This window comes from Theobroma cacao, chromosome 5, assembly GCF_053813885.1.
Source record: "Theobroma cacao isolate CCN51 chromosome 5, ASM5381388v1, whole genome shotgun sequence".
NCBI lineage: Eukaryota > Viridiplantae > Streptophyta > Magnoliopsida > Malvales > Malvaceae > Theobroma > Theobroma cacao.
In genome coordinates this window covers 43,485,287-43,550,995 of record NC_142643.1, presented here as the reverse complement: position 1 = coordinate 43,550,995, position 65,709 = coordinate 43,485,287, and the positions used below count along the sequence as shown (strand labels likewise).

The 65,709-nt window shown below is 34.7% G+C and overlaps 8 protein-coding genes, 1 non-coding gene and 1 pseudogene across 14 annotated transcripts; 8 read left to right on the top strand and 2 right to left on the bottom strand.

Moving 5' to 3' along the window:
• Positions 1-2,431: 2,431 nt before the first annotated feature.
• On the top strand, positions 2,432-5,445 carry EULS3 (hydroxyproline-rich glycoprotein family protein). 2 transcript variants are annotated; one of them, XM_007030166.3, is made up of 4 exons: positions 2,432-3,155; positions 3,464-3,586; positions 4,853-5,081; positions 5,190-5,445. In XM_007030166.3, coding segments are annotated over exons 1-4 (972 nt in total). In that variant the 5' UTR covers positions 2,432-2,537; the 3' UTR covers positions 5,192-5,445. The 2 variants fall into 2 exon arrangements, with proteins under 2 accessions (XP_007030228.3, XP_007030226.3); XM_007030164.3 differs by having other exon boundaries at positions 5,172-5,445.
• Positions 5,446-11,451: 6,006 nt separating this feature from the next.
• LOC18599955 (NAC domain-containing protein 87-like) lies at positions 11,452-13,555 on the bottom strand. The gene is made up of 3 exons (XM_007030162.3): positions 13,170-13,555; positions 12,714-12,994; positions 11,452-12,426 (listed from the first exon to the last, which is right to left on the bottom strand). Exons 1-3 carry the CDS (start codon positions 13,354-13,356, stop codon positions 11,731-11,733), a joined length of 1,164 nt encoding a protein of 387 aa, XP_007030224.1. The 5' UTR covers positions 13,357-13,555; the 3' UTR covers positions 11,452-11,730.
• Positions 13,556-19,277: 5,722 nt separating this feature from the next.
• LOC18599954 (RNA-binding (RRM/RBD/RNP motifs) family protein) lies at positions 19,278-23,838 on the top strand. 4 transcript variants are annotated; one of them, XR_001928274.2, is made up of 13 exons: positions 19,278-19,363; positions 19,743-19,987; positions 20,104-20,175; positions 20,388-20,624; positions 20,861-20,942; positions 21,075-21,263; positions 21,418-21,588; positions 21,671-21,847; positions 22,100-22,187; positions 22,396-22,454; positions 22,683-22,748; positions 23,012-23,341; positions 23,449-23,838. XR_001928274.2 is itself a non-coding variant. In XM_007030158.3 (12 exons), exons 2-12 carry the CDS (start codon positions 19,773-19,775, stop codon positions 23,093-23,095), a joined length of 1,440 nt encoding a protein of 479 aa, XP_007030220.3. In that variant the 5' UTR covers positions 19,278-19,363; positions 19,743-19,772; the 3' UTR covers positions 23,096-23,838. The 4 variants fall into 4 exon arrangements, 2 of the variants coding, with proteins under 2 accessions (XP_007030220.3, XP_017977954.2); XR_001928273.2 differs by having other exon boundaries at positions 23,012-23,356; XM_007030158.3 differs by having other exon boundaries at positions 23,012-23,838.
• A 200-nt stretch (positions 23,839-24,038) lies between these two features.
• Positions 24,039-25,767, top strand: LOC18599953 (pentatricopeptide repeat-containing protein At1g09220, mitochondrial-like). The gene has a single exon (XM_007030155.3). The coding sequence runs from the start codon at positions 24,137-24,139 to the stop codon at positions 25,625-25,627; it is 1,491 nt and encodes a 496-aa protein (XP_007030217.1). The 5' UTR covers positions 24,039-24,136; the 3' UTR covers positions 25,628-25,767.
• A 293-nt stretch (positions 25,768-26,060) lies between these two features.
• On the bottom strand, positions 26,061-28,632 carry LOC18599952 (Tryptophan/tyrosine permease). Its single transcript, XM_018120626.2, has 3 exons — positions 26,901-28,632; positions 26,658-26,796; positions 26,061-26,456 (listed from the first exon to the last, which is right to left on the bottom strand). Exons 1-2 carry the CDS (start codon positions 28,484-28,486, stop codon positions 26,718-26,720), a joined length of 1,665 nt encoding a protein of 554 aa, XP_017976115.2. The 5' UTR covers positions 28,487-28,632; the 3' UTR covers positions 26,061-26,456; positions 26,658-26,717.
• Positions 28,633-31,020: 2,388 nt separating this feature from the next.
• On the top strand, positions 31,021-33,499 carry ACHT4 (atypical CYS HIS rich thioredoxin 4). Its single transcript, XM_007030153.3, has 4 exons — positions 31,021-31,443; positions 31,939-32,118; positions 32,236-32,400; positions 32,876-33,499. Exons 1-4 carry the CDS (start codon positions 31,195-31,197, stop codon positions 33,164-33,166), a joined length of 885 nt encoding a protein of 294 aa, XP_007030215.1. The 5' UTR covers positions 31,021-31,194; the 3' UTR covers positions 33,167-33,499.
• An 8,431-nt stretch (positions 33,500-41,930) lies between these two features.
• LOC18599949 (uncharacterized) lies at positions 41,931-46,990 on the top strand. Its single transcript, XM_007030151.3, has 4 exons — positions 41,931-42,261; positions 43,357-44,008; positions 45,642-45,682; positions 45,776-46,990. The coding sequence occupies exons 2-4, from the start codon at positions 43,690-43,692 to the stop codon at positions 46,769-46,771; spliced, it is 1,356 nt and encodes a 451-aa protein (XP_007030213.2). The 5' UTR covers positions 41,931-42,261; positions 43,357-43,689; the 3' UTR covers positions 46,772-46,990.
• A 3,273-nt stretch (positions 46,991-50,263) lies between these two features.
• LOC18599948 (expansin-A15-like) lies at positions 50,264-52,519 on the top strand. Its single transcript, XM_018121483.2, has 4 exons — positions 50,264-50,390; positions 50,513-50,642; positions 50,728-51,040; positions 51,252-52,519. Exons 2-4 carry the CDS (start codon positions 50,516-50,518, stop codon positions 51,553-51,555), a joined length of 744 nt encoding a protein of 247 aa, XP_017976972.1. The 5' UTR covers positions 50,264-50,390; positions 50,513-50,515; the 3' UTR covers positions 51,556-52,519.
• LOC148762967 (U2 spliceosomal RNA) lies at positions 52,324-52,519 on the top strand. Its single transcript, XR_016026759.1, has one exon. It is a non-coding gene; the product is annotated as a U2 spliceosomal RNA (small nuclear RNA).
• An 84-nt stretch (positions 52,520-52,603) lies between these two features.
• Positions 52,604-54,268, top strand: LOC18599947 (germin-like protein subfamily 1 member 7; annotated as a pseudogene). The gene is made up of 2 exons (XR_016026320.1): positions 52,604-53,355; positions 53,532-54,268. The product of XR_016026320.1 is annotated as a germin-like protein subfamily 1 member 7 (transcript).
• The last annotated feature ends 11,441 nt before the right edge of the window (positions 54,269-65,709 follow it).

The following is a 65,709-nucleotide window of genomic DNA, read 5'->3' as shown; positions in this document are numbered from 1 at the left end:
AGCCAAGGCATGGTTGAAATTTAACAAAAACCATAATGACAATAGACCCTTTTTTGGCTTCTTGGGTTGCAGTGTTATGAGAATTGCTGCAAAAATAGTTCCATCTGAGAAGTTGCTTGAACCTTATCAAGCTGCAGCCTGCAAGGGTCCTTACTTAACAGAGTCATAGTTATCTAGTTAGAGTTAGGCACTTATTGCAGGCAGCAGCTTGTTTTAGTAAAATTTTATCTGATGCACATTCTGAACTTATCTTTAAAGGAAGAGTAGGGTTTTTTTTTGGTGCAGGACGCTTTAAAGTAGTTTAGACTAGTGGCCGCAATGGTGGTATAGGGAAACCTGTTTAATATGAGAGGTTAAAAGATAAAACAAGCAGGAAAAATGTTTTCCATACCATGGACAAGGAGCCAGCCAGGCGGCTTTTCCATATTCACTTTCTTTTTATAAAGGTTTAGCTTGGTCAATTCCTCTATTTTTTATTTTTTTGTACTTTTTGTTATTTATTTTTTACAAAAATAAAAAAAAAAATCAATTAAATAAACCTTAATTAATCAATTCAGGTTTAGATTGAGGGTCGACCTAATACCTAAATAAAATTTTGAATTATTTAAAAAAAATTTTAAAATTATTTTTTATTATATTTAATCAAATTTTTATATTTTTATTTTTAATCAAATAGATACATAATTAATAGTTAACTGACTATTATTAGTTAAAATACTACTTATCATTTTATTTCACATGACGTTAATGTAATATGCTGATATGTTTAAACGGACTATGATGCATCATGCTAATATGGCCACATGATATTTTCATACTTCATTCAACGCCACGTGATATGAAAAATAACAAGTGATATATTAACTAACAACAATTAATAAACCGTTAACTATAAAAATTTATATACATTTCAAAAATATTATAAAAAATTATTTTATTTAAAATAAAAATACAGTTGCATTTTTTAAAATAATTCAAAGGTTTTTCAAAAATTATACCAAAAAAATTAAATAAAAAAATAAAGTAAGATTTTTGAAGACGTGGCCTGGCCTAAAAATTGTTATGTTACTATAGGGCTTGTCTAGGGATGATAGTTATCAAAAGTGTGTTGTCTCCACAGTCCAAATCAAAAATGAAAAACCATGGGAGTCCAATATCCATGTGCCTAGAAATAAGTACATTAGCATTTGGGCACAGGTAAGCCTCCCACACCCATGTCTGAAGAACTTTGAAGAGCATGACAACTAGGTAGATAGTTGTAATAACAAATGCATTTTTGTCCTAAGGAAATAAAACAAAAGCCACATCAGAGCTGGTTTTGTTTGAATCTAACTAGTAGAAATTAATACCACCAAATCAACATTTAAGATTTAGCAACTACCAACAATGACAATGTTTTAGTTGATGGAAACTTTAATGGGAAATCAGAAATTCATTTTACTTTGTGCTTACAAAATGCTACTGCTAATCAAATAAATTAGATATAATATTTTATAATTTCCAAAATTCAAGTTATTTTTGGAATGACCACAATGGAAGCCTTCATAAATGGAAAAATAAAAGCAAATTAAAATGTATAAATATCTTGCCTTGTACTGTATATGGTTATAGTACCAATCTATAGGGAAGATAAAAAAGAAAGTGGTAGTGGCTTCTTGTTGCTTAGATCACATTCAAAAGTCTAAATTTGAAGAAAGATCACAACCATGTAAATGGAATTGTTGAAAATTATATTTGAAAATTATCCAATTTTTTGTGTTTAATATATTCATAAACTTAGTCAGTCATTCTTGAACTAAGTTAATCATACATGAATTTAGTAAGTAATAATTCATGAAGCTAATTAATAATAGATAATATTTGTTAGTTTTAAGAGTATTTTAATTTGTATTCATGAATCTGATGTTCACACGACTCTAAATTATAAAACGATTTTTGTGAAATAAAACCTAATAGGTCAAATACCTTGTGAGATTGGTTACATGAAATATATTATGTGATTGCAATTAATGTATGATTAAATTTAGTTAATAGTTTTCACCAATCTATTCTTGGACCATTCCTCATAGCTCCACTCGATGAACAAAAGATGAAAAGTCAGTCTTCAGCCCCGGGAGGGAAGGCCAGCTTCAATTGATGACAGCCAGATTTCAGCAAGCATATGAATTGGCCTTGGCAATGGCTTAGCGATAGGTCAGTTGGTGAAACGACGGCAACGCGGGAGGCATAATAGGGGACGGTTTTGCTGGGTTCCTTCTCTAGTAAGGATTTGACTTTGTACTGTTGAGTTAGCCGCTTTAATTGGGATTTACGTGGCTACTACTAATTAGATATAATATTTCTAATTTCCGGAATTAAAGATATTTTTGGGTTTGGCCTGACCTCAATGGAAGCCTTCATAAAGGGAAAAATAAATGCAAATTAATATGTATTAAATTACCAAGCTATAGAGAAGATAAAAGAAAAGTAGAAGTGGCTTCTAGTTGTTTAGATCACATTCAAAAGTCTAAACTTGAGGAAAGCTCACAACCCAACAGATGGAATACCCTTTTGGTCACAACCACCGTCACACTCACCACAATAGAAATGATGATCGGGAAAACGAAGAAAGGCAACCACCATGTCATCACCACAACGAATTTGTTCCACCATCACAACCACCGCATCATCAACACAATGAATTTGCTCCACCACCACACTACCAACCAACTAGCTTTGATGGGCCATCACCACCACCACCATCCCCATACTTCCAGCAACCTGGCTTTGCAGCACCCCCACCTGCCCAGCCACCATCTTACCACCAACAAACTGTATATCCACCACCGCCAAGCCATGTTACCCATCTGCACCATAGTGGTGGTACCCAGCAGCCTGACTATAGTTCATCCAACTACTCACCACCATCAGCACATGTGACACATGTTGCACATGAAAGTAGCCATCAAAGGGTTGATCATCAAATTGAAGGTCATCATTCTTTCAGGCCCCACTTACCATCTATCCCTCACGATCACTCTCATTCTGCTTCTCTTTCTGAGCTCTCCAAGAAACCTACTGTTAAAGTCTACTGCAAAGCTAATCCTGGCTTTCATCTTACCATAAGAGATGGCAAGGTCATTCTTGCCCCATCCGATCCCTCTGATGAGTTCCAGGTGTGTATTTATTAACTATATTAGCAGAATTACATTATGCTTAAATCGAATTTTTGGCTATTAGTATTAAATTGTCCACTTGGTTATTTTATACGATTTGGTTTGATCTGTAATCTGCTTTGCTTTCGTCAGAAATAATTTTCATATTCTATGTAATTATACCCATTTTGCCCTCCTGATATTGTTCTAAGCCTTTTTTTTTACTTCACTTAACACACTAATTGACAACCCAAAAACCCTTTTCACTGATAAACGACAGAGATCTTATGTTGATTTAGAGGCTACTTTTGCTGTTGTTGTTGTTGTAGCACTGGTACAAAGATGAGAAGTACAGCACCAGAGCGAAAGATGAGGTGGGTTTCCCCAGCTTTGCTCTGGTTAATAAGGTCACTGGTCAAGCCATTAAGCATTCCGTTGGAGCTACTCATCCTGTAAGAATTCACTGTGCCTTTGAAATTTCTTTATTTCTGTTCATTTCACATGCTGCCTACCCAGTTGTACTTTCCGTTGATACTCTTTTGTTTAAGAGATAGGGATTGTGCAATTTGAATGGCATCCTTTTACCAACTGAATATTTGTTCTATCTTTTATTTTCTTTATGCAATTTTATTAGAAGAATTGATAGTTCATAACTGATGATCACCCTGTACATTTCTCTAATCTTCTGGCTTCAGCCTGACCCCTAGGAAGGCTCTTCGTTTATTTGCAGAACATTCTTTCAATTTTGTTTTCAGGAGCATTTGCTATACAACATTTGCCAATGATGAACAAAGAATTTATACCTTTAGGTCTGCTGTTCTTGTTGAATTTTTATGTCTCACTTTAGTTTCAATTTATGTGGAAGCAGTCGTTTCTCCTTCGAATTTTATGCAAAACACTAGTTTTTTCTTATGTCAGGATTGATAACACTGTTTTATGCCACTTAAGAAATTCTCATAGTCTCTTGTCTTTGGGATATGATTGGGTTTGAAGTTGCTTAACAGTTGACAGACATTCAATTATTGCATAAGATTGATATGACCTTTTAGTTTTGGTATGACCCAGGCTTTTTAATTCTATATAGAGAAGCTTCTGATTCTCTTTGTTTGATGGTGGTTGTTGATTGGTGAGAAGAAAGAGACATTATTCTCATTATAGACAAGAATTTGATATTTCATGGACTCTTTTGCTTTATGTTGCTCATGTTGTCCATGCTATTAGAACAAGTCGAAGAAATTATTGCATTCCTATTCCTCTTTTCATGTGATACATTGGGCAGTATCTGAGTCACAACTGTAGGTTGTTGTCATCTGTTATTCGGCCAAATTGGCTGGCATATGGTTGTTGTAACATAATACAATTGTTACGATATTAGGGTAGCTGACGTGCTGTTCAATTTATTGAAGCGGTCTATCATGGTCAAGAACACATTTCTATCATTTCCTGGGTAATTTAGCTATTCTCACTGCTAAAATGCTCTCCCTCTTTTCTTGTAAAATGAGAAGCATGGTTTTCTCCCCTTCCCATGTGCTGAGATTAGGCATCTTGGAAGCTAGCCTAGCTGTGGCACTCATGACTTCACCAACCTCTTCTCTCTTGATTCCTACAGTAGCAAAAAATTGTGTGTGCATCATAATTTGTTCTTTTCAGACAGTAAAAAAGAGATACTTTGCAATTATCAACATTAAATCTCTCCTGAAAAAGGTTTTTGTCTGCAGGTGCAACTGACACCTTACAAGTCAGATCAGCTTGATGAGTCCATACTATGGAGTGAGAGCACGGACTTGGGTGATGGTTATAGAGCTGTAAGAATGATTAATAACATTCGCCTGAATGTGGATGCTTTCAATGGTGATAAGAAATCTGGTGGAGTCCATGATGGTACTACTATTGTTCTGTGGCAATGGAACAAGGGAGATAACCAGCGATGGAAGATTGTACCATATTGTAAGTTTCTCAGAAAACTAATAAGCAAGACTAATTGAAATCCTACAAACCAACACTTGATTAACTTTATTCTTCTTGTTTCTCCTAAAGAACTGGTGATAAATGCAGGATGCTTGTGATATGGTGCTGCCAGTTCTAGAAGCTGTACCACGCCTGCTGATGTATAGCTTGGAAGGATCCCTATGCGTTCTCTTCTTGAGAGTTTGTCTGTTTTCATTCCATGTGTGTGAAAATCTTGATACTACTTAAACTATGGCTGCTACTTTATATTTTCAGACTTGATATGTATACATATCGTCATCTGTGATCACATACTAGTGTGTGGAAAAGCAATAACAAACATCTGCTGCGTAGTTTGTGTGAATGCCTGCAGAATTTGCCTATACATATTTCAGATTGCAGTTTCTCCAACATTATTCACAGTTCTAAGCTACTACTGTTCCACCTTTCCATGTTCTTTAGTTTTTCTCGAATGGAGTCAACCATCTTGTGAAGCAATCATTATACTCAAAAACCTTCTGTCTTGAATCAAGACAAGCTCAGAAACTGATGTAATCAAGGATATGATCTGGAACAAATAATAATCACATAATCTGATCCATATAACCAGGCCCATTTAGTGCAGGGGAAAGGGCTCGGCCTTTATCTATACAAAATCTTATCCATTAGCAATGTGAATAACAACCCAAAACATAGCAAGCTTTTAGACCCAGTTGCTCTGTGTTATGAAGACTCAAACCTCACCATTGCTACAGTGAGCCATCACCTGTCTGATTCTGCTAACCATTTGTGGAAAAGGTTAAACGATCAGATTATTAATTTAACTATCTTAAACTAATACCATGATCTCTTTAACAATTCAAAAAAAATCAACACAAAAGCTATTACTGTGGCCTGCCTAAGTTCATCAAAAGGTAAACAAAGTAAACACTAAAAGCAATGGGCCCAAAGACGTAAACTTTTTGCCATAAAATAAAAAAAAATGGGTGAGCTGAAAATATTTTTAGATATTTAGATTCTCCTTCACTGTGTGAACATGGCTAACAATCAATTCAACGCGGATAATCTCTTTAATTAACAGTACATTGATAGGAAAACTTTTGAGTTTTTCCATCTGTAATATTCCATAATGATTAAGAGGGTGTTCACATCATTCATATTTGTGATTTAACATTTTATATCTACATATATATCATTACCAATTTGGGTCCAATATGTAATAAATTCCAAGTATATCTCATTATTACATTCACTATTTCCTTCGATTAAATCATGCTCACACTCGAGTGTGTTCCCTTCATCAGCACATTATTAATTGTATCATAAATCATAATTTGTTTAAAATTAGTTTTTATGATAAAAAAAATATAATTTACTTACGGATAATAGCATTTGAACAAAATGGGTAACTTGAGCTTCTCTTAATACTATCTACTGAAGAAAATAATCTCCAACACATATGCCTTAATCTAAAGCTTTTGCAAAGCACAAGAGGAGGAAGAAGAAGAAGAAAATTTCAATATTGTCACATAGAGTAGGGAACACTTTTGAAACCCATAAAGCCAGGCGTTTTGTTGGCGAAATTAAAGGGTGATGGGGATAAACCCCAGGGAATGCCTCAAATTATTTTGATAGTGACACTGAATGAGCAAATGAGACTATACCTTCAGCAAAAGCTTTAATTAGGCCACCAATCTTTTTCAATAAAACACTATATTTGTTGTTACCCCCCTCAAAACAAAATCACCATCTTAATCTTTTAAAATGTTTTTCTTTTTTTTTTCCTTTTGAATGTTAGGTTTTTCTAATTATTAAATGCAGTTTTCAAAAGTCCCAATAAGAGGTCATACATGCTTCCCTTAACATTATCATAATCATTGTTAGTCCCCACACGTCTTTGATTTTTATTTATGTTTTTTAATTTATATTTTGAAAAAAATTAAAATTAGAATCTGTTAGATGTCAAAATCTATTTGATTTGATGACTTCATTTTGTTTAAATTAATTATAATAAAAATTGTTAAGGGGTAGTAGAATTAAATTTATTTTATTTTATTTTATATTTTTCGTATGATTTATATTTGGCATAATATACAAAAAAAATTTCTAAACTATTCAAGAAAATTTAAATAAATCTTTATACTCTTTTTACGTTCAAGTAAGTACTTATACTTTTATTTTAAGCCAAATAAATCATTGTACCTTTTATTTTGAATCAAATAAATTTTTATTATTAATAATTAATTTAATCAAAACATTATTTGTTATTTTATATCTCATAACGTTAACGTTAAAATATTATAATTGATTATGATGTCACATATTATCATATTATAATTAATGATGACATATTATGCTAATTTGATATAATAATTTAATCATTTGACATTTTTTGTCATTCACATTAATACCATGTCAATGTCATATAAATATAAAATAATATTTGATATTTTTATTATTAAAAATTAATGGATCACTAGTCATAAAGATTTATTTAATTCAAAATGAAAATATAAAAATTTGATTAAATATAATAAAAAAATAAAAATTTATTTAAATATTTTAAAATAATTTAAAGATTTATTTGAGTATGTGTCTATATATTTTGTTAATTTTAACCGTCAGATTAATAACTGGACTTTGTACTTTCAAAATGAAAAGTCCAACAGAAAGAGAACGCAAATAAAGCGTCGGGCCCACCGAGTCATAGTCCCTACTGTAATGAGCTGGTGACGACGTGGCACCACAAATAAAAATACGTACAGATCAAGACGAGAATAATGATGACATCATCTGATGAGAAAAAGGGCTTTCCGAGCACAATTCCGTTTTCACCGTTGGAGCCAAAGTCCAAGTAGCCGGAAACTTCGTAGTTCGTGCCGTGTTCGAATCCTGAGGTGCCAAGATTCATGGCCCTACCAATGGGGGCCAGCACTTTCCAGTAACCATATATGTAAATTTACTCTGAATGTTGATAAATATATTTTTCCCGTTTTACAAAGGAGAAAAAAAATTAAGAAAATTTTAAATTTCATATCATAATTTTTAATATTTATCCAAAGATTTGAATCTCGATTGCATTTGTTTTTATTAAATTTAGTATGAGAGTGAGAGCTTGGGATGTCCTTTAATATGGTATAAATGAATATAAATGTAATAAGTTGAAGTTATTTCAATATCGGGTCGGGGCAAATTCAAATAAGAAAGAAGTGACACGTCTGTAGGATCTTTATTGAGGTTTATGTCTAGTCTTTAAATAAACTTCCGGCTATCACTTTCCTCCATCAATTGGACCCCTCTCCCTCTCCCTCTCCTTTTTTTTGCTATTGCATTCGGGTGGATTTTTCTTGGAAATAAATGGGTGCTTTTAAATATTCTCTATAATTATTCTTTTTTATGTCTAGAGACTTGTTGAATTTTGAGTCATATTATAAAAATAAAAAATATTTTTTTTCACATTTCACAAAATTTTATTGTTGTTCATATCCCGAACTCAAACAAACCTCTTAAGCAAAATATATCAAGATTTAACTATTAAATCAATAATAATTTAAAATTTATTGATCGTGGGGTGTTTTTTTTAATCTCTGCATAGATCAAAACTCAAAAAAACCTCCGAATAAAAATGGCTTGAATTAAAGTATTTCATTGCATTGCACTTCGAACATAATCAACTTTTTAATAAAATATTTGAAAAGAAAGCACCAATAAAATGAAGACAATGATCAAGAAAGAAGAATCTTTCTCAAGGTTGTGGGGTATATATATGTAAAGAGAGTCCTTGGTCTCCAAGCCAGAAATTGCTTCTCTTATAGGCTATTAGGTGCTTTCTTCAATAAGCCATTGAATTGTCTGTCTAACAAGTCAAATTACTTTAGATAAACAGTTGTCATGTTGGAAATTACTTTGAGTTAAGCTTCATAGACAAGATCAATTAATACGTACTAATCACAACAGTTAATAAGATTAGATATATACACATACAGCACAATCTTTTTGTAATATAGTCTATCATCATTAAATTGAAAAACCCATAGCATCCGAACATTGAATTTAATGATAATTAAGTCCTAATATACTATATTTTTGATAAACAAAATCAACGTGAATATTGATGAGAAAATCAAAGCAAGGGATGTAGGAAGGGTCTAAATCAAGTTAAATATTACAAAGAAAGCTATTCAAATGTTCTAGAAAATTAAGATTTGTGTAGATTAATGAGGCAGAAGATGTTCGCTTGATCATTTCGTGAGAAACATCAAAGAAATTTCCCATCCTAACTACGAAAATCCAACCCATTCTAGAAATACTGGTATTTTCCAGCAGTTGGAATAAATGCTTACAGCATCTAGAATACATAAACAGTGGAAAATTCCATGCTTTCCAGTGGCGTTATGTGAAAATCATCTATATCTACTCCACCTAAGCAGTTGGCAACTTTCATGCCGTTAGATATCTTTGTCAAATGACTAGTAACAGATGGGTTGAAGTCAAGGTTTATGTGAAATTTCCCAGTCTTTTACTTGGACAACTCATTCTTTTCCATGATAATTTATCCAAATACTTGTTTACACCATCATTATTGATTCATATATAGTATACACACTCGATCATGCATATGCAACTGATGGTAATCGAAGCATGAAGTGTTCTCAATTAAAAGTGGGATTATACTCATTAAACAAATCAACTCAATGGTGATTAATATCAATCCAAGAATTCTAGAAGGAAAACCGAGAAGAAAGATGAAGTCGGTGTGAGCAGTAGGCAGGGTGGTGAAAAGAGAGAAGAAAAGAAAACGCGGATATATATAAGATCATCATTGACAACGAGATTCAAATTTAGCTAAGCTAAAGGGGAAAAGCACGTTCACTTTCAAAGCTGACAAAGATGTAAAGAAAGCGGTGGAGGCTGGCAATTGGTTGGTATCCCCATGTTTTCATGCAACAAATCAGGGTTTTTTTTTTCCGTCCTTTTGTCATTTTTTATATTGAGAGAATATTCTCTATTTTTAACACTCTCCTCTTGTCCTTGCTTCGTATAAAATTCTTTCTTATTTTAATTCCCTTCCCCCATGAAAACAAGACAAAAGTTACCAAGAAAAAAAAAAAAAGAAAGAAAGGAAAAAACCCAAAAGGCCGGTTAACTTTCCTGCAAGCATGAATCTCCTAAGGGTGGGAAGCTTTGGTTTGAAAAGAAAGTAAGTTAATATGGGGGGTTCTATGCACATCCACACAATCACATGAACCTTTCTTCTCTTTCAATAACCGATTCCCAATCAATCATCACCTGTTAATTTTCTTTCTTTTTTTCCCCCCTTCAACTTTCTCTCATCATGTTTTTTTCCTGGCTATATCTGTTACATATATCCATCTGGCCTATGTATTTTTCATAACAACTTAATGGACAAAGTAAAAAAGATGTCATCAGATCACCACATTGCTTGAAGAGATTTAAAACACGTTATACACATTATACTTGCAACATACATGGTTTCGATCAGCCTCGTAACACAAATAGTTGACAGATATGACACGTTAACTTGAACTCAATCCATATCTATAATTTATATACACAGTTTTATTACAATAATTCAAAATTAATATAAAGTAAATTGCTCGTTAAAAAATTAAAAAAAAAAAACAGCTATATTGAAAGGTATATATAGATTCAAGGTTGAGAGGAGGCACATGTAACTAAAAAAATTAATTTATGATACTTAAGACAGAAGATTAAGGTTAAGCCTTGTGCCTTAAGAAATACATTGTGGGATTGTTCTTGTCAGGGACAGGCACATTGGGTGCAGAGGTTGAGGGAATAATTCACGTGATTCATGATCTGGTTCGGTTCAGTTAATCTCAAGGAGGTGGTTACTCATTTCAGTAAACACCCCACTTGGCTTATTATTATGGCTTTCTTGAATCCAATGTTGGTCCTTTTTACAATTATTGTAAGTTTTAACAAAGAGAATATAAACAATTAAGTTCAAGACAACTAAAATACTGGATATCCACTGGCAAATTATCAACTAAACAAAAAAGGTTCCTAATATCAAATTAATTAATTGGTAAATTATTGCCAAAATTAAGACCCAGATAATCAAGTATACTAAAATTTATAATATGGGTCGAATTAATTAGTGCCATGTGAATTTTTTGAATAAGTAAATTTTTCATAATTTAATAATTGAAACATTAATTACATCAGATGAAAGGAAGAAGATGCAGACGTGTAGTTCTTTTCATTTAACTGGCAGTCGAAAACAACTCAAATAAAATAAACAGCCTTAAATGTATGTTTGGGTTTAAGTAGGAATATGATTGGAACATATGAACATGGAATCAATGCGAGTTTAATGCTTAGAGGAAGATTGGAAAAAAAATAAGAATAAATTCACTACCATAAGAAAGAATTCATGTACATGGAATCTTTCCCAGTTATCTGTTAATGAAAATGTAATAATCTGAAAAAGATTTGGACAACCATGAATCTACCTATACAAGTATACTTTTCTTTTCTTCATCAGAATCCAAGAAACTTTCCAACCTAATAATTAAATTACCTAGTGGAGAAACACTGTTTCAAATCATATATTCCTAGGAAATTAACAAGCCAACTTGCTGCATCAACAGTATATATTCCTTCAACTTTAGTAGTCCCATAAACACCCCAAATCTTCTATATCTTCATAAGATTTGCTGCTCCCAAGTTCCATCCTCTTGGAAAGCACAGATGAAATCTCAGTGTTGTTGATTTCAGTGCTGAGGCCGGTATCTTGTGAGAGACTGACCATGGACTGATTTGATGAAAACTGCTCCACCTTGCACTGCCTGTCAGCTTTACGTGTGTCAGCACTGTTATTGGCAGCCAATGCTCTTAGAATCGCCTGATCATTGCCTCCGAAGCCGGTGCTGTAATTGCTTGAAGCTGATCCGCTTGTCCTCCCTTGGTGCGAGTAGGCAGAATTTGGGGTGCCTTGATGGAAGAGAATAGGATTTTGGATTGGAATTTGAGGGTTGAACATAGAGCTTCCTGTCTGATGATAATGGTTATTGGGAGCCTGAAGAAAGTTTTGATTATTATTCATTGTGGGGAAGTTGGAGCTGCCGGGATAGTTTCCTTCTGAGGATCTTGGCATTGGGGTCGTGTCGATGGCCTTGAATTCATTTTGACCATCGGTAAAGCTCGAGCCGGCTTTGTTGGAGTAAGTAGGATCCATGAGAGGTGGCAGTGACGCATAGTCCATAAGATCATCTCCGAAAGAATTCATTCTTAACAGCTGATCAGGAATTGGTTTCTTGATCCCTATATTCTTGTGGAAAACCCTACAAACAACCCATTCATCCTGCAACCACAACAAAAATGGAAACATATTCAAAGACCTTCATATCAGTCTAGATTCTTCATTTACACAAAAGCAAAGAAAGAGACCCCATGAAAAGAAACCCTCAACCAACAAAACAGTAAAAAGACGATAAAATTAAAAGGCTACAACTCTTTTTAATTTAATTAATTTTTTTTTTTGGATCAGTGAAATTGAAAAAGCCATAGTTTCTTAAACAGAAAAAGAAAAAGAAACCTCAAAAAAAGGAGATGGAAAAAAGCTTTTGAAGTGTAGCTTTAGTTACATACCTTTGCACCCTTGGGGAGATTATAGTAAGAGAATTTGCCTTCAAGCCTATATTCATGCATGACCCAATTGCTTTTCTCTCCTTTGGGAGCTCTCCCTTTGTAGAATACAAGGGTCTTCTTCATCCCAACAAGGCAACCTTTTCCTTTGTAAATCTCTTTATCCTTGCCAGTTGCCTTCCAATATCCCGCTTCAGTTGCTCGATTTGTTCTCATCCCGGTCGGATACTTCCTATCTCTCTGGCAAAAGAAGTACCATTCTTTCTCTCCCATCTTAGCTTTCTCTGCAAAATTAAGCAAAAAAAAATCCAAAGATTAGATACAAATACAAGGCAAATAACAGCAGCAAACTACTTACAACAAAACTAAACATCCAAGCGAAGAAAAGAAAAAAGTCATATAATTGAGGCTAGCCTAGCTTGAAAGGAGCGTCAAAAACAAAATCAAGAGAAAGCTTACTAGGCAAATCCCAAGGTTCACACTTGTTCAAATCAACTTCACCAATAGCACTTGCACTGAAGTTGCTGTTCATTACCTTCTCTGTAAGATAATGAGTTATGATCTCCTCATCCGTAGGGTGAAACCGGAAACCAGGCGGCAAATCGATGAGGTCTTCTCCTTTGTTAACAACGATAGCTTCTTCCATTGAAACTCCTCTAAATACTAAAACCCTTTATAGAACTATACAAACGCAAACAAACCCAGAGAAAGAAATACAAAGCAACTGCTATGGAAAGCAAAGAGAGGCAAGAAGAGATAGATATAGGGAAAGAGAGGGAGAAATATATCAGGCTTTTGCAGAAGAAAAATGAAGGGAAGGCCGTTAAGAAAGTAGAACAAAGGGCAAAAAGGGAGCTTAAATAGAGGAGCTTGTAGAAGAGCTAAATGTTAATTGAAAGAGATCCGTAGGCTGCAAGGCACTTGCCAAGGAAGCCTGATTGGGTAATTCATTGAAATTTGTTTTCTTATCTATTTTATTTGTTTTTGTAATTCATGTACCTTTCTTTGCCACATCTACCTGTTTGAAAACAAATATGAATTTTTAAAAAAATATAAAAAAAAAAAAAAACAAATGGTAAAAAGGAGGTTTCTAAGCTAGTGGGGGACCCATGTTTCCAGCACTCTTTCACATTAAAATATATGACCTTTATCTGTTTAAAACCTAACCCCAGCTAAAAATTCTATTGCCTCTTCGCAGAATTCTTATTCCCCAGAAAACCTCTTTCTTTTCTTTTATATAACAGCTCTTACTTCAAAGCTTTTGAAAACAAAGTTGATTTTTCCAGTACCAAAATGCCAATGCCGCTGCCGCTGCTGCTGCCTTTTCATGGTTTTATCCGAATTTGTCAACCTTTGCAGCAGCAGATTTAGGTGGCTTTGGCTATATATGTAGGCTACTTCACATCTACCTTCACAAGTTGAACATGCAATGTATTCTTTGTGTATTCTTGTATGACTCGGTATACACAAAAATAACTTTAAGATGGGGGGCCTTGGAACAATTAAAAGTGATCATTCTTTGCTAATTCAAAGGAAACCACTCCATTTGGAGGGAATCTAGGGTGCTATAGACACTGAAAAAGTCAAAAGATAAAGAAAGAGGGCAATGAAATTTCATGGAAATCCACACGATACATCTAGCTGCCCTTCTAACATTATTAATTACTCTCAGTCTTAGCTTCAAATTTTCTTACCAATTTAAAGATATTTTGTTGCAATCTTTTGGATAGATGTTTTTCCTTTTGTGAATTTACTCAGCCGTTTCTTTTTGGGGGGTCACCTACGCGTAGAAACAAAAAATCTGGTTCTATTATTGTACAACTATTCGTTTCTTTTTATGACATATTAAATATAAATATGAATTTATGCTTTCATATTAATACATTCACACGTTGAAGTACATGAATACAATATTTATTTAAACATAAGACACGTGAGTATTGGATTTAATATAAAATGCTTGAATAACAAGGGGGGAGGGACCTTTAATTTTGGCTAATATTTGGAAAATATCATTGGACAAAAAATGCACATTTTTTAATATTTATATATTCCATTCCAAAGTTTTATATATGATATATATATATATATATATAATCAAATTATGTAGTCATTGTCCAATAATGACAACGTTATACTGCTATTTTAACTGGTTGCACATGATCCATTCTTGAGTCTCGTTTGGCTTTTTTAAAGATATTTCCATATGAAAATCCCATCTGTAATGAATCAAATCTAGAAAAATGCTTGGCCACAAAAAAAAAATTAAAAATTTCCAAACAAACCTTGTTGATAAAGTCATTATTATTTTTGTCTTATCTCAACCTTCAACTGCCAAAATTCTTAAGAAAAAAAATTAATAGTAACAATTAAAATATTAACATGTATTAATTATCTAACTTTTATTTAAAAAATAAAAATATAACATGTATTTCACGTATAAATGTATATAATTAATATCCATATACAAAATGGACATTTTTTACCAAAAAAATAAATTAAAAAAAAGTATATATATATATATCAGGAAACAAATTCCAATTCGATTTCTCTCGAACATGCTACGATTTCATAAACATGTTTCATTTTTTTGACTACCCAAATGTTTCGTATGCGCGACTTGAGTGAAGCCACGCGTATGCTTCCTAATTTATGACATAAACCAACGCGTAGAATTGGATTGAAAAAGTTAAACTTTCCCGGCGCCGACAAATGGAAAAAAACAAGCTCTAAACTATGGAACAAAACAAAATATTTATTTCCTATTGGCATTTCGCATAGAATTTGTACACAACTTCTTTGCGCAAAATCTCAACCACTAAGCTACGAGTAAGCTTATCGACCTCAGAAAAAAAAAATTAAAAAAAAAGGGTTGCGATAAAGTGATAAAATTTAAGTTGAAGATCAAATTTGTATTAGTTTCGATTACGTGACTTTTTCAATCTGTATAACTCGTAAATAATTAATATATATTTGTTATTTATATGTTTAAATCTTTACATACACGTGTTATTTACGTATCGATAATTTTAAAATAAAATAATTTAAGAGAAAAACATGATTAACTTTTAGTGATGATGCGAAACAAAATAATAGTATTACTTTGTTATTAGTATAATTAGTACACAATTACCGGTGGGATTACATCAAATCAAAGAGTTGTATTAGTAGTTTGGAAGATTAGGTGGGGGCCAACCAAGTCCATGCCACATTCTTGACATTCTGAAGCGGGGGATGCTGAGCTGTAGCCTTACTTAATTGCTTTCCATATTAGATTTAGCAAGGTGTTCACATTTTCTTGGTTTATATTGTCACTTCATCATTAATTGTTATATTAATCAAAGATGATAAACTATAATAGCAAAACTCAGACTGTGGAACGCAGGATACGGAATGAAATCCGCAAAAATAAAATAAAATAAACAGAATTTTTTATCTTTTGTGATTAAAAAAATGGACAAATTTTATTCAAAGAATAACGTGTGGACCCCACAAAAGAAGGCTTGAGAAAGTGTTAGCCTAACCCTCGTAACTTAAATCTGTTGACTTTTGGGGGCCGAAACGAAACTGCAAAGCAAAGAAGCCCCACCAATCGCTGACGATTGGTGACGCGCTACACCTCATCAGCTTTTTTGCTCACATGGGAACAGGCTGTTGGTCCAAGTGTTGCACTACCATGTGGATGCCATGTAGGAGAACACCCCCTCGAACTTAGCAGGACATCAGTTCCTCCCCATTTTGAATGCTGGGGCCTTGGGTAGCCAGGACGAGCATGATTAAATTGTTATTTATTGATTTATCCAATGTTAAATTTCTAGGTATTTATTAGTATGAATTTGGCAGTTCATACTAAAAAAAAAGTAATTAATGACTTCATAATCATTCAATATAACATGATTATTTGTCTTTAATTCAAAATTAAATAACCGATACAACATATGATTATAGATACAAAAATAATAATATGTTTATTCATTAATCAAAAGAAACATTACTCCACATTTATACATTAGATATTATATTAATTTGAAGTTTTTCGAACACAAAATAATCAACGATAACTTCGTAATTACTCATTAGAACATGATTGTTCCTCACTTATTCGATGATGTAAAGTGTACCTAGTGGCAGCTATTTCTGTCTCATCGAGCCACAAGATATGAATACCATGATGTCATCCAACTTGCTATCTAGCCATGGGGTAGTAGCAATAATAAAATCATCCAACTTGAAAAAGGATAACATCATTGGGAACCCACAACCACAAAATATATTTTATTTTTCATTTTTTGGAAATGAATCTTGGTCTTGTAGTGGAAATCTTGAACCTTTATTAATCTCCTTAATTTGTTTAAAAATGAGGAAGACTTAAGAATCAAGTGGGTTAAAAGCTACTGTATGGTATGAAGAAAACTATTGTAAAGTTGGAATTTAGAAGCTCTAGGCCCCCTATGGAGAAACTCTCCCTCCTCACTGTTTCATGGTTTGAGACAGTTGGCTGCCATTAAGACAGATGGGAATACAATTATATAGTACAAAGGAGAAAAGGAATAGGGCGAAGGCCAATTCATTTATTCACGCACATGTAAGGATAAGATTAATGAATCCCACATTTAATTAGAATGACTAATTAAATAGGGAGTTTGGGCTGCATAAAAAGTCAAGATAATTGACTTTTTCTCATGTGTTTGGTGGAGAGAGTTTACAGTGGACTTTTCTTGGCTAACCTCTCCACTAACCAAACTGTCCTAACCATCAAATTAACTAACAGACCAAACTGTAGAGGAAAGTAACATATAAATAAGCTATGTGACAGATGTGTCTTTGTCTTTGATTACTACCCGAAAGACCTGAAAAAGGAAAATTGATTTCTTGTAGGCATCACAATTACTAAACTCATTAAGATCTTATGCAAGATATAATTAATTAGGACAGTTTCAAGGAAATCACCTTTGACACTCTTTGGATGACCAGGAAAAAACCCTTAAAGCAGACTGGATAAAACCTCAACTAATTCTTGGCTTATGTAATTAAGCCATTCTGCTTGACATCTTGGCAAGTTGGGTTTCTTCTCTTTTTTTTTTTTTTTAAAAAAAAGGATTGATCGAAAGAGTGAGATATGATTTCGTATGTTTACTATGACTGAATTTTGATTCAATTTAATGCTGTGATTCGTGTTGATCCCTCGAAATAATTGAACATATTTGACAACAAAGGTTTTGAGCAAAATAATTGCAGTAGGATATGATTGCTGGTGTTTTAAGCTCACCATACACACCACACCCAGCGGTTGCTTTAGTTGAGTAATTGGGGCAAATGATTCTTTAATGATGCAGAGAGTTAAGATAATGACAATGACAGTCATCAATCCCAATGCCTCCAAAGATCAACCTAAGAATCAGTGGCTTATTGTATTTCGAGCTGGGTCTCTCCTTATCTTCTCCTTTTAGAAAGGAAAAAAGAGAAGTGGGGTATTGCTTCTTGGTTCCTGTCAAGTTGTACTATGAAAATACTCTGAAAGGGAATATTCCCAAATCTTCCCAAGCAAATTCATAGCAATTTATGTGATGTATTGAATCTAGACCTACTTGTTTCAATTGTGCATCTCCCTTCTTTCACCTAATGAAGTATGGGTTTAAACTATGGTCATGAGAGAACAAAATCTAAAAAACATAAGAGACAATGATGCAACTCCATATTATGTTTTCTTCTTGATCTAATGTCCAAATGTTATCATATTTTCCTCGAAAAAAAATTGTAAGAGAATGGGGTTGGGGGGGGGGGGGGGGGGTATAAATGGTCAATCTTATGCTCATCAGGGAAATGACTACAAATAAATTTGCATACGCAAAGGAGATGTGGGCATTATGTCAAGTTCATTACACAGTTAAATCCAATCCCAAACCCAATTATGATAGTAAAGAGATTTTTTAAAGTTAAACAAAGTATTAAGGATACACTTTTGAGACCTAAATTTTCTACATGTTCAATGATGTCCGCCTTACAATCAATAATATGTTTTCGTAATATGATTTATGATTTTGTTCTTTTTCATTATAAGTGTTTTGAATAATTTAAGAAATCGGATAAAATGACATTATCTTTATATGTTTTATCTAATTGACATGACATGTGATAGACATAATACCTATAATTTACAAATTCTAAAAAGTTGACTCATATTTTCCAAAATAAAAAAAATACTCATAATTTAGAAAAATAATGTGTTTTTTACTTTTGAAACTCACCCTCTCATCTTACTGTAAATATGGAATTTCAAAATTTTTAAAATGAGATTACATAATAAATTATGAAAATAAAAATCTTTTTAATATATTAAATCACTTTGATTAATGTATATTATATATATATATATATATATATATATATATATACATATGGTGGACTTAATATGGAAAATGAAAGTTCACTAAACAAGCCTTAGTATCTGGGACGTAACTAAACAGCCCAAGAACATGAAGCCCAACTGTTATGAAACAAGCCCAAGGTATTGGGTCTTATAAGCCCACCCATGAACCCGAATCTTTTAAACCCGCCCTTTATTACTTCATCGAGAACAAAATTTCTTCAGGGAAAGAATTGGCTAGCAGCAGCAGGAAGAAGCAGAGCAAATCAATACCCAAAACTCAAAGGTACGTTTTCACTTTCACATGTAACGAAAAATTGTATAAAAACATGAAATTGCATATGGGTTTCTGAAAAGTTGTCTTTTTTTTTTTTTCAAGAAAAGAATTTGAATGTAAGAAGATTAAATTCTTATTAGTTTTATATAGTTTAATGTTGCCATGTTGATGATGTTTTCGTTTTCAATTTTTTTGAAAATATTATAAAACTGGTAATTTTTTTATCATATCAAGAATTTTGATAATACCCACATCAAAATAATAACAAACAAATGAAAATTCAATTCTACAAGATATGTATGTTACCATTCCTTCTAGTCATCTACATTGCGAAGATTTTTTCTTTTTTTCTTAAAGTGTAACCTTTGGATTATTTTTATTTTTATAGGAAAGGAAATAAATTGCTGTGAATGCTTTAATGGCTGCTGTTCCATCCTCACAGCCTTTTAGCAATCCCCAAATGCAGCATTTTGGTTACCAAGGTGTAGAAGGAACAACATCAAACCCTCATGAATTGGAATCTGTAACAACCCTCTTGATTCGGCATCTTCCTGAGGCTATTCCTCATGACACCCTTTTGCGGCTTTTCTCTCACTATGGTGCATCCTCTGTTCGTCCTTGCTCTAGTGGAAAGTAAATAAAGTTGAAATTAGCTTGTTAATTTCATTCAGTTTCCAATTAGCTTTCTAAGGTCTTGCAGGTCTTTGTTTTTATCATACACATCAGATTTTCCTTCTTTTGTTATATAGGTTGAGAAACTGTGCATTTGTGGATTTCAAAAATGAAGCATTGGCTTCTCAAGCTCAGCGTCAGTTAAATGGGTAAATTTCGAGCTTATGCCCATTCATAATTCTCCCTTGTTAGGCACATGGTTTGATCAAATATATGAGATATTTTTCTCACTGGCATTAGATAGTAACCCTGTATTATTTGTTACATTTTGTGTTCTGCCCATTAGATATGTTTTAATTCATTAATGTTGATACAATGTCAGAAATAGTTATCTAACTATCCTATTTCTGTGGTTGCTTAGCCTGAGGTTTCTTGGTAAAGTCTTATCAGTGGAGAGAGCTAGTAAGACAACTGAGGATAATAAACCTCAGCAAACCGGAGTTCAGCCTGGAAAGGATTTTCCACAATCTGCATCAATGGTGAAAGATGCTAGCTTGGCTAGAGACCTGAATCAAGGTTCAAGATTAAGATCAGTACCTACTAGTGAACCAATTGCTCCTAGACTTGGAGTAGACTATCCATTTCCTCCTCACCTTGAGTGAGTCTTTCCTTATCTTTTTCAAGTTTCCTTTTTCTTTTTTTTCTCAGCCCTTTAAATTTGAAGTTGCTAATATAGTGTCGGGCATTATGCACATATGGTATAAAGTTTGCTTTCTCTGACCAATGCACAATGTTTTATACAGTAATGATTTTATAGTGTCAGTCAGGGTGCCCTGCTTTCTTTCTAAATATAATCACATCAGATATGAACAAAAGCTTATACATGTTTTGCAGATATGCATACCCTCCACCAGATGGAAATATTTTGACCAATATCGTTAATGCTCTTATTGCTGTTCCTCGCTTCTATACACAGGTTTTCTTTAAAGCTACTTCAATGCTTATTAATGTTTCTTCTTAGGTTCTTCTAATTATGATTTTTCTTGATTTTATTTAATTAACTGTTGTTGGGGATATATCCTTTACAATAATAGTCTTTCAATTTCAGGTGTTGCACCTAATGAATAAAATGAATATTCCAGCTCCATTTCGTATGGCTTTGCCCACACCGCCTCTGCCACCTTCAGTACCTGCGCCACAGCCACCGCCCCCACCCCCACTTCCTGCTTCCACACCTACAGAGCCTCATTTTGCAGATGCATCTTCTAGTGAATCAGAAATGGAGTCTTCGGATGAGGTAGGATACTGCTTCTAATGTGCTGAAAATCATTAACCCCATTTCAGATTAAATTAACTAAAATTATGTACCTTGAAAGAAGCACTCTGGTCAAATTTAACCCTATATATGATTCTAGTAGTTGTTGATTGTTCCTTGACCAACATGTTTGTAGGAGGTCAATGACAAGGGTACGGCAAAATCTGCACGTAAGCGTGCCAGGCGAGAAGCTATTGTAGGCCCTGCAATTGATAAAAGTGTGGCTCATGAGGCTGTTGGAGTGAAACCTGCCACCTTGATCCCAAAAGAAATCCCATTCATAAAAAAGAAGAACCCTATATTACAGGTCATATTATGATTTAAGGAACATGTTTTAGGATGAGCTTTACTCTGTCTAAATTTTGACACTCTTCTTGTTGTTTTCACAGATCAAAATTGCTCCTAAACACATTCCTAATGAACAGAAAGATGATGATGATGACTACAAACGGATTTCGGAGGAACCTAATGAGGAGGATTCAGATGCTAAATGCTTTGCTACTGCAGATGAGTTGGAAAAGGGAAAGTTGCCTCCAGAAGAAATATTATCACTTCCAATGTTTAAGGTATCGGAACTTATCTCGGTAGATGCTTTCGGATAGTATATTAATACAATTGCAATTGACCTAGTTTCCATTTACTCATCTATGCAGGTATGAAAGCTTTCTTTTTCCTGGCTGTTTAAGAACCACTATAATTTAATCCTTTACTTGCTTTTAGGATCATGGCTAGCTTGTACCAATTAATTATGACAATTAGCATGAATCAGATGCATCTGACAAAGCATAAACTGAATTGTAACTCTTTGGGTTGTGCAGAACTATGCAGCTGGGAATCCTGCTTCTGTGTTGTATATAAAGAACTTGGCAAAGGATGTTGTTCCTGAAGATTTCTACTTCATCTTCGGTGAGACTAAATGCCTTTATTCTTGCTTTACATGAATAGTAGCCAGATAGCATCTCAATGCCCATAATAAAATGGCAAAAGAAGATAAGAGATAACATCATAAATATGCAGGAAAAAACTGCTCTTTTTTAGGTCCTTGGAACCTTACTTTGTTCCTTATTCCTATGAGCGAAAACATTTTGACTGATTAAGTCTTGCTGCGATGTAGGATCATTATTTGGAAGCATTGATGCAGCTAAATCCGGTCTTAATGTGAAGCTAATGCAGGTTACTTTACTTCTAGATTGAGCTCTCTGTAGCTTTATTCTTGGCTTATTTAAGTTTTATCTCAAACTTTATTGCTTGAATTTTTGTTGGAAATTACTGACACTGGAAGAATATGTTTTTGTAATAATGGAAAAAATGAGTCTTGTTGTTCAGAATATGTAACATACCTGCAGGTCATAGTGCTGCAGTTACCTAATTGTGAAACTGAAAATAATATTTTGAATTCAGGAGGGAAGGATGAGGGGCCAAGCTTTTGTGACATTTCCAGCAGTTGAACTTGCCCACCATGCTTTGGTATGTTTTTCTCAGGTTTCTTGTTTTCCTGGCACAAGTGAGTTTATGCGGTTCGTATATCTTGTAAACATTGCCTCATGGCCTGCACTAGTCTCTAAAGATTATTAAAGTCAACCAAGGGATGCATTCTAGGAGTAATTTGAAAGCATTGAGTATCAGTTGTCCTAGCTAGCCAAACCAGCTTGAAACTACTTGTTTACTTTGTACTAACAATAACAAACGGATAAGCTAATTTGCTGTTCAATTGTATTCCTTCCTGGCAGAACCTTGTTAATGGGTATGTGTTCAAAGGCAAACCAATAATCATCCAGTTTGGTCGAAATCCTGCCACTGCGAAAACAAATTAAATTGATACATGGTGACAGGAGGAAGCTCCTTATATCTACTGCATGATTACGACATTGGTGATTATGCCTTCTTATATTGTTAAGCAAGGTGGTCTACCTCCATATCCCAAGGCAGCAGTGGGTACAAATGTGTGCAAGAGTTTATGAAATGATTTTTACGCCACTACATTTTAATGGCATATCTTCAGTGATAATGGAGAATAGAGCACAACATGGTCTTGCTACTTACTCCTAGAGGGTTTAAAGGTGCAGAATCTCTGTGTAAGGCGTTTATCCTTCATCATTAGAAGCACTAATGTTGGTCTGGCTGTTGAATTGCCCTTACAATTATCTATCGTCCATCATGAATCTAGGTACAAGCATGGTGGTGATTGATCAAGGAGAATGATGCAAAACAGCTTACCTTTAGGCTTGTTGCTCCTGATTGCTTTGAGTTATGAAGTCTCAATGCTCCATCGTAGTTCTCCCATTTTTCCATTTTGGTGCTTTGGGGGGCTGAACCGTCCCGAGCAAAAACAAGACGGTAGTTTTCCCATTCTGATAAATATTGTTTCCTATATCAGATTTATTATTTGGAAGAAATGAAAAGACGACGGAAAAGGAAGGCATTTTACACTTTTTTGGCAGTAAAGAGAAAAACAAAAGCTTTAGCCTGACTCTTGAGGTTGTACTCATATTTATTGTTATAAACAATGGCTGGAAATTTCACCTTGTTGGAATTTCCTGTTGTTATGCGTGGTAAATTTATTAGACTCTCAGCGGTCCAAAATGCAAGTGAATCCTTTCAATCCAGGGTCCTATGAATTTCTTCTTTTTCTTTTATTGTTGTTTTTCCTTCTCAAAGTGAATCCCATAAAAACTCTTTACTCTCTTATTTAAAAGAAACTCTACTCCTCTTTTCAAAGTCAACTCTAAGAATAAAGTCTGAAATTCTAACAATTTAGGTGTCTTTAAGAGGACTTGACGCGAAATCATGCACCACAAATGAGAATACAACAGAATTTCAACCAAAATATTTTCCCTGGTTTGTCTCCCTAAACTATGTTGAAGTTAACCGAACCTCCCTTTCCCTCCAAAATTAAATTTTCTCTACGGTTCCTTCATTCATTTCCCTCTTCCTCCCCAACCGAATCCCAGCTTTCCCTTTCACCTCAACACAAACAAAACTATCAAAAATACTTCCTTTTCTCATTCTTAAACAAAAACCCAACAAAACAAAGAGTCCCAAAACAAGTCCACTCTCAGTTACTCACAACAGCCTCGATTTCCCACTCTCTTAGACTCTTCAACGCTTTACTTAGATGCTATTCTTTTAGTGAAAATCCCAAAGATGCCATCTTTCTTTACCAACAAGTCCAAAGTTGCTACCTTTACTTGAAATTTGATAGCTTTACATATGCATTCCTTATCAAAGCTTGTGCTAATTTGAATGACGTAGTTCTAGGCAAACAGTTTCATGGGGTTGAAATAAAAATGGGTTTTGAGTCCCATCCCTATGTGCAGACTGGGTTGGTTAATATGTATGTAGAAAGTGGAGGTTTGGTTGAGTGTAAAAAAGTGTTTGATGAAATGCCTGAGAAGAATCGTGTTACTTGGAATGTGATGATCACTGGCTTGGCCAAGCAAGGGGATATTGAGTTTGCTCGTTTTTTGTTTGAAAAGATGCCGGATAGGGATATTGTTTCGTGGAGTGGGATAATTGATGGGTACACAAGGATGAACCAGTATAGGAACGCTTTAGGTTTGTTTCGAAGGATGGTTGTGGATGATGTGGTTGAACCTTCTTACATAACGGTCTTGGCTATTTTACCTGCTGTTTGGAATATTGGTGATATCAGGATGTGTCGGTTGATTCATGGTTATGGAAAGAAGAGAGGGTTTCATGTGTCTGATATTCGTATCATGAATTCATTTATTGATACGTATGCAAAATGTGGGTGCATGATGAGTGCGTTGAGGTTTTTTGAAGAGATTTCGGCTGATATGAAAAATTTGGTTTCCTGGACATCGTTGATTTCTGGTTTTGCATTGCATGGGATGGGGAAAGAAGCTGTTGAGAGTTTTCAAAGGATGGAGCAAGTAGGTTGGAAGCCAAATAGGGTTACTTTCTTGAGTGTTTTGAATGCTTGTAGTCACGGAGGTCTGGTTGAGGAGGGCCTCAAGTTTTTCGAAAAGATGGTTAATGAGTGTCAAATCTTGCCTGACGTTAAGCACTATGGGTGCTTAGTTGACATGTTAGGGAGGGCGGGGAGGTTGGAAGAAGCAGAAAGGATTGCTCTAGAGATTCCTTGCGAGATAGCGAGTGACGTGGTTTGGAGAATACTTTTGGGTGCCTGTAGCTTCTATGGTAATGTTGAGGTGGGTGAAAGGGTGACAACAAAGATAATGGAGATTGAGAGGGGAAATGGAGGTGACTATGTTCTTATGTCAAATATCCTTGCTGGTGCTGGAAGGTTTAGAGATGCTGAGAGCTTGAGGAGGTTGATGGATGAGAGGAATGCCATCAAAGTTCCGGGCTCTAGTTTGGTCTGACATTTTAAGTGGCTGTAAAGATGAGTGTAGGATCTAAAGTTGATATAGACAGATTACGCATGTAGCTATTGGTACAGTGGCACCAAACAAAATGTTGGATGTGAATGTTGCTCAAACCATTGAAAGATTATTACACAAAAGCTTCTGAGTTAGATTCTGAAATTCTCTCAATGTTTAAGTTCGTAGAGTTGCTATACGTCCTTGCTTGCAGATGATAAAGTGTTAAATTGTCAATTTGCGTTCTCCTTACAGAAAAACCTCATTCAACCATCCCATGGACTGAGGAGTCTGCACATAGTGTTGGTCCTCGTGTCTTAAACGTTTTGGATAATTAAATGCATACTGGCTGCAAGTAAAAAGGACAGAGAGGTATATTCTTTCATGTGAGATATTTGACAACATGATAGAAACTGTATGCATCCCGTAGTGGATACAAACAAAAACATGATAAGATATATAGATCTGAACAAGAACAACAAAAGACTGAACTTATTACATTAGAGCTCAAAGGGGTTCAGCCTCCTACACCAAGTTCTAAATCTTTCAAACATCTCAGTAGGTGATCATCAGCTGACGGATCCAGTGAGGGGCACCTATATATTAAAATATCATTGCCTGCAGAATCGTGTTCTCCAAGGTTCTCTCTCTCGCTCAGTAACATTTTCCAAATAATACAGATTGCAGGAAGCATGCTGCGAATTCAGTGTCAACATGGAGCCTGAGAATGCTGTATCAATTGATTCCTTGGATGAAAATCTTAGTCCAGAAGGATCTCATCTACTTCATTTTAGCAGTTGTGCCTCTTCAGTTAAAGAGATTGCTGAAGTATCTATAAAGAAGATCAGGAATTGAAGTCAGATGATTTATGCCCTCTGAGGCATTCCATGTTTCATATAAACAAGCGTTAGTTATATGATTCCTACTCATTGTCTGTAGTTTGATAAGAAAGTATTGCTGGCTGAAAGGCATACAATAGAACTCTTTTCAACTGATGAATATATCTAGACTATATAGAAGACATAGAAGATACCTTTAGTGTCAGTCTGGGAACACACTATTCTTTTCTCTATTAGATCTACCTGCTGGCCATCTAATGCCAAATCCCCAAAATGACAGCAATGCTGAACAGTAGTGCAAGTGTGGCATCTCCTCCCGGGAGGATAGACAACCTGCCAAATTGAAGATATTAATCAAGAAATGGGGAAAACGCAGTAGAGACAGTAATCTTTACTCTGTAAGACATATGCAGTAGATTGCTGTATGTATGCAATACCTTAGCTTCTTCTTTGATTGCTGTATGTATGCCATTGCTGGAGGAAGGATGCCAAACAGGAAGCAGTTTGCATAAACCCCAGCAAAATCAAGGGCTCTGGAAAAGGTTGAGCGGAAGAAGGAAGCTATGAGAACTGGAGCAGTGAGAACTAGTGGCATTACAAACATTTCAAATGATTTAAGCTCAGTCATTCTTAACAGTAGTTCATCTTCTGAGGCAGCAATACTGTTTGAGCCAAATGAAACTTTCCCAATTTTTCCGCAATCCTCCTGACCCGAATAAATCACAAAACCAACTCTCCCAGAGCCATCACCCGTAGAGACCAACTGAGACTGATAACAGTTTTGCTTTTCTAAACTTGTTTTCGCTAAAATTAACTCCAAGGTATCAAGAAGTTGCTTTGGAAAGCTTACAGCATATCCTATCAGGCTAGTTGCTAAAGCAGAGAAAGCAAAGCCTTGAACTGCAGATAAAGCAGAAGGATTCACAGAAAGTAATAGGGATATAGGGTCTTTTGGTGAGGTAACTGAGGTAGTTCCAGCAAGCCCTAAAACAATCAAATTCCATGAGAGAACCATAATCAATGGAACAGCCCCTCCAATCAGTACTGCTTTTCGAGCCTCGGATACAGAATTTCCAGCAATCTTGCAAATAAAAGGAGTGATGACATGGAACCCTAATGTGAGTACAGTGACAGGTATCGCTGGCAAAATAGATGACAAACTCCATGAGGCATGAGCAAAGGAGCCTAACACATTTGCTCTGGCCACGGATAAACCAATGGCCACTAACGCAGTTATGGAGAAAAGCATGAGGAAGCATAAAAGCCTGTTTGTAAAATCAATGGCCTTAAATGGAAAGAACATGATAACAGTTCCAACAGCAAGAGGAAACAGAGCATGAGCCAATACCAAATTCATCCAGGGAAACCATTGACACACTATTGAACCAATGCCTGAAACACAAGCCACTAACAAAGAAAAACTCAGGGAGGCATAAATGACTGCAACAAACGCACCAAAATGACCTCCTAATGCCTTTGTTGCAAGGCCAGTAAAGCTCACCTCTGCAAGTCCATCTTCTTCCATTGCGGCAAAACTAAGCTCTGCAACAAGAATGATGGAGGAAATAACATAAACCCAAGAAAGAAGAATGGCAATGGTTGACGGAAGTGGACCTGATTTTATTGTTGCAGCTGGCAAACCCAGCATTCCAGGCCCCACTGCAGTACCAATAATCAAACTAACAGCACCCCAGAAGCTCTTCTCCTTGTATTGTTTCTGTGGTTCTTGTGGTAGCTGATTCTTCACTGTTTCTACACTATTCTCCCCTTCATCATGGGAAACAACAGGAAGTGCCAAACTTTGGGGTGTACATTTTGTAGTTAAAAGGAGAGGATGGTGATTCTTGGAGGGTAATGTAGAGAAGGAATGTTGATTTGTTTTGAACAATGTGGTTGGCCTATCATTGAATGTTGCTGTGTAGGGAATGGATAGCCTGTGAAGCTGGGTGCTGAGGTGATGAAGATTAAATCTTGACCTCCACAATGAGTCGGGAATGGATGATGGGTGGTGAGGAAGTAGCATATTAGCGAGCAAGTTTTGTGAGCAGTAGACTCTGGAATAGATTCTTGTGTAGTAGTTTCTTTACCCTTTTGCAGAGTTGGAATCTTGGATAGAGGTTGGTAGGTAGGAAAGGTTCTATGAAAATGTATGCTTCTTCCAGGTCAGAGCAGTCAGAGTGTAACTAATAGTAACCTTGAGAGGGAGCTTTCGACCAACTGAGGGACCAAGAATGGGATCTATAAACGATAAACCATGGTATTGTAAGCAGTTTGGTATGGCCTAAATCTAAATGAGTAATGAGAATGATGGAAGCCCAATATGTCTATCCCAAAAGCAACAGAGAAAACGAGAACAGCAAACGGTACCATTCAATTCTCGTTTCATGGGCCGAAATATAAGTGGGTTTACATACGTAAAAGGTTAGGTAAGGTGGGCTAACAAGCTTAATTTGTTTTAAAAGTTAATTGTCATGGAATTTCAAAAACTATTTTTGAAGAAATGAAAAGTAAAACTTCTCAAACTTTGTACAATTTTTAATGAGTCAATGATTTATGGGACTGTTTCTCAAAAAGAGAATGATTTAATAGGACAGAAGAAAAAAGGTATAAAGTAAGTTGATATAGTAATAATCCTACAAATATAACATGGTCAAGAATTTCGGAATTTTCTTGTCAAACTTGAATTTCTTTTGTCAAAGCTTGAAATCTTTGATCATAACAACCAATGAGCCCATCAAAAAAAGAAATAAAAACTTGGAAGGTTGAAGAATCCTGCAAATGTCATAGTTTTCGAGTCCCAATATCATTCGTTCAATAATTTTTCGTTACGTGATATTTTAAAGTTTAAGTTTAAATCGTTAATAATGAATGACTTAGATTTTAATATAAATTTTAATAATTATATGTACAATTGATGTTAAATAAAATGTCATAATTTCAAAAAAATTTAATTGTAAAAAAAATGAGGGAAAGAGTATGTTAAAATTTCCTTTTTCATATAAAACAAGAAGGCTAATTAAATTGAAAAACTTTGGGCTAATGTAATTTTGCTGAAAAATATTTACAAATTTATAACCATATTCTAAAATATTCAATGGATATAAGGACATGTGCTAAAAATTTTACTACTGTGTTGGCAGGGGAGGTGGTCGGCGCCGAAAAATATATATATATTTTTTTGTCATTGAAGGAATAATTAGATAAGAAAAAGAAAAAATTAACATAAGAAGTTAAAATTCTCAAAAGAAAAATAAAAAGCTAAGATATATGAGTGTAGTTTTTAGACAAGGCATAATACTCAAATAAATTTTAAATTATTTAAAAATATTTAATATAGTTATTATTTTTAATTAAATTATTTTATTTTATTTTAAATTAAATTAACTTTTATTATTAATAATTGATTAATTATCATTAATAAAAATATCACTTGTTATTTTTATATTCACATGGCACTAATATGATATTGATGTAAAAAATAAAAAATATCATATAATCATATTATCATGTTAAATTAGTATATTGTGTCATTATTAATTATGATACGTTCAATTGCTACGTCATAATCAATTATGATATTTTAACATACCATATCAACATCATGCGAGATTGAATAATAAATGATATTTTGATTAAGTCAATTATTAATCATAAAGATTTATTTGATTCAAAATAAAAAATAAAAAATAAAAAAATTTATTTGATTTAAAATAAAAATATAAAAACTTGATTGAACGTAATAAAAATATAAAAATTTATTTAAAATTTTGTAAATAATTTAAGAATTTATTTTTTGTATATTATGCCTTTTATATATTTTCATCAAGGAACAAGATACACATGTTATGGTCAACTCATAAGTTTTTTTTTTTTTTTTGAGAAAATCAACTCATAATTGGTCACCTAATCAAAGATTCAAAGTTTGAAATCAAAGTATTAATATCCCTAAAAAACAAAAAGAAACTTAAGTATTAATAAATCTGAAGGATTGACACGATTATAAGCTATTATAAATAAACCTTTTTTCCATATGCTTAAAGTTTCATGTTGGTTACTAAATTAAATAAAAACTCCAACTCATTTAATTTATTATAATAAAAAAATACAACATAAAAAGAAATAGATATTACCAAATTAAGTATGATACCAACTCAAATGTTCTAACATTATAGATTAAATTAGGCAATAAAAATGAAAATTACAGGGTTGAGTTTTGTGAAAAGAAAATAATTTTTTTCCAAGCTGGCCCACGAAAGTAATGAGGTGGCAAACAACTTGCCTTTTATCCAAAGCAATATCCGGAACTTCCTTTTGTTTCTGCAAAATCTTAGGTTTGAAGCCACGTGTCAATTCTTTCACCCGTCACGAGCATCTACATATCGCCATAAAAACCGCCCCACGTTAAAAAAGAAACCGAAGAAAAAACCTTATCCAATACGTTTTCCAATGAAAACTTTCCCATCACAAAACATCATCAACCGTTGGATTCACATCGAGACAAAACAGATCAACGGCTGAAGTCAATCCGTAAGCCTTAAAATAACCAACAAAACGGCAAAGCCGAAGAAAGGTAAAAGAAAACCACTTTTGCTTTTACGGAGAACGCAGAAAGTCTTTTCTCTTTAGTTTTCTGTGTTTTGGTTTTCATTTGGAATAAAGCAAAGGGGTGCAAATTTTCGATCTGGGGTTTGGTTTTTCGTTGTGAGAAAAAAGGGAAAAAATAAAATAGCTATGGCTGAGGTTTTGGGGAAGGGGAATCTGTTTACAACTTGTGACTACCGTCAGAAGAAGAATCAAGGTGGTGGAGTTTCTTTGTTTTCTAAGAGGATTTCTGAGTTTTGTTTAAAGAAGAATAGTTTTCCTTCTTTGAAGGTGAAATCTCAGGCTTTGAGGACTGATTTTAATGGGAAACAAGTGTGCTTTTTGGAGAAGAAAAGTGTGAACAAGAGAGGGTTTGGTCAAGTTCCCATCAAAGCACAGGTTGGTTTTACTTTATTTTTCAGTTCTCTGTTTCTGGATCTTCCTTTTTTTTTTCCCTGTTTTGTAGAAATTTTTGGGTTTCCTTTAATTTTATCTTTAGTGAATATTGTTTCTTAAATTTATTTTATGATTTTTTTTGTTTGTTGAAAATTTTGAATTTCTTGATAATATCATGTTCTAATATTAGCTTTCTAGAGTTAGCTCGTAGCTTAATTTTCACATGCCAAAGATCAAATCTTAAAATAGAAATCACCTTATTTATCTAAAAAATTTTGATTTTTGTTCATAGTTAAATGATAGTAAAAGCAATAGAAATTTTGAAGATCGATTTTTCAGTAAATTTTTGTATCCTTCGTTTTTATTCTTTGCGAAAAGGTTAAGTAATTTGCTTTATGATTAAAACTCCTTTTCCCCCCGTAATTTGATATGTTGCAAAGACCAATATGGGAATACTAATTGGTTTTTCATTTTTCTGGTCTTTTTTAACGGAATTAGGTGCGGACTGGCCTTATCGGCAGAAGTCAAAAGTGGTGGGAGAAGGGTCTGCAACCAAATATGAAAGAGGTGACATCTGCACAAGACCTGGTAGACGCTCTTATGAATGCTGGGGATAAACTTCTTGTAGTAGATTTCTTCTCCCCTGGTTGTGGTGGCTGCAAGGCTCTTCATCCGAAGGTATAATAATATAAAGTTACAGTTTTATATATGTGCTTTTGCATAGTTGTGCATTTCCAGATTTTTATATTGTTTGTATTTGGATTCATTGTGGATTTTGATGTTGGGGTTTGGCAGATATGTCAATTGGCAGAGATGAATCCGGAAGTGCAGTTTTTTCAGTTGAATTATGAGGAACATAAATCAATGTGCTATAGTCTGAATGTCCACGTGCTGCCTTTCTTCCGGTTCTATAGAGGAGCTCACGGGCGTCTATGCAGCTTTAGCTGCACCAATGCCACGGTTTGTCTTGTATCCTTCCCTTCTGATGCAAATATTTTTAATATATTTGCTAATTAGAATGCAAACAAGCCTATTTTGTCATTTTATGCTAATTTTTTTATGTATGATGCATGCCACTTGAATATTTGGGACTTGACTTCCAGTGGGAAAAATGCACAATTCCCTTTGGATTTGTCAATTAATTTACATATTTCAAGATGTAAGAGCTAGATGGCCATTTATTTCTCCTAGCTGGAGTCACTTTTATGAAAATTGCATGGTGCATGGTAGTTATCAATTGGCTTTTTAATGTTGTTGAGACCAGCTATTTTTGTTGCTTTCAGTTAATTTCTGAGATTGTTGACAGATAAATTGTTGCTCATTTGAACTGGTTTTGTATCTTGACATGGCATGATTAGGCCATGATGTGTGTTGTTTGTCAATTGTTACCATGTTTATCACGATGTATGTTCTAATTACAATGATGATTCCACAGATCAAAAAATTCAAGGATGCATTGGCCAAGCACACACCAGATCGGTGCAGCCTAGGGCCGACAAAAGGGCTTGAGGAGAAGGAGCTTTTGGCATTGGCTGCCAACAAAGATCTTTCCTTCAACTACACACCAAAACCAGTTCAACCTTCACCTGTTCCTGCACAGGAAGAGATTCTGGTATCAAAAGAAGTTCCATCTGATTCCGGGACAAAGCTTCCTTTCCCTCTTCCTACAACATCCTTAAAGCCTAAAGAGAGTGAGGAGAAATCCATGGTTGGTGCTGGGAGATGATTTTAGTTTTTTGCTAGCCATATTCTCCTCGCTATTGTCACTGTACAGTTACTAAAGTCCTATTTCCATGTTCCTCTTTCATGTACTAATATTAATGTTAGAAATGAACAACATAGTAGAGGTTAAGCCATACGGCATCGTGTCTCCCCATGGAGTTGCAGGCTTTCGGATTTATTTTTTTGGATCCTAGCCTGCTTGATTCAAGGGTGTTTGAAGAGCAACTAGCTGTGTATATGTTGAGTTACTATTTTTATGTTTAAAGGAAACCCCCTTCGGTGAATGTATAAATCTTAGTACATATTGTTATAGAAATCGAAAGCCTTTTTATTTTCATTTTCTTTTTTTCCCTTTTTTTGTGTTGGAAACAGAATATGAGTATCTGTACTGGATAATATACTACTATGAAGGATAATTAATTACTGCCCTATCTTCTATTTTATTTTATTTTATTTTTTGAATTTGGATCACACAGCTTGTACAAGGGATATTTCGTTAGATGTGGATGGTGTGTTAATGACAAACAGATATCTCAGATTCCACCAAAAGAAAAAGGAAAAAGATCCCCAGACTCAATCATTCAGAACAAGTGACTGGGATCTGTGATTCAAACAAGCATTTTAACTCCTTTTCTTTCTATTTTCATTTTTGGGTGTTTATGGATAATATCTAAGTTAGTTAATGTGGGCATCCTTGAAAAAGACAACTCAAAATTGGCTGAGGCAATGCATTCTCTCTCCTTTCTCTGCCTTCGACAAATATGGTGCAGAAAACAAAAGTGTCCTCTTCCATGTATCCTCTATCAGAAACTGAAAGGAAATATCTAGTTTTTGATGGTCTAGAAATCATAGAAGCTTCAAGAAATGGTCGGAATTCTGCCTGGGCAGTGGACATCATCAACCACCGTGTTAAAAATTGGAGGGTTGTCTAATTCATGACAAGGCCAGAACAGGCCCCAGCTCATTGGTTTTTCTAATTCCTCAACACTATCAAAATAGTGATAAATATCTCATTACCCCTACTTGTTTAAAATGAAACTTAGATTAGCTCCTTTGCATTGGTCAGAGCTTTTTTCATCAAATGTTACATTCATCTCCGATTTAAGACTGTTCTTGACGGTTTGAACTCATGCGAGGATGATTATGTAACAAGAAACAGAATCTGCACAAACAAGAAAGAGAGAGAAACGAAAGAAAAAAAGTGTGATATGTGGTTGGGTGGACGACAAGAGAACAATTGGATGAATAGGAAAAAGAGCAGCAAGATGCCAAAGACCTTGGTTAAGGAAAAGGTTGGATAAGGCTTGCGTGTGTGTATGGATATGCATCAACGTGGCCTACCTTGCTTTTACAGAAAACAGGAAAAACATTGATTTATTATTATGCGTGAAGGTGTGGGGTTAACTCCAACAATCCAATCCACTTAACACAATTTCAGGATTTTCAAGATCCCAAAGTTCCCTTCATCTCCTCCCAGGTGTTCAACCCGTTTCCATGTTCTTCCATCATTTGACAAGTTTGAAATTAAAGTGATTTTTTCGACCCTCTTCTCTTATGTTCCCATGTGTCCAGGGCATATCCATTCAAGTGTTTGCCTGGATGCATTAGCTTCAAAGTCACCTTGTTTGGGGGCCTACAGGCTTTTTTTTCTTCCTTTCTAATTTGTGAGATCCAGGAATTGAGTGGAAGTTTAGGAGAAGAAGTTGTATTTTGCTTTTGGGGGTTGTGAAAATTTGCAAGATGATTTAGTAAGTAAGACCTTTAACTAGTCTTGGACTTCTTGGATGCCTGAAGCCTGTCTTTCTTCCTGGACAAGAGACCTTGGTTACTGCCAATTGAGTCGACACCACCATGGTCAACCGTGTGACCTTTCTTTTCTCCTTTATTTCACCCAATGACAACACCAAAGTTGTTTTACTGTTTTCGTTGAGTTATTAGATAAACGTTTCTACAATTATTGGACATAATACAATCAATACCCTGTATATATCTGATCAAAAAGAAAACTTATATATATTAACTTGTTAAAAACTCATCAATTACTTAAAAAATATAAAAAGATTCTTATTTTTTTAATTTAAATATTTTTATTTTAAATCAAATAAGTTATTATTACTAGTAATTGATTAATTGATATTAATTAAAATAAAATTTATCATTTTTATATTCACATGACGATGACATGTAATTAATATAAATAATAAAAATATCATATAATTATGTAATTATGTCATATTAATATGTTAATCTTATTATTTTTATTACATATAAGTAAATTATCATGTCATATCAATATTATCTAATATAAAAATAATAAATAAAAAACACAATGATACTTCCCACCAAGCAGTACATAATAAATAGTATTCGACTTACTTAAACTAAGCAATCCAACTTTGACGTCAATCTTGATTAAGATATTATATAGAGAGGTTTTTTTTTAATTATGAAAATAGGTGAAACAGTGCAATGACTGAATTGAGGGCTTGGATTGCTCATCTTACATAAACATACATAGCCTGTTGTCCCTACTACCCAGATCAAAATGTTGGGTTTAACATCTTATTCTAGCCTGGTCCAAGAGAAATCTTTTGTGTGTTTAGAGGCTGAAAGCCTACAACTTGTGGGCTAAAAGACCTCTGAGGCTAGAGTCAGGCTTATACATACAAGAAATCCCTTCCCCAACTGTACGATCCATGGTCCATTTGTTCAGCCCAATTGGGCTTACCACAGATGTGAACAAAATAGGATCAAGTCTTTTTTCTTTGCAATCTTGTCTTCGGCTCAATCCTAGTAGTCAAGTTAATCAAGCTAGATAGACGGATCATGTATAGTGACAGTAAGTTTGATTTGGTGGTAAAAGCCCAAAGTATTGTCTTGTCTCGCAATCACATTGTCAAACATACTTAAAACCTTTGATAAAAAATATGATCATAACAATCGCAATTATATCAGACTAAACATAATTAAAAGAGTCACAATCAATAATAGGGACAGATCATTCAAGTGACCAAACCACATTTTATCATAAAAATTTAGAAAAAAGAATACAATACACTACATAAGCTTGGGCGGCTATGGATGATACAAAGAATAAAATCTCATAATATTCTAATGTTTAACACAGAGAGAAAGTGTAATAATGTTAATTGTAGATATTTAAAATAACTAAAACAATATATGGCTGATGAAAGCATTGGATTTCGAAGAGACCCTTTTGTAACTCAAAGGAAGATCAATTTCCTTGTAATAGGAAATAGTATATGTTTATCACCAAAAGCCTAGCATGAGGAGGAGAAAGAAAAATGTAGCCAAAGACGACTTGCCCACTTCATCTATATCCATTTTTTCAATATAAAAAACAGTACAGCAAAGGCTGGAGGGAGTAGTCGGCAAGTCATCCTTGGCTGCACCATCCTTTCTAGGCCTATATGCTAGGCTGCCGGTGAGTAGTGGAGAGACCATAGTTGAAATAAACCCCAACATCAGAAGAGTGAAGCAAAGGGCATTAATTGATCATAAAAGAAAGAGTTTGGAGTTATTTGAATGGCCAAGAAAAAAAACGAAACAGTACTGAATGAAATGAAGAGGAGGTTGATGAGCTCGGCCTTATATAGAATTGAAAGTGAAAGAGAAGGGGGCAGTGATGATATGGTGATATTTTTGATACAGCAATTTATCTAGTTTCGAGGTGATGAGGACAGCTATTCCAGATCTCATACTTGGTCCCAGTGTAATATGTGATAAGGTTTCCTTCTCTGTCCCATCTCTCTATTGACAGGTAGTGATGGATTATCAGGATAATTCTCATTTTCTATATCTGGTTCACCATTAATCAGGATGCGCTGAGTTTTCAACATGTGATAGGCTAATGGACCATTGATTTTGACTCTGTATATGCATACAACGTATAATACATCGCCATAAACAGCTATTACAATAATTTTCAATTCTTTTTCTATGTATATATACACATATACACGCACGTGAACAAAGAAGAAAAATCCTATGTTTAGCTTAACTAATAAACATCAGTCTGTCAGTAATTGTATTAAAAGAAACAAGTGAGCTGTATAGTAGATAATTAGAAGTGGAAGAGTACGTAGTGGTATTTCGATTGAGGGATACATTAATTTTTGGAAAAGGGGGAATATATAAAATCAAGTGGGAGTCCTGCAAACACGGATGATCTAGGGAAATGAGTGACTCGAGGATCTAGGCTCTGCTTCGCACTCAATACAATAAACATTAGTGCTGCTGTACGAGTACTAGTTTTGAATACCTTTCCCTACCGCCCATTTTACCTTGGTTCGCCAAAAAGAGAGTCCTTCCATTGTCTGCTCTCCTAGACAAAAAGGTAAAGCACATATCTTTTGATTGATCTTGCATTTCTTTTTTCCGTTTTCAGGGCTGAACTCTTGAAGCTTTTACCTAAACTTACGCTCGAAATGTCCGATTGACGGCCATTGCCATAGGAAATTGGCTTTTAACCAAGAATTTCAGAGACATGTCTTAGCATAATGACATTAATTAGGTGAAACTTACCCCATCAATTTTTATCATTTAGTCATTGATCCCTTGAGTAGTGGATCTTACACAACAGAAAGGAGGTGTTGGGCGGCATAAATGTCTAGAATGGGTGAATTATTTTCCACTAAATCCAATGGCAGCAAATACCATTTGCAACAGAAGGCTGAGAAGATCCCATTCATAGGGCTTTCTGCTTGGAAAAAAGTGCCCTCAACATGTTAATAGGTAGAAGACAAAGAAGAAAAGGTCATCATCAGGAGTCAGCATAAGATAATAATTGGTGTTTCCTCCATTCTATGGCATCAGAAATCATTCCACGATTTTTAAAATATAATATAAAAAAAAAGGGTGTCTTCCTTCTGCCCATTTTTGTGGGTCTCGGCTTCTTGGTATGCAGAAACAATAGATCATGTGGCACGCAATGCAATCTATGTCAAGCATACCTCGAGACAAAGATATGGTCAGCTAATCAAGTTTGTGTTCCCCTAATCAGTATTTCTAAACTTCATATCGAATTGGAGACTAAAATCTACCAGTATATTTTGGTACCTCACCTTGGAGAGTAAGGATGCTAAGTTCTACTGTAATAGGAAAACAAACCAGCTAGCCTGGTAGCCTTTACTTGATCTAGCAGTGCTCAACAAACGCGGAAATCTCTTGGCGTTTAGTCCCCTGTATGGGCACCCGGGACTTTGCCCGTCGCCATCAATCCAGTGATTCTGGCAGGAACCTGACAAAAATTTAGATTGATTACCATTTCGGCTGTCAAAAAGTGGTTCATGCCATGGATCTCTCTTGCTACCAAATAATCAACTTTATTCTCTGCTAGATATGTTTACAAGTTTTGAATTTAACCACCGCTGCTGCTATGATTAGTCTGAAAAATTATCCGCCTGAAAATAAGTTGAGTCATCAACGAATTTAAATTGAAATGTAATTGTTCATAAATTGAATCGTGAATTGAGTTATTATGAGTAAAATTATTCATAAATTGAATTGTAAATTAAATTTTTTAAATTCGACAATCGTTTTATAAATTTTTTTTTTATTTTAATTTTCTCCACGGACCAGTTTAAGGAAAAGTGCAGAGACTTGACTTTTGATTCTTTTAAATTAGTCTAGTTTTTGAACCTATAAAGAGTCGTCACATGCAAGAAGAAGGAAAAAAGTAATACAGAAATCTTGGTACTAGTACTAACCACTTTGTCTCAAGCAAAATGAAACAAAGGCATTCATTTATAAGTGACAAACTGGAATAGGGACAACAGGCCCGGGGAATTTCTTAAAAGCCAAAGCCATGAAAGAGCTATATGTTTCTTCACAAGTGGGTTTGGTTAGCAAAGAATCAAAGATGTGGATATTTCTTTGGAACTCGCATTTCCTAAATAAAATGTAGCCTAGAAAAACTCTCATGGTTGTTGGACATCATATCCATGCTAATCTCGACAGCTAATTAATAATGCTAACTATTACATTCCTTGAAAATCAAACCTTGGCCTTATTAATAACTTTTCCCATTATTAAATTAAAGGTTAAGCATGACTCCACAGCTGAAAGAAAGGTCTTTATTCTTTCTTGCTTTACGTCAAGGTAAAAAGACATTGCGATGCCATATATGGGCACAATACAATTCAATGTATTCATATTAATTCATTTTAAATTATTTGGGTTTGACTTAATAATTTTTTTATTTTCAAAAGAAGAGATACAAACTTCTAAAAATTCTAAAAATTATTTTTTATTGTAAAAGGTCATGAAAATTTTCAAACCAATAAAAAAAAATCGAACAATGTCACACAACCTCGAATCTTATAGGGAAAAGTAATAAAGAATTTTGTTTTTAAAAGAGATAACAGTAATTGGTAACTAATTTAATAAATTACTTTGATATAATTAAACAGACAACTATATGCATGTGAATGTCATTTCCAGCTCAAAGCTCAAATCCATATAAGTAAAATAACAAAAAAAAAAAATGTTTGTTTAAGGTTATCTTTTCTTTCTATTTTTCCTTGGAACTTGCAGCTTATTCTCTTTCTCATCTTACCCCAAAATGTATACAGAGTTAACACACACTTTCATAAATCAAGCAAAGCAAAGACAAATGCTGAATGATTAATGGAGTGCTTTAGTATTTTACAAATTTAATCAATCCATACATTTCATGAGCTGCATTAGGGTTTATATTATGCATTCGGATTAGGTTACTTCTTGTGAAGGAGATATTAACATTTTATATAAAAAATAAATACAATTAACAATATTATTATTTTTTGTATTTATTTATATAAAAATTTAATATTGAGATAATAAGTCATTACTTGGCCCAGGCCCCTGATAGAAGAGACCATATCAGGGCCTGGATATGTTGTAAGGGCTTGGTTGACTACAGATTGGCCTTACTTCTGGGCTCGTCTTAGGGTTTAAGCCTTTAACCCAAACCCACCTTTACAGACATACTGATTTCCTAGCTCAGGCCCAAGATTGAAAACAGGCTGGTCCGAGCTTTTCTCCACAAGGACCACAACACATTTTAAGGCCCAATATTAAAAAAAAAAAAAAAACTAGTTAAAACCTAAGTTTCTTTAATTTATTTTGAATCAAATAAATATTTATAATTAATTATTAGTTAATTATTATTATTTAAAATATCATTTTATCATTTTATGTTCACTTGACATTAATGTGGCATTCCCATGAAAAGTGAAAAATACTACATAATCATGTGCTCATATTACATTAGCATGTAATGTCATTATCTATTATAACATGTTAACATATCACGTCAATATCATATATCATAAAAAATTATAAGTGACATTTTAAATAATAATAATTACTCAATCATTACATCTTAAGATTTCTTTGCTTAAAATAAAAATATAAAGAATTAATTAAATACAATAAAAGATTATGGTTCATTTAAATAGGTATTATATCTTTTCTTTTTCAATTTTATATTTTTTGTTCCATTAAGTTCACTAATCGTAAAACTTGTTGGTTATCTTCTTATATGAGAAAATTAGGTATGGATTTTGAATGTAGCTATAGAAATAAGGTGATTAGAGTTATGATAGAGTTAATTTAATTTACTGTACATAAAAAATGGAAATTAATTTTTTTAATGCATGTATCAAAAAAAAAAGAAGAAATTTTGAAGGGAAATGGGTGTAGGTGGAGCTTTACCTAAAATTTCATAATAACTAGTTGATTATCTTAAAGTCTAAAGGTGATTAGTCAATGGTTTTAATCATTTTTAACATATTTTCAAACTTGTCTTATGAATTTTTAGGTGAACCTTGAATAGTTTAATCATGAACATTGTCTTTTTTTTTTCTTTTAATTTAACGCAAAATCCATTATAATAAGGTCGATGCTGATTTTCCACAATTATTCTTTTTGTTCACTCTTGGGACTTTCAAATTTTTAGTGTTTTTCTTTATTTCTTTCTTTCTTTTAATTTAAGAAGCAGAACAAATTTTTAATTTTGTTTTTATGAATTTTAAATAATGATGGAAAAGACTTGATAAAGAAAATAAACCTTTTGTTTGAATTTTCTGTTTCTTTTAAATTGACGTGGTTCATTCACAACCATGTTCACCTCTATTTCTCTAAAGCTCGAAAAATTCTTCAAGAAATAATCATTACACCTTTTTTATGCATTTGAATGTTAATATATTATATCAAACAAGAAAAAAAAAGAAATACCTAAATTTCATAAAAAATAAAAATTATCTGATTTTTTTAAATATAAAAATAATTATTATTACATTTGATAAAATTGAAAGAATACAAAAAAAATTAACATGATCCTTGAGTAAAAATAACACGCACAAATCAAAAAATGATTCAAATGTTTTTTTAAAAAAACTAAAAAGAGACTCAATTTTTGCTTTAAATTCATTTGATTTTGTATTATATGATTTTAACAGTTATAATTACTTGTAAATTATTATTAATATTAATAGTAAACAATCCTCTCTCATTATTTTATTAATTTATATTTGTTGCTTTAAAGAACCCATTTTATTATATCAACTTTTTTTTTTTAGAAAATTTGTATTGGCTTTATAAAGTCTTTCTTTCATTCTTTGGAATAATATTATTTTTCTTTTTTTTTTTTTAAATTGAACTTTCTAATTTCAGATTCTGAAGCGAAGCTATGCCTTTTAGGACAAGAAGGGGAAGCTATCTTGGGAGTGAAATCATAGAAAGGTACAATTATTCATACAAGAATAAATGGAAAAGAAAAAAGAAATGTTACTGCAAATCCATACAAAAATATATTTACGACATGATCGTAATCTAACGACGTTGTTGTGATAAAATGTGATGCCCCCATCACTTTCACTTCACATCAGTCTCTCTTCCTTTATCTTTTTCTTCGTTCACTTTCTCTTTGTCTCATTTCCATTTTCCTTTTCTCTCCAAAACAAAACAAAGAAACGAAACGGAGACACAAACAGTTTATAAAAAGCTCAAAAACAGCTAGGGTTTCTTTTGATTTTCTTCACTTAAAACCTCCCCCCGGATTTCTTCATATCCCAGTTCAAACTTGGACCTTTAAAGGTACCCTCTTTTTTTCTCTTCATTATGCTTCATGTTTTTTTTTTTTTTTTTCTGGGATTATGGCCTTTTTAGCTTGTTTAATGTTATAAAAAGGAGCTTGCTTGATCTTTTGGTTTGTTTTTCCTTTTTATCATTTTTGAGGTTTTAGAATGTTTTTCATTTCTGGGTAGGTGCTATTTTTGGGTGCAAAGTTTGAAATTTTTGGGGACCCTTGATGTTTTTGAAGAAGGGAAGGGGGGGGGGGGGGGGGGGGGGGGGGGGGGGGGGGGGGGGGGGGGGGGGGGGGGTTGTTATCATTTCCTTTTGTGAGGTTTTAGTAGTTGGAAGTAGAGGTTTTTAATTTTTTTCCAATGATTGATCATGAGTTGGATTTGCGTATTATTCTGAACATAATCTTAGGTTTAAAAGTGTTAAAAAACATAATTATACTACCCCATGTTTGTTGACACTGTTCATGTTTTTAGGAGACTTCTTCAGAAATTCTTTCAGGTTTTGTTACTGTCAATGAATACTTGCCTGCTTTGTTTTGTGATTTTTACTGTCTATTATTGCGTTTTGCCGATAATCTTGGCTGTATTCACCACCAACATAAATTTGTTCAAATCTAGGATTATTCAGACAGAGGTGCAGCTAAAAAGACAAAAAAGGTATAAAGGAGGATCAGGATATGCAAAAATTATAAAAATTGGCAAATTGCGGCTGCATTTAGCTTGCATGCCAAAATATAAAGTGTGAAACTTGTAATCAACAGCATTTCTATACACTTCTTGCAGCAATTAGCATTGCATTGTTTTGTCCTACAACTTACTGATTGTCTTTTCTATTGAGTAATAGTGTCTGTGTGTCTAGATGTATGATATTGCTTGGTGAAGTTTTGACGGATTTCCACTTTTAAAATAATGCCTTACTAGTATTTCATTCTCTGCCTATGTTATCCTAAAATACATGATGTTGGCTATTATATTATTGTTTTATCCACTTTATTGTCATTATTTTTGTATTTTATATCTATAGCAATTTAGTTTTATTTTCCTCTGGATAGACCATAATTATTGAGTTCCTCATTACATTGCTCAAATGGATGAATGCAAACAGGAATGGCAGATTTTTGATGAATCCTTGTTGAAGTGGAAGGTTTCTTAAGTGCACGGCTGCCTCCAAAGATGAAAATCTAACATGTCTTCTGTTTTGGTTCAAGTCTCAAGTTGATAATTGTTGGCTTCAATATATTTCTGTGGATTAATTTTGTTGACATTTGACTATGCTTTGTTCCTGATAAGCATGTGGAGTTCCATAATTGTGAAAAATCTTAAAATAGATTACCGGACAACCTTATTGTGCCAATAGAAAATAGCTAATACGGGTGCGCTTTGTTGTGTGGCCGCTGGGCCACATGGAACTAAATCACCGACAAGCAGAAGGGATTCCATGGATCGTGATGAACCACATTGGAGGATAAACTCTAGTTTCTCACCCCCTCCATCGAGGATATTGGACTGTAGGTTACATTCAGATGGTTTGCGACATGGGTCACATTGCGCTGGTTTACATGGTTCATCACTATCCTCAAATAGCAGGGGTAGCAGAAGCAGGGTAGGCAGTGAAGGCTGCATCAACCATCACCATTCTGTTTCTGACGGTGCACTCTCTTATTCTGGCAGCCCACCTGATAATGCTCAGCTACCACAATGGACATCACCCATTCAAAGGTTCAATACAGAGGAGCTCCCTTTCTCTAATGTCGGAGGTAATCTAAAGTTGATATTTCTTCCGTTACCTAACATGACATGCCCTGCTTAAGTTTGATTCTTATTTCACTTGCAGATTTAGTTGTATAATCATATGTCACATGCCACTTTCCGTATTAATTGTTGTCAATTAGTCAATTTAGTTCCAGGTCTTAGGGCATTTTTCTTTTTATCTTTTTGCCCGGTTAATAGTATGCTGAATGTCATGGTACTTTCTCGATGTAAACCAGAAATTGTAATTATAGTTATTACCTTTTCTGAAATGAAGGTCCAATGAAAGAAATACTGATAACATAATTGGTCAAAATTGGAACAAGTGGGTGGCATGATATTGTAAAATTTTTGAAGTCTTTAGAATCTTTATGTCACATTGCAATGAATACTTAACTGTTCATTACTGATTGTTTACTATGATTACCATTCTCTTCTCTGCCTTACCATTCATGATTTATATTTTCATATGTTTGCCATATTGTACAAATTTTAATTTTAAGATTTTCCATAACAGCATGCTGTCTTGTCATTTAAGGAGCCATTCAAGAATGTATAAGCAAAACTGGAAAATGATTTGTTCTCCAAAATAAGAGGATAGATAGAATATTAGGTTCATTTCTCATTGTAACAAATTCATTGGAACTAATGCCTTGTTAGAATTATATACGTATCTAAATAGCAAGAATGCCTAAAAGGTCCTTCAGACTGGCAAATAATTGTCTCTTCAAATATTTTTTACTTCTGTGAATGAAACAATTTCCTCATTCCTGTTGAGGATAATTTTAAAATGTTAATAAAGCTCATTAAACATTTAGAGATCCTTTATTAGTGATTATTTTGGGCATTGAAACTGGTCTGCTGCCTATGATGTAGCCAGTTCTCCTTCATGATGAGTTTCTGTTGCTTCTGAGATTTGTCTGGCAAAAAATTAAAAAAAAAAAAAAGGAAAAAAAGAGATGCAGCTTATGCTGGCAGAATCACCTCAGTTGACCCAATCCTAGCTGGTAGTGTACTTTAATGTGTTTTATTTCCAAGTTTCTGTTTGGCGGTGATGGTGGCTGGGGTTGAGCAGTGAAATGTGGATATCTATTTATTTATTAGTTTGTGGGGATAGGCTGATTCAGCCCTTTAGGATTATTGCATAAATTGAATGATTCGTGCTGTTGTGCTTATTAATTAAAGGCTCTTACACATTGCAAAGAATGGTAGTTTCTCTTACAGCACAATAGTAAAATGCTGATTATAATATGTTGAACATGCTTCTAAAACTTGATACATTTTGTGAATTTGTAAAAGTTATGGATGTTTCCGGAAGCAGCCACTTGTAGTCTGAACATGAAATTGTAATAGCAAAGAAGTTGGAAGTGAGGAATGACATGCTACCTTTTTTCTTAATATACTAAATCAAATTCACTAGTTCTTTTTCTCCCCCTTTTAGAAGGCTATAGCTAATTAGCCAAGCCCCTTTCCCTGGATTTTGTCCAGTCAACCTAAATGAAGTACATATTATATGATTTAGGATGGAGTAATTATATTTCTTAAATCTGATTTAACTATGGACTGCAGTTTCCTTTGTATAGATTTTGTATTATTTGCACTATCATATGTTTGCTTCATTAACCTACTTCTAATTATCAGGACCAATGCCCCAGACCTCTTGGTTCCCTTGCTCCACTGAGGTGACTTGTGTTTCAACTTGTTGGGTTTCATAGCAGTTAAATAAGAAAAGTTTACCATTAAGCATTTTCCCCTTTTTGGTGTTCTTCTTGCAGAGGCGATATGCTGTTAAAGCAACTGCAGCATCTCCTAGCTTTGGATCCCCTTCCTCACTTTCTGAGTCTAGTCACTGGGAATCCACCAGCAAGCAGCCCTTCTCTTTTCCCAACCGCAACTTCTCTGGTCGACGTTCTTACATGTCAAAAGCTGTTTATCCACTAGTGTTTCGCAACCCTGTGTCAGATAATGAAGCCTTTGGTGATGCTGACATTAATAGTGTTGGCAGGTTGACACCTAGTGAGGATCGCTTCTCACCATTTCACTTGCATGAAAACAGTTCTAGTGTTGAGCACAAGTTTCACAAAACCCTTTCTGAACTTCAAAGGTCTGAAGCATCACCAGACCCCAGTGCAAGCTCTAGAAGAGAAGGTTTTAGGTGGAGCAGTGCCAGTAGCTATGATCTGGGGTTAGATGGAGAAAAGTTTGACATGGCGGAGCATGTGGATGTGGAGCGCCTGAGGTCCCCTATTGGTCCTGTGGTAGACCACAAGTGTGGGGTTTGTGGAAAACTTTTGTGGCAGAAGTCCCCCTGGAGTTCACATCGAATAATTAGAGGTGGTGACATGCCAACTGCTGGGGTTCTACCCTGCAGCCATGTGTTCCATGCTGAATGTTTGGAGCAAGTTACCCCAAAGTCCCAGATTCATGATCCTCCCTGCCCATTATGCCTCAAAACCATTGGAGCACTAGAAGAATCTGCATCAGTTTCAGAACCTTTGCAAGTGGCTTTAAGATCTTTGCGGAGGAGCAGGGGTGCGATGATATCTGAAGACCAGGAAGATGATGAAGTCTCAAATCATATCAAGGAAAAAATAAGGAGAAACTGGCCTCGACCGGCCCCACGATGGAATGACAGTGGTTCTTCGATAAAAAATCGTCTTAAGAAGCATTTCACGTTTAAAGGGAAAGTAAGTAAAGATATATTTAGCACCAAGGTATTCCAGAGGATCGGATCATCTTCTTCTTCAAGCAGGGAAACGGTTCGACATTGAGTATCTATTTAGTAGTTCCAGATATGTAATTCACTTGCAAATAGATAGATTTAGTCATTCTGTGAACTCTTTGTTTCCTTTCAATATATTATCTTTTTACTCTTGTTCACTTTTCTCAATATAGTAGAAAGAACATCTTGGATGCCTTATTGCTTACTTAATCAAAATATGGGTGCAAGCAAGCCTATATTGCTTGTATCTAATGTGTTATGAAATCAGCTACCTATTTGATTTACAATGCAGCATACAGGAAGTTTGACGGGGATGGAAACTAATTTTAGGGGCCAGACCTTGAAAATAAGAGGTTTATTTTTTCATGCTTAAATTGGAAATGTTCCATCTTGTGTTTTTACTGCAGATATTGGTGGTGTTTGCTTTGACAGTGCAAAATTTGTATGTTGGGTTAGTAGGCAATGAGACAAGGCCTGCAATGGCTTTCTTACTCTATAATTATATGCTAAATCCAGTGTGGTGGGAGCTTAATAGTGAGTTTGTTTTCTGGGGCCATATTACTCTAAAGCAATAGTTGAATGACAAGCACAAGATATCTGACTTCACTAGACTTAAAACTAGGATACTGTGTCATCACATTGCAGAGAAGCCTTTAATTCATGATCCATTGCTTATTGGAGACGATAAAAGTATAAATCCTAATTATCATGGACTCCACTGGATGTCAATTTCAGTGCATGCCAGTTTTGAAAGGTTGCTGTTTGAATTATGCATTCACATGTTGTTCTCTGCTAAAAAATATTGTGCAGGCGGGCCTCAACTCGAAGTGGCCGATACAACAGAATTGAACAAGCAAATCCCAGTGGACTCTCCATCATATAGATCGGTGGTTTCCACAACAAAAGTTGCTTTCTGGCTTCGTGTGGCTTAGAGTTGCCTTTGGAAGTTTTTAGTCTCTCTGAATCTTGGGAAGCGTTTATTTTGGATAAAATGTGGGGTAAATTGTATGCGCAAAGGTACTCAACTAGGCCCTTTAGGCTTTTCTTTTGACCTTATTCTATTGCTTGAACAAGTTGGCCATGTGATCCCATGTGCAGTTCGGTGTATGAACTTTCAACTAACTTAGGTCTATGCCATGGCCTGCTTTGATATGTTGTTATTCTGTGGGGCTTGATATCTGTTGTGGAGTTTATTTATCCTTTCCTTTGTGGCCTATTCAAACTACCATGATCTGGTTGGTAGTTCTCTGAAATAAGAACAATTTATTCTTCAGTACTCTGGAACTTGAAAAGTGATGACAGAGAAGGATTATTATAAAACTTGTCACTGAGTGTTAGCTGTCCTCAATAGAATCAAAACCCTGAGCATAGAACTTTTTAACTTTTTACTCACAAGGGTGATGGAACATAACATTTTAATTAGGTAGAACTTATCCAAATGGAATCTACCTGATCAAATGTAAAATTTCTGAACAATAAGTGGTCTGTTGTTAACATCAATTAGGTGAAACAGATATAGCCATTTGTCACCTAAGAATCGTTTCTTAATTCTTAATCAATGGTATGTCAGGATTCTATCAAGTAAATTATATTTTCCCCCTGCTCTTGATCAATTCTCAGAGAAAAAAAATATTTCATCAGAACTGGAATTTTCTGTTATAGAAGCTGTGAGTCTAAATTCCCAACCTTATCTAAGTAGAAGACAGTTGGCTAGTTGCTACCGGGAGGACAACTGTAAAATTAAAAACAAAAGGCATCCAACTGTTTCTCTGCTTTAATGAGAGTACTTGCACATATCTTCTATTTCATGAAACAAAAAGTATTCATCAATCATGAACAGCTGCACGAGTGAATTGTTGATTAGCTGATTGCCTCCCTCTAATGTATTCAATGATTAATGCTCCCAGAAATCAAATGAGATTTTTTGCACGATATCTTACCAGTTAACTAAAATGGCCATTGAAATTGTAGGAAAAAAATCTAGCTTAGTTTTGAAATATTGATCACATACACATGCCTGTAACGTCCTGAAAAAGAAGGTTCAATTTTAATATGAGTTCTTTCAAGCTGTAAAGATTATAATAAGCTCCATATTCTTCAAGGGAACTGCTGCATGGAGACTATGAAAAGGGTTGTCAACTGGACACAGCTAAGATGGATAAAGTAAAGAGAATGAAAGTATAATGAGAAAGGAATGTTAGAAAAGATAAACATTCCATTATCTTTACTAGCTGAGATGGGCGGTTTGCCACATGCCCAACACTTTGATTGTGACATTTCATAGCCTATATTCTATTCAGGGTAGGGAGGCTAGCTAGCTTGAGCATGTAGTTTCACATGGATTCTTCCTGCACTGATTTCGAAAAGCTGGATGAGTTTTCCAATAGGAATTTTGTTTCATTGAATCTGCATGTCAGACTTGAAGGGGAATTGAAGATTACTGATAATTGCAAGTCAAGTTAAACATATTTAAACATTAATCCATGATTGACATAACCGTTGAACTTAGACAGCATTAAGAGGCTTGTTCTCTGCATAAGCACTTGGTGATAGAAAATTTGTTTTTGACAGATCCTTAAAATGGACTTCCAAAAGCTATCGTTATTCTCTTGGAGCACGAGAGGATGTGGACGACAATTCTTCAAAGTAATAGAAACCCTTTATCTCTTTCATAGTTCCAAGTTCCAATCAATGCTGATCCAGGCAAAATTGGAAGGAATATTGACTATCTGCATATGATGTCAGTTTAACTTTGCATCCAGAAAGGAGTGTCATGGCTCCTGCATATAGCATAGGCATATATTTCAATCGAATATGCTGATGAAATGAACTCTGATTTTTCTCTTCTTTTCGTCCAACCGTGATTGGTGAATTGCTCTCCAAACAATAGAAAATCAACAGTATGCTGCAAAAATATCAGACCAGTAATGCAAGAAGTACCTTATGTGATAACTCTTTTTGGGCTCCCTTGTAACATCATGATAAAATCTCCTCTTATCAGCATAAAATTAGAGATTAAAAGCAATTTAGTCGGCACGATCATCTTGCATCCTTTTTATCTTTCCAACTTTCATGGGAACCAAATCACTTCTTCGATAAATTTCTTTCAAATAACTTTAATCCTTTGCCACAAGATTCACATCCTGGAAGGATTCTTCAGGATCTTTAATTGTAAGCGAGGAGTGTGCTTAAACCATAGTAAAAGTAAGATTACAAAATGTTTTTGGACATCAACAGATGCAGAGAACCTTTTCCCTTACTTTTTTCTGGTTCAAGTCCTAGAGGAAAGTCAACAAGAACATGGGTCCAATCTGTTAGAGGATTCTTTTTCCGGTTAGTACATTATTCTTCTTTTCCATTCTCTTTTATATGATGTGTGCAAAAGTAACACTGTGACATCATTTCCAGTGTACTTCAAAAGATAAGGGTGCCAATTATTCTTTTGTGTATGGAAAAAAAAAAAGAAGAAGAAAAAGATACCCCTTAAACGTTGGTAGCATCTACCCAACACCTTCCTCTGCTGCCCCTCCCCCTCCCCCTCCATCAGTCTGTCCTCTGTCACACACATTATAAATAGAACTTCACCCCCCAGCTCTTCTTACCTTATTTCTCAATTCTCATTGACTCTGTTCCCCAAGTCAAAGTTTTCAAAGTTAACTCTGGCCTTTGTAAGAACAAGAACATCATTTCTCTTGCATGCTGCATCTTTCCATTCCCAAACTTACATAAGCCTTGCTTTATCAGTTCACCTCAAAAAATGCTGATCTTTGAATGTTGATTGCTTTTGCAGAAAATGGATTTTCTTGGAATTTTTCTTGTGTCTTCTCTTGCCATGTTGAAGACAATTCATGGATACGGAGGTGGATGGTCTAATGCTCATGCTACCTTCTATGGAGGAGGTGATGCTTCTGGTACAATGGGTAAGAACGAAACAATGCAAGAGAACTCATTATTAACTCTCCCTTTCCACGATTCCTCTCTCAGCTACTTTTCCAAATGTTGTAGGAGGCGCATGTGGCTATGGAAATCTTTATAGCCAAGGTTATGGCACAAGCACTGCTGCATTGAGTACTGCTCTATTCAACAAAGGGCTGACTTGTGGGGCATGCTTTGAGATCAAATGTATTAATGACAATAGGTGGTGTCTCCCAGGATCCATCATAGTCACAGCAACAAACTTCTGCCCTCCAAACAATGCTCTCCCAAATAATGCAGGAGGATGGTGTAACCCTCCTTTAAGACACTTTGATCTCTCCCAACCTGTTTTCCAACATATAGCTCAATATAAAGCAGGAATAGTGCCTGTTCAGTACAGAAGGTAAGAAACACAAACCAAACTAGATCTCAGTCTAACATAGCCCTAAAACCTCGAGATAGGATTGCAGTTCAAGTTTGCAAGTCATGTTTAAATTAACGGTTAGTTTAATTTTTGGCATAAGCATAGCTTGAGTCAAAATGGTCATATATTAAATTCAATTCTAAAACAAGATATGTCAAAGACAAGCTAAACAGTATCTTTTCATTTGCAGGGTTGCTTGTAGGAAATCTGGTGCGCTGAGGTTTACCATAAATGGCCATTCATACTTCAACCTTGTTCTGATAACCAATGTTGGAGGGGCTGGAGATGTGGTGTCTGTTTCTATCAAAGGGTCTAGAACCGGTTGGCAAGTGATGTCTCGCAATTGGGGCCAAAACTGGCAAAGCAACTCTTATTTGAACGGTCAAGCCCTCTCTTTTAAGGTCACAACAAGTGATGGCAGCTCTGTCATCTCCAACAATGCGGCTCCTCCCAATTGGTCATTTGGCCAAACCTTCACAGGAGGTCAATTCTAGTTTGTTTCATCTTTCTCAGCCCCAAAACTAACCAAAACCAACCTTAAAAATTTGACTCCTCCCAACAAGTCCAAGCCCCCAGGGCCCATAAAATTATTAACCAAGTAGTAGTTTTCTAGTTAGATGTATCTGATATAAATACTATTTATAGTCCTGTATAATGTTTGTCATACAGGGACAAAATTTGTCACCATGGGGTCCTTTTTATAAATGCCCTGAATGCTGTTATTATGTTTCTTTTTCTGTTTTTTCTTTTACCAAAGTTTTTTGGGGATGAATGTTCTGTTGTGGAATTTGATGGGAGATGTATCAGAAATTTGTGTGAGTTTGGTCTCTATGGTGGAGACCTGTCTAATTATTAGTCTCTGTCGTATGAGGTTAGAGTGTTTCTAGCTTTTCCAGCCAGGATTGATATTTTATGTAATCTCTTTGGAGTGGAATGTTCATTGAAGACGTCATTTGTATTGTCCTATAAGGTTTACCATTAATGATATAGCGTCAATTTTCTTTGTAGTTCAGTTTGCAGTCCATCATTTGCTTTTTAAGTGTTTTCAGATCAGACATGAAAACTCTGAAAGTTTGAAAAGGTTTTGGGGCCATCATTTCTTTCATTCTGCACTTTCCATCCATTGATGGCAGAGATTCGTCCCCGATGACTTCCAAAGGAGAAGTGAAATACACGTTTAGTCTCAATCCCACATTTGCAAGACGTGAAGAGACTGGGCGTGAAGCTGCTGATAAAATAAGCGGGCTTCCTCAGGCTTAAGCATACCTTTCTCGGCCTTTTGGCTAAGATCAAGTGTAGTATCTGTTCTTATCAGTTTAATATCTGATACGTGGGCCATCGGTCCACACGATATTAAATTAATTTTTTAAGGGGGAGAGTCCACCACAGTAGCTTGCTATTGGGGCTCTCGTGCGTCGCCCAAGTGTTGCACTACAGCTCGGGCCTGGCGCGCCCCACCCAATTCCAGTCTGAATATTTCTAGTTCAATATGAAGATCTTCATAAGATATGTCCAAGTAGCAATTACAATATGAAGGTAAGATTATTTTGTGTGAAGGGCACAAGCTCGGAATCTACTATTTCAGTACTTAAATCGAACCATTTACAGTTTCAAATTTCAATTCTAAGTGTTACTGATGTTTCGAACAACTTGGGAGATTAAATATTTTCATCAAGAAAGCACCATATTAAAGCGAGTCAGTTAATTGGATTGAATTGAACTAGAATGGGAGGTATGGAAGTCTCATTAACAGTCCTTTTAAATGCCATGTGTCAATGAAAGAAGCTTCCTATGTTTAACTACAATATTTGTATAGAATTTTAGAAGATGTCGAACATTAACCATTGTCAACTTAATTTCAATTGCAAGTTCAATGCCTGCGGCGCCGGCTTCCCATTGCAACTTCAGAACTGTGCTCAAGTCAATGAAGTGAAGCATAGGAAGAGGGAACTCCACGAGGTATATCCAGAAAATAGCAGGAAAAAGATCACTCTAGACTTGGTAAGTTTTACATCTGCTTCTTGGGAAGAAATTTTAATCAAGAAAGAACAAGATAAGACTAGTTCAACGACTCCAACTATAAATGGGCAAGTTCTTCAATCAACGTTTCTCACCTCTCACCAAGCATTAAAACTGGAAGTTTTTGAGCCAGAAAGCAGCCTTGTTTGCAATGGAAGGTTTTAAAATCCTTTTACCAATTTCCCCGTTCGTTCTGGCTTTCTCAGTTGCCACTGCCTCTGATCCTAGCCCTCTTCAGGACTTTTTTGTAGCCCTCAAGGACGCCCAAAATGGTGGTATGTTCTCCCATTATTTTTGTTTGAAAGTATTGAAATCAATGTCTATAACTCTAAATTAAAGACATTCTGCAAATAACCAGAATTTGTAAACAAACTATACCCTCTGATTAAAATCTCTATCCTTTTGCAATGCATGATGTATATCAACTCGCGTTTCTATCATTTAAATGCAGTGTTTGTTAATGGTAACTTCTGTAAGGATCCAAAGCTCGTCAAAGCTGAAGACTTCTTTTTTTCAGGACTCAACATACCAGGAAACACATCAAACCAACTAGGATCAAAAGTCACTCCAGTCAATGTAGAACAAATACCAGGACTTAGCACTCTTGCTATATCTCTGGCTTGGATTGACTTTGCACATTATGGTGGCTTAAACCCCCCTCACACTGACCCTCGGGCTAGCGAGATCCTAGTAGTCCTAGAAGTCACTCTCTATGTTGGCTTTGTTACATAGAATCGTCTCATCACTAAAGTCCTATACCCTGGAGACGTTTTCGTTTTCCCAGTCGGTCAATTCACTTCCAATTCAACATAGGGAAAACTAATGCAGTTGCCTTTGCTGGTCTCAGCAGCCAGAATCCTGGAGTGATTACGATTGCAAATGCAGTGTTGGGATCAAAATCATCCATTAATCCTGATATTCTATCCAAGGCTTTCCAGCTGGATAAGAATGTGGTGACCTATCTTCAGTCACGTTTCTGGTGGAATAACGATTAGAGGATTGTTTTAACAGACTTGAAGTGTTGTAGTAGTAGCTTATGTCAATTGATGTATGACAGGTTTTCTCTTTATATCAAAACTAGTTCTTCTTGGAAGTGTGATGAAGAGATTCTTTATGTACGTCTTCTTTTGTAAGGTGCTCTGTATGTTGATTTTGAATTTGTTCATAAGATAGCAGTTTGTTTACAAACTTGGACCAATCTCAAAGTATTATTTTGTTTCCTAATGAACAATTTGAATTAAAAAATATGAAAAATTAGTTACTCGTAAGATAAGATATTTGTAGCAATAAAGAAATTGAATTAGAAAGCAGCCACATATATGGGGAACAAGACTTATAAAGTCAAAGCTTGTTTTTCCCTTCACAAGAAAAAGCGTTTCCGCTTTGTTGTTTCCTCTTAACTTGCTTATAATTTCTTTAACAATAAAGTACAGGAAAGATCACGAAATTTGAAATGAATAAAATAATCCAAATACTTATTGAAGATTAGAGGAAGAGAAGTTGATGTCTGACAGATGATATCACTTACTGACACGTCTAAGTTGTGATGGCTAACATGTTCTTTCCTCAAAGGGTCTGTGGAACTCCAACTTCTGCTATTGAGTAGTTTGTACATCAATATGCTACAAGAACATAGTTTTCTACATTCCAATTGTTTTTTGACCGGCAACCATGGTCTTAAAATGAAATTGAGAGGGAGATTTCATGCAGAATACTGTTTGGTCAAGGAGGGCTTTTAAGTTTTTAACCTTTGCTGCGCACAATTTCATGAGAGCCTCCCGTAGTGGCCAACAAAGACAAGAAGGACAGGAGATTGCTAATAAAAGGAGCGGGCTTGCTCCAAACAGATTGAACCGTTCTTGGTCTGTTAGTTAGGGTCAAATGTTGTTTTTATCAATTTAATATCTAATTCTAAATTAATTATTAATTCGTTTAGAAGTGGATTAAATTAATTTAAAAGAGTTGGAGTGAGGAAGTGAATTAAATTAGTCAAGTGGATCAAATTAAATTAATTAATATTTTTAGAGGTGGATTAAATTAAACAAGATGAGGCTTTATAGCCTTTTCGCTTTATCTTCTTCAAATTGCTTTATTTGAGGAAGGTTGGATGAGCTCTCCTCTGATCAGGTTCTTTATCGGATTTTTTTCCTACAGAGTGAAGACCCTGAGATAAGACTCCATGTTCACACACCAAAAGGGGTAGCTTTCTCCAGTAAACTTGGGTGGAGCAGAGGAAATTGAAACCAGAAGTCATAATGGATTAAGAGAAAATGAAGAGAAAGGAATAAAGAAATGTAAAAAGAGTGGTACTTGAAGATATCCGCTCTAATACCATGTTAAGAATTTGAAAATGAAAAGTATTTTGTAAGCTTGAAGGTCTGTTAATGGAGGTCGTAGAGTGAGAGAAAAACAATGAGCTAAGAAATATTAATGAGTTAAGAAATATTTAGGGCAGACCCACGGTCAATTACCCCTTGATATTTATAGTGAATACCAACCAAAGCATAAAACGGTGCCGTGGAGGCCAACGGCTTACAAGAAAAGAGAAGAAAATCAAACAACCAGAAAGATCCCACACAGCTGCTAGGTGTGTGTGTGCAGACCTCAATGAATCAACCAGAAATATAAAGCACCTGGCTAATGAAACAAGGACGAACAAAACATTAAATATTACTGACTATAAAGTCAATAGTCAAGTGCGTGTGAGGCAGGGCCTAACAACACAAAAATAAAAAGAAGCATGTGCAGCTTTTTTGCTAAATTTAATCAAAGAACCTTCGTGTCATTTCATCCAAGATCTACAAAATGGGTTCTTCTTCTCAATACACCTCCGGAAGATCAATTTTGCAGATCCCAAGCTTCACTCTCAGTTCTTCAAACTTCTCCTTGCTCAATGTGTTTGTCAAAATGTTAGATACCTGGTCATGAGTGTTACAGTATCTGATTAAAATATCTTTGTTTCTAACTGCCTCTCTGATGGCATGAAATTTGACCCGAATGTGCTTGGTTCTTCCATGCATAACTGGATTCTCAGCCATTGCAATAGTTGACCGATTATCAACCCAGAGAATTGTAGGTTCTTCTAATTTCACCTTCAGATCCAGAAATATCTTCCTAAGCCATAAAGCTTGATTAGTTGCTGCTGCAGCTAATACATACTTTGCTTCAGCAGAGGATTGAGCAACAATGTCTTGCTTTTTAGAATTCCATGAGAATATAGCACTACCAAAATTAAAATAGTATCCACTGGTGTTTTTGGAATCTTCCAAACTCCCAGCCTAATCACTATCTGAATACCCTTCAAGTTGCTTACTATCAGCTTTACAGAACTTAAGATCAAAGCTTCAAGTTCCCTTCACATACTTGAGGACTCTTTTTGGAGCCATCAAGTGCAAATTAGTAGGTGCTTGCATAAATCTGGAAAAGAAGCTCGTAGCAAACATTATGTCAAGCTTGGAAGCTGAAAGATATAACAGACTACCAATAATTCTTTTATACTGTACAACGTTGGCTTCAACACCTCCTGCTTCCTTACTTAGCTTGCTTCCAACCACCAATGGAGTTGACACAGGCTTGCACTCCCCCATGCTGAATTTCTTCAACAACACTCCTGCATATTTCTTTTGATGTAGAAAAATAAAATCAAAACATTGCTCAATTTACAATCCTAGAAAGTATGACATGTTTCCCAAATCACTCATGTCAACCTCTTTTTTCATCTTATTTTTGAAATCATCTAAGAAATCTCCACTAGGACCGGTAATAAGTAAATCATCTACATATAAATATACAATCAGCTGTATCACATCATCAGTGCTTTTCACATATAAGGTATGTTCACTAACAATCCTCACAAATCCTTGGCTTTGTAGGTAGTTGTCCATCCTTTCATACCAAGCTCGTAGGGCTTGTTTGAGTCCATACAAAGCCTTAGTAAGTTTACATACTTTGTCTTCTTTGCCTGGTTCCACAAAACCTTCAGGTTGATTTACGTAGATGTTTTCACTGATTGTTCCATTTAGGAAGGCTGATTTGATGTCAAGATGCCAAATCAACCATTTTTCTTTAGCAGCAAGAGCAATCAGGAGTCTAATGGTGTCATGTCTTGCCAAAGGTGCAAAAGTCTCAAGGAAATCCACTCTATACACTTGAGAGAACCCCTTAACTACTAATCTGTCTTTAAATTTGTTAATAGAAGCATCAAAGTTAAGTTTTGTCCTGAAAATCCATTTAACTCCAATGACTTTTCGGTTCTTTGGCTTATCAACCAAAGACCATGTATTGTTCTTCAATATCATCATCATTTCTGCCTCCATTGCCTGCTTCCAGTGTTCATTTGCTGCTGCTTCACTGTAACTTTGAGGTTCTGTAATTGCAATGTGACATATCTCATAAATATCTTCCAAAGATAAGGTTCCCCTAAAAGGTTCTTCATCCACATTCTCATCAGACCAATATTCTGACTTATCATTTCCCAAAGTATCAATATTGATGCTTTCATCTTTGTTGCTTTTAAACTTGTTTAATTCCTAGTTCCACTTGGCATTTTCCATCAAATCTGACATCCCTGCTCACAAACAGCTTCCTTGTCTTAACATCCAATAACTTGTAGCCTTTAGAAACTTCATTATAGCCCAAATGAATTGCAATGATAGATTTTCATCAAGCTTAGTTCTCTTAGCATCTGGTTTTTTTGCATAGCAAATGCACCTAAAAACTTTAAGATGTGTCACAGTAGGCTTGAACCCAAACCAAGCTTCATAAGGAGTCTTCTTACCAAGAGACTTAGTCTGAGTCATGTTCGGTAGGTAATTTGCTGTATTTGCAACCTCTGCCCACAAGAACTTAGGCAAGTTCATCTCAAACAGCAAGCATAGAGCCATTTCTATCATTATTTTATTCTTCTTTTCAGAAACCCCATTCTGATGGGGACTATAAGTGACTGTAACTTGATGAACAATATCAAACTAACTCAAATAAATCTCAAATTCTCTAGCACTATATTCAGTCCCAATATCACTTCTAAGGACCTTAATAGCTAAGCTAGTCTAAGTTTCAACAACTTTAAATCTCACAAAGATAGCTAATGCATCAGAATTATGTTTCAGAAAATAAATCCAAATGATGCATGTGAAGTCATCAATGAAAAATAGATAAAACTTACTTTCATTTAAAGAAAAAGTTCTCATAAGTCCTCTAAGGTCAGTGTGCACCAGTTGAAGCTTTTGTGTTGCCGTCCAACTCCTTGTCTTTGGAAATGCAATTCTGTTTTGCTTTCCAAATTGACATGTGCTGCATAGTTTATCTGGTTTTGAAACATTAGGAAGACCATTAACCAGATTATGTAAAACCATCTGCTTCAAGTAAGAATGGTTTACATGACCATATCTCCTATGCCAAAGTTCATCATCCACTACAGTAACTTTGTAAGCAGTATATTGAACTGCAGACCAGTTGAGAGGGAAGCATTTGTTTTTCATCTTCATTGTGAACAACTCCTTACCAAAAGGATCTTTTACGTTGCAGGCCTTATCTTCGAATAGCAGTTCAAAATTTTCATTTAGCAGCTGTCTTGCACTCAACAGATTTTGACTCACATGAAGAGCATAATATACCTTGGAAATCGACTTCATACCATCAATTGTTTGAACACCTACCATGCCAACGCCATAGATCAATAGAAAATCACCATTTCCAATCTCTATCTTGGTTTAAAGCTTCCATCAAACTCCAGAAAGGTAGTCTTGCACCCTGTTAAGTGGTTTGAACAACCACTATCCAATAACCAAGTATCATTCCTAAAATCACTGTCTGCTTGCTTTGCCATAAACATAACATCATTATCATCACTCTGATGCTGTGCAACCACAGTTGACTTCTCTTCAACATTCTTACTCTTGTTACATAACTTTTCCACATGACCTTGTTGGTTATAGGCTCTACACTTTATATTTGGCCTGTACCACTAATACTTTTCAATATGGTTGGTCTTCTTGCAATGTGACCAAGGCGGAAATAACTTCTTCTGTTCCCCATTTCTCTTCTCAATTACCTTCTTACCCTTATCTTTTTCATCACCTTCATTGTTTCCTAGTGCTACTGCTACTAGATTTTTCATTTCTGGTTTTAGCAACTAAAGCAGACTCAGTGAAACTTTTTTGTCTAAAATCTTTTCTTTGCTCCAAACCCTCTAGTGCATTAACAAACTCCTTCAAGGTGAGTTTTTAGAATCCTCTAATGAAGACACCTTAGACTCATATTTCTCAGGTAAGCTAATGAGCATTTTACTCTTTAAGTTTCTCTTCTGTCATCTCCCTCCCTTACATCCTAAGATGATTTACTAACCCCATCATTTTCCCAGAAAAATCTTTAATATTCTCATCATCCTCTATTCTTAACATCTCAAACTTCTGAATTAAGCTGAAGGCTTGTATCTTTCTAATCTTTTCACTCCCAAAAAACTCATCTATTAAATAATCCCATACTGCCTTAGGAGATTTTAAATGCATAACTCTAGCAAAAATTTCATAAAAAAGAGCTGAGTGTAAACAAGATAAAGCTTTATACCTTTTCACTTTATCTTCCTCAAATTGCCTGATTTGAGCGAGCAAGCGTTGGATTAACTCTCCTTTGAACAGGTTCTACATCGGATTCCACTACTTCCCATATAGTGAAGGCTTCGAGGTAAGACTCCATCTTCACACACACCAAAAAGAGTAGTTTTCTCCAATAAACTTGGGTGGAGTAGAGGAATTGAAAATGGAAGTGATAATGGATTAAGAGAAAATGAAAAGAAAGGAATAAAGAAAAGGAAAAAAAGTAGTCCCTTAAGATATCCACTCTGATACCATGTTAAGAATTTGAAAATAAAAAGTATTTTGTAAGCTTGAAGGTTTATTAATAAAGGTCAGAGAGTGAGAGAAAAACAATGAGAGAAGAAATATTTGGGGAAGACGACCCACGATCAATTACCTTGTCACATTTTACATATTGATGAATTTAATTTTTCATGATTTTCTAGATAAGTTCGTGGTAGTATATCTGAACAACATTGTGTTGTACAATTCAACCTTAAAGAAACATCAATGGCATATGTGATGCATTAGTTTAGGAACATCAAAAGCATTTGTGGTGTATTAATTCATTGTTGGAAATCAAAGCATGCCAACTTTTTACACAAGTAACTGAGCTTGAATTGGTGCTCAGAAGAAAAACAAAAAACTTTTTACACAAGTAATTGAGTTTGAATTGGTACTCAGAAGAAAAAAGAGCACGTACAAAAAATGATTTCCTTATGTATTTTCTCAAGGATGCCATTGGCCATCTAACCCTTGTAGTCCTGTATGTATAGTCATTCTCCGAGCTCTTTAATAGTTTCTTTCTGATCACAAAAGCAAGAAGACATCTTTTCATGCAATGAGTTCAAATTAATGTGGTCTACCTCAGCATTCATATCTCCATCAATATCCTAACAAGACTTTGGCAGTGCAATGCCACGTTCTTTGCACCAGTGTGAATTCAATTCTCGCACCAAATAGTTAGGGGTGAGGATCCTGTGGGAAAGGACTTGTTTGGACAGAAGGCATGTTCGGTTACCTTCATTCAACCACTTCTGGATGTGTGGCCTATCATAAGTCTGAAAATTGATAAGATACTGTTAATGCAGATGATTGAGAAGAAAAAAAGAATCCAGAATAAATATGATAATCTCTCACAAAGAAAGTAAATGTTCAGATAGTCTTGAATTGTAGTATGATTAGGATTGTTTAATTCTAATCAAACTAGTATACATTTTGAGATTGTCTTTAAATCTAGTTAGACTAGTATAACAATTCCTAATTATATTAGGATAAGATTATTGTATTTGGTACATAAAAGGATTCTATGAGATTGTAGAATAATCATCACCTAGATTTAGAGAGAGTGATTTGGGTGTACGTAGGATAAGAGTTGTGAGTTTGAGACTATTTTTGTAATCTTTTTTTTTCTTTTAGTGGATTTTTTTCTGTTACTGTGTCCGTGAACGTAGGTCTGAATCACGTAAATTTTTGTATTCTTGTGAATGTGCTTGATTTCTTTCTTTTTTATTCTATTGATTGGGTAAGATCTTAGGCAACTCTTTAGAGATAATTCCGTAATTTTTACCACAGTAAAGATATGAAATCATAAAATTTTGCAAATATTTAGGCTCAGATTAGCATCTCCTTAAATGAGAGTTGGAAGTTTATGTTGAAAAGGTAACGTTGACGCCCTAGGCTTCTTGGAACTATGCTATTAGCCGATTCACTAATGTACCAAAATGAGAGAGAGTAATCCCCATCTACCTATTGAAATGCAACCAGTTAAGAGAGGTTCAACCTCATTAAAATCATGAATGGCTGCCACACACCAGATTCATTTCCAACTAAAACAAAGGATAACTCAAACTTGTTGTGGACTTCTTTCGAATCACTCAAACTCAAAAGGAAAAAAATAAAGAAGCACATAGACAGACGCAAAAAACACTTGCATGAATAATATCAAACAATGTACTTCCATTATAACAAAATTTTATCATAACTTTACGGTGAAAGTCCATTTAATCAACATGGAACCTTTGCATGTTGTTTCCCATGCCAGGAATCAAAACGAGCACCAACTACAAGTGTAAATCACATTAGAAATTCGGCTTTACATGCAACTTATAATCAATAAATAATTCCTCAATAAGGAAAGGATTTTAAAAGATTTTCACAGTGACATATAGCGGCTAACTGGTAATATTTCAAAAAGGCAACCCTTAAATCTGAATCTTTCCATAGCCAAATGAAGACCCTATGGCAAACCTTTCATCGAAAGAATGAATGAAATGATAAAAGAAAATAAAAAAGGACAAAAGAATGAATTAGGAATAGACAAGAAGCTTTAATATGCAACACACCAGCCAAAATCCAAACAGTCTAAGCATTATAAAGCAAACCTACTTACCAATACAGAAACAAAGTAAAAAAAATCAACCTTTAAAGGCTAACCTAGCCAGAACCCAAGACAACAGGATCACCCATTATTTAACCTGAAAGAGGACACTTGAATTTCTCAAGCAAAACCTTATCGTCCAGTCGAAGGCCAACAGTTTTTTTCAGCTTCAATTCTGCTAAATTACACAAGATTCTTGTAGCTTCAATTGTTGTCAATCCGATATCATCTTCTTCAAGAATCGTCTTTACCACCCTTTGCAGTTCTTTCTTTAACTCTGTTTCTTCGCATACTGCTGCTAACTCCTCTGTCGTAGCCATTGATAAAAAAACAGGTTCTTTGGGAATAGAAAGGAACAAGATTCTAATACCCAATGAAGCAAAAAGGAGGTTGGATTGTTTACGAGGAGAAAGGAAACCAAAAGAAAAGAAAAGAAAAGAAAAGATTGAGATTTGGAGTGAAATTTCTTCGTTAGTTGAACTTTCTTTTTCCCATGTGAGAAGGGAAGACAAAATTTTATGAGACAAGGCAATTTTTGGGGGTTATATATACTTCAACCGTATCAACTATTTACTGATGCTGTCAACTAAAAGAGGGATGCTTTTGTTACCAGGGGAGGCAGGGATTTTATGTCACAATGAAATTTGATTAGCTAGCATTTAAATGGCAAACGGTGCAAGTAGAATTAATTTAAAGAAGTTTTTTTTAGGTTTAATTTTATTTTTTTGTCTGATTCTGTTGAAAATTGTTTGTAAATAAAATAGACAAACAAATAAAAGAAGTCAAGACTTAGAGAATCCAAATCCATGCCTCAAAACTTTAATTTAATATATAATTTTGCCAAATGTTTAAAAGGTATACAAGTATTGGTAGGTGCTTAAATCCTGTTTGTTCCCTTCATCTTTCCCTCTTCTCTTATCCAATTTCTTAGATAAGAAGTTTATTTAAATTAAATTCATTTTTGACCCAAGAAAATTGGATTTTGATTACTTGTTTCTCTGATATTTACTCAAGATGGTTAAGTTGCTAGTATCTAAACTGAAATTTCACAATTAATAATAACAAAATTGAAAGGAAAAGAAAGGAAAGAGAAAAGTAAGGCACTTATTGAGGAATTGAATGGAAAATGAATGACATCAATCAAAACGGTTACTAGCAAGCTAAAACGTTAGGTAATTGTGAGGTGGGGCTCTATAGGTCGTTAGGATCACTTGTATCATAAGCTCTTATAGGAAACAGAAACGTGTTGAATTTGGGGATACTAGAATCATTATATCTAAATGCAAGAAAACACAAGGCATACATTTGGGAATGGAAATATTGAAATTGTTAATTATTAGATAAAAAGGTATTAAAGAATAGTTATTATTAAAAAAATAATATAATATTAATTTTTTAAATATTTAAATAAATATTTTTAATTTTTTATTATATTTAATCAAATATTTATCATTTTTTTTTTATTTTTTTTGGGAGGGGAGGGCTTGGGGGGGTTGGGGGCTTGTTTTGGGCTTTGGCACATTTGGATTGTTGAAATTATTTATATTGATTGCTAATTTTAAATTCCATTCCAGGTATTATCGGGCTTCCCATGCAATTCTCTCTCTTAAACCGTTGTCAGGTCACGTAGCTTTCGTAATTCCATGTAAATATTATGAGGGACTGAGGCTGCAACTTACCAAAGCAGTCTGTCTTCCTCTTACTTAGGAAAAAGATGAATTTCCTTTTTTAATAAGATCAAGGCATTTCTAAGTTTAACTTGTGCTTAATTTCTTCCTCGAACTATTTTAAAGACGCATTTTCAATACATTCGAGATTTTGTTTTCAAAATGTTCCTTATAAAGATTGAACTTTGATTGACAAGAAACAAAACATTCCTTTCTTTACCAACTGAATTAATCCATGTAAGTTTTAGATAATAATTTTTTTGTGCTTTCTATGAAGTATAAAGCAAGGGAAAATGGGAAAGTTGTATCAATTGCCTATTGATAATGACTGAAGTGATCATGTTAATTCATTATCTTTTTGTCTTTAAAATTTGAAGAGAATGTATGGTGCATTACAAAAAAAATATATATTATAATTAACTTTAATCAATACTTATAAATACCTGTTAATCCAATCCGTAGAATAAAAGGAAGTTCAGTTAAGAAAATCTTATCTAAATTTTGCCTTCGTCATTGATCTATAATGAAATAGAAGTTATTTATAGAAGGGTTTTTTTTTTTTTTTAATTAATAACACTTTGAATGGTGAACTCAAACAGCCAAATTCACCAAAAGAAACAGTAACACTAACCAGTAGCTACCCTTTCACTCAAACACAGCAAATTACTGAAAGTCCAACCTTAAGACCTGCACCCATTATTTGCTGCCATTAGAGAGGCAGTCACAGTTACTTCTTGACTAACGGCCAACGAGCTCCAACGTCACTCTACTCATGGTGTCCACCACCGTTGTTTCCGTCTCCATCACCACGGTTATAACCATTGTTGTCGCCATCAGCGGCGCTGCCACTGCTAGAGCAAGGTTGAACTTGGTTCACAGTAGTAATATTATAGTTTCCATCGAGGTTGAGATCATTCATTCCCTGGATAGCTGCATTCATCTCGCGAACATGATTGTTATCTGCTTCAGCTGTAAGCAGAAAAACGTCGACCAATTCTTTCATGCGTCTATTCTCTGCAATGAGTAGGTGGTTCACTCTCTTAATCCTCCGCTGTGCTTTTTTCTTTCGTTTAACTGATAGATTCTTTGCCCTTAGCCACCTCGCCATGCATCTATTCTCTGCTTTCTTCCTTCCCAATTCAACCTCCACATTCTCAAGAATGTTTCGTACATCCTGATTGGGCAAGCAAAATATTCAAAACCATTGATTAGTAATAAAACTTACGTAATATAAGTTGATTAAAACAAAAAATAACATGGTTACTCCGATCAGAAAAATTAAAGATTTTTTTTTTGAAAGGCTGAGATTTTATTGCTATAAAAATCTCCAAATGGAGACTTACAGGGAGCAAGGTCACAAGTGACTTGCTTGAAAACAAAAAGAATTCCCAGCAGGGAGGGTTGGCAGAACTTAGAAAAGATCTCGATGAGCCATCAGACATCAATCATACCAGAAAAGATAACAAAAAAATCAAATCCAATGTAGGCTTGCCCCAACTAGTCTGGGACAGAATAATTAAAGATTTGATTGAGTTAAAAGAAAAAAAAAACCCAAAGATTGGAATAACTATTCCATTTAAACCAAACACATGACAGCTTGTTTTTGTGAAAGGTGGATTTTATTGGCCATTCAACCGGCCTTATGTCAAAAATAGTCTCTAGCTGAGCTGAAATTGCCAGAGACTCTGGTCGGCATTGAAGCCGGCTTGGCAAAAGAGCAATACAAGAAACGGCAGACTGCTCACATAAACTTTGGCAGTAGCCCCACAAAACTCAGCTAACTCACCCTGCCAGAACACAAAAAGAGAGACTGGCAGCATGATCAAAAGAAACCATCAACCTAAAGCAAGCCTTCTAAGGAACCTAAACTACACAGCCCCAAAGGCAAAGCCCGAAACAACAGAACAAAAAAGTTCCAAAATACAAAAAGCAGGACATAGAAATCCTTGGTCATCCAAGCCCAAGATCAGAAACAAGTTTGAAGGATCTTACAGCGCCTTCACAAAG

Bases quoted from the DNA above. Each gene is read 5' to 3' on its own strand.
- EULS3 (XM_007030166.3), top strand. From the start codon at position 2,538: ATGGAATACCCTTTTGGTCACAACCACCGTCACACTCACCACAATAGA. The intron at 3,156-3,463 runs GTGTGTATTTAT...TTGTTGTTGTAG, and splicing joins ATCCCTCTGATGAGTTCCAG to CACTGGTACAAAGATGAGAA. The intron at 3,587-4,852 runs GTAAGAATTCAC...TTTTGTCTGCAG, and splicing joins CCGTTGGAGCTACTCATCCT to GTGCAACTGACACCTTACAA.
- LOC18599955 (XM_007030162.3), bottom strand. From the start codon at position 13,356: ATGGAAGAAGCTATCGTTGTTAACAAAGGAGAAGACCTCATCGATTTG. The intron at 12,995-13,169 runs GTAAGCTTTCTC...TTAATTTTGCAG, and splicing joins TGAACCTTGGGATTTGCCTA to AGAAAGCTAAGATGGGAGAG. The intron at 12,427-12,713 runs GTATGTAACTAA...TTGTGGTTGCAG, and splicing joins ATCTCCCCAAGGGTGCAAAG to GATGAATGGGTTGTTTGTAG.
- LOC18599954 (XM_007030158.3), top strand. From the start codon at position 19,773: ATGGCTGCTGTTCCATCCTCACAGCCTTTTAGCAATCCCCAAATGCAG. The intron at 21,848-22,099 runs GTATCGGAACTT...TGGGTTGTGCAG, and splicing joins TATCACTTCCAATGTTTAAG to AACTATGCAGCTGGGAATCC. The intron at 22,749-23,011 runs GTATGTTTTTCT...CCTTCCTGGCAG, and splicing joins AACTTGCCCACCATGCTTTG to AACCTTGTTAATGGGTATGT.
- LOC18599953 (XM_007030155.3), top strand. From the start codon at position 24,137: ATGTTGAAGTTAACCGAACCTCCCTTTCCCTCCAAAATTAAATTTTCT.
- LOC18599952 (XM_018120626.2), bottom strand. From the start codon at position 28,486: ATGCTACTTCCTCACCACCCATCATCCATTCCCGACTCATTGTGGAGG. The intron at 26,797-26,900 runs GTATTGCATACA...TCAATTTGGCAG, and splicing joins CAATCAAAGAAGAAGCTAAG to GTTGTCTATCCTCCCGGGAG.
- ACHT4 (XM_007030153.3), top strand. From the start codon at position 31,195: ATGGCTGAGGTTTTGGGGAAGGGGAATCTGTTTACAACTTGTGACTAC. The intron at 31,444-31,938 runs GTTGGTTTTACT...TAACGGAATTAG, and splicing joins AAGTTCCCATCAAAGCACAG to GTGCGGACTGGCCTTATCGG. The intron at 32,119-32,235 runs GTATAATAATAT...GGGGTTTGGCAG, and splicing joins GCAAGGCTCTTCATCCGAAG to ATATGTCAATTGGCAGAGAT.
- LOC18599949 (XM_007030151.3), top strand. From the start codon at position 43,690: ATGGATCGTGATGAACCACATTGGAGGATAAACTCTAGTTTCTCACCC. The intron at 44,009-45,641 runs GTAATCTAAAGT...TCTAATTATCAG, and splicing joins CCCTTTCTCTAATGTCGGAG to GACCAATGCCCCAGACCTCT. The intron at 45,683-45,775 runs GTGACTTGTGTT...TTCTTCTTGCAG, and splicing joins GGTTCCCTTGCTCCACTGAG to AGGCGATATGCTGTTAAAGC.
- LOC18599948 (XM_018121483.2), top strand. From the start codon at position 50,516: ATGGATTTTCTTGGAATTTTTCTTGTGTCTTCTCTTGCCATGTTGAAG. The intron at 50,643-50,727 runs GTAAGAACGAAA...CAAATGTTGTAG, and splicing joins TGATGCTTCTGGTACAATGG to GAGGCGCATGTGGCTATGGA. The intron at 51,041-51,251 runs GTAAGAAACACA...TTTCATTTGCAG, and splicing joins GTGCCTGTTCAGTACAGAAG to GGTTGCTTGTAGGAAATCTG.